The sequence below is a fragment of the Blennius ocellaris genome (genome assembly GCF_963422515.1).
Source record: "Blennius ocellaris genome assembly, chromosome: 9".
Lineage (NCBI taxonomy): Eukaryota > Metazoa > Chordata > Actinopteri > Blenniiformes > Blenniidae > Blennius > Blennius ocellaris.
Genome location: NC_137658.1, coordinates 1,089,616 through 1,161,704, shown reverse-complemented (window position 1 = coordinate 1,161,704; position 72,089 = coordinate 1,089,616). Strand labels below are relative to the sequence as shown.

Sequence of the window (72,089 nt, the reverse complement as noted above, 5' to 3'; positions counted from 1 at the left end):
TGTGCACAATAAAGTGATCGTGCAGTTTTGTAATATATTAAAAAATTACCGGCAAATTCTTAAACTGCTTAAACGGCAACAGTACTTTTGTTGAAGGGCCAGAGAGCACTTTACTGCGGTGAAAAGGTAACAGTGAGCGGAGAAGCTCAAGTAACAACTTCTAAATGTAAATGTGTCTAAGATACTTTAAAACGCGTCTCCGGCAGCTACAAGACTTATTTCTGAATTTGTGTGTTTTTTTCCCCCGACCTAAATGAAGGAGTGCTGTTGGTCTTCCTCCTCTCTGGGTTGGTTTTTTCCTCCACATGAATATTGATGAACATTAAAGAGCCGGAGGTTTAACAAGCTGTCATCTTCCCGGACGCAAAGCCGCGCTCGCTGCTTTCCACCGCACACGAATTCCGTCAGCTGCTAGCGTCGGCTGCTAGCGTCGGCTGCTAGCGTCGGCTGCTAGCGTCTGCCGCGCTTCACGCTTCATCACGCCGCCGCCACGTTTCCACTGGGACGGCGGAAGTAGAAGCTTGGGTCTGGTGTTCAGGATGTTTGTAGTGTTCAGGCTTTGTTTCTCGTGTTCAGGCTTTGTTTCTCATGTTCAGGCTTTGTTTCCAGTGTTCAGGTTTTGTTTCTAGTGTTCAGGCTTTGTTTCTCATGTTCAGGTTTTGTTTCCAGTGTTCAGGCTTTGTTTCTAGTGTTCAGGCTTTGTTTCAAGTGTTCAGGTTTTGTTTCTCGTGTTCAGGCTTTGTTTCTCATGTTCAGGTTTTGTTTCCAGTGTTCAGGCTTTGTTTCTAGTGTTCAGGCTTTGTTTCAAGTGTTCAGGTTTTGTTTCTAGTGTTCAGGCTTTGTTTCTCATGTTCAGGTTTTGTTTCCAGTGTTCAGGCTTTGTTTCTAGTGTTCAGGCTTTGTTTCAAGTGTTCAGGTTTTGTTTCTAGTGTTCAGGCTTTGTTTCTCATGTTCAGGTTTTGTTTCCAGTGTTCAGGCTTTGTTTCTAGTGTTCAGGCTTTGTTTCAAGTGTTCAGGTTTTGTTTCTCGTGTTCAGGCTTTGTTCAGGTTTTGTTTCTCATGTTCAGGCTTTGTTCAGGCTTTGTTTCTAGTGTTCAGGTTTTGTTACTAGTGTTCAGGCTTTGTTTCTCGTGTTCAGGCTTTGTTCAGGCTTTGTTTCTAGTGTTCAGGCTTTGTTTCCATTGTTCAGGCTTTGTTCAGGCTTTGTTTCTAGTGTTCAGGCTTTGTTTCAAGTGTTCAGGCTTTGTTTCTCGTGTTCAGGCTTTGTTCAGGTTTTGTTTCTCATGTTCAGGCTTTGTTCAGGCTTTGTTTCTAGTGTTCAAGTTTTGTTACTAGTGTCCAGGCTTTGTTTCTAGTGTTCAGGCTTTGTTTCCATTGTTCAGGCTTTGTTCAGGCTTTGTTTCTAGTGTTCAGGCTTTGTTTCAAGTGTTCAGGCTTTGTTTCTCGTGTTCAGGCTTTGTTCAGGTTTTGTTTCTCATGTTCAGGCTTTGTTCAGGCTTTGTTTCTAGTGTTCAGGTTTTGTTACTAGTGTTCAGGCTTTGTTTCTCGTGTTCAGGCTTTGTTCAGGCTTTGTTTCTAGTGTTCAGGCTTTGTTTCCAGTGTTCAGGCTTTGTTCAGGCTTTGTTTCCAGTGTTCAGGCTTTGTTTCCAGTGTTCAGGCTTTGTTCAGGCTTTGTTTCTAGTGTTCAGGCTTTGTTTCCAGTGTTCAGGCTTTGTTTCTCATGCTCGGGCTTTGTTTCTAGTGTTCAGGTTTTGTTTCCAGTGTTCAGGCTTTGTTTCTAGTGTTCAAGCTTTGTTTCCAATGTTCAGGCTTTGTTTGTAGTGTTCAGGCTTTGTTTCCAGTGTTCAGGCTTTGTTTCTAGTGTTCAGGCTTCATTTCTAGTGTTCAGGTTTTGTTTCCAGTGTTCAGGCTTTGTTCAGGCTTTGTTTCCAGTGTTCAGGCTTTGTTCAGGTTTTGTTTCCAGTGTTCAGGCTTTGTTCAGGCTTTGTTTCCAGTGTTCAGGCTTTGTTCCTTGGAGCTCCCCGGTGTTGGGCGAAGGCTCACACAGTCAATAAGTAAATTCCTGGACACATTTCTTCTGTTCTTTCCCGGCTGGACGTTGTCCGGAGCGTTCCTCCAGGAGGCTGGCTGCTCCCGGCCTGCAGCAGGTTTTCTGGGTCACTCAGTCGGAGAGCCGAGGAGAGAAATGTTGAACGAGCGCCAGTGGAGTCGGTGCACATCCTCCGTTGCTCCGGCCTCAGCGGGAGGCTTCCTCAAACAATCCTCGTTGCTGCAGCAGCAGACAGTTCGTCGTTGGGCCGCGCCAGTGGGACGTACAAAGGTCGTTTGTAAATCAAATACATATTAAAAAAAAAACAACAACAAAAATTGGCTTTGATAGGAAAGGCTTGAGTTTAGAAATAAACAATTTCCTCGCCGGGACACCGGAGTAGTCACGAGTTCATAAAAGATTGTTTATGGGCTTTGCTTTGTTTACCACAACAGTATTTTCACTCAGGGAAGCAATTTGGCAAACAAAGGTTAAGAGTCGTTGCGTGATATAAAATCTGATCCTTTATGTTCCCAATCTAGGAAATGATCATTGCCTGCATGGAAGATTCCAACACCTCTATTGCACGTGATGATTAATAGCATCCCGGTACAGAAAGTGTGTACAAGCACATATTTCCAATCAATGGGGAGTTTACATGCAGAGTGGAAGAGCAATAAAGGCGGTGATAATGAGGGCAGGCAGCCAGGAGCACCGACGTCATGGGAGCCGAGCAGTTCCACGCTGAAACACCGCAGCCTATTCTCACATGTAATTACTGCCAATATTCTCCCGCTACCCCATCACAGCCTACCTGAACTAATCACAAGCCCATTATACACACCCAGCCACAATAAATAACTTTCATGTCATCACCTAAGTGTCAGGGGGGCAATCAGCACTTCATAAATATCTCCTATAAACACGTCTCGTCAACGACGACTCGCTCCTCAGAAAACTCGTCTCGTCTTCCACTTGTGCTTCTTCCCGAAGATCATTGCTTAACGTCACCTACTCCGTTTTGTACAACGCGTGTCCAACTGGCCGGTTATTTTGTCCGCGGGTCGTTTATACGCACGCGACACGGACAATATCGTGGAATAAAGTCTTTTAGAAATGAAGCTGTGGTTCCAGAACGAGTGCAAATGGAACGTGACGTTGTGTGAAGATCAGATCCGACAGAAATAACGAACACTGTTCATTTAAGGTCAATAGCGCTCGTGAAGGTGGAATCTCTGGCAGTCGGTCTAAAATGCTGTGAAGAATTCACACTAATGGATCAATGTACAACGAACGGTGAGATTTACCGCCTGAAAACGCTCGTGTTCGAATGGTGTTGGAAAAAGACATGTCAGCTGACCCACCACTACTTTTTATTTATTTAGAAGCATTTCCTGTGTTACATATCAAATTTGGAGTTTGTGACAAATCATTTCCTGGTTTGCTTTTTTCAGATTCATTGAAACGCCGCCTGCTCCTACAACACTGATTCATCAAACATCTTGAAATGAACATGAAACCATTTCCTACAGATTGTAAATCTCCCTAAAACATAGGTAAAGCAAGGGCATGGTATAGTATTAAGCACACGGTAAGTGATCCATGATGTCATGTGGCGAAGAGGGCAGCAGTTTATCACCGTAAACTGCCTGATAGCAAAGCGAAGAGACGGAACAGCCACGATCCCTGGATAGTTCAAAGGGGGCGACGCCAAATCACTTTGATGGTGCTGCTTGATGTTACACGCTTGTTATTGGTTTAGCCTGAGACTCGGTGAATGTCCACTCAACCTCTCTTTGTGGGGTTTTCATGTTCCGACTGTGTGTCTTTCCACTTTCCTCCAGCAGGAAGGTTCATTGACGACGGCAAAGGGCCTCCAGCTGTGACCGAGTGTGTCTGTTGGACTTTGACTTGTCCCTTCCAACACAAACGTACTCTGATGGGAGCTTTTCTATTGCAGCTCTGCTGGAGGTCTCGGGTCGTCATCCTGCTGGAAGGTGAACCTCCGCCTCAGTCTCAAGACGTTCGATTGACTCCAACACTATTTATCTCCGTCCATCTTCCATCCAACTGTGTCACTGCCAGTCGAACTAATTGCCTGCTTGGGGATAATAGAGATTCTTGGACCTGAACCTTGAGTGTGTATCTGACTGTCCTGTGTCGGACGGTCCGGTTGTACCGTGCCTTCATTCATTGGCAACTTAGATCAGCATCACAGGAGCAGATCAGGAGTTTGATCAGCTGCTTATCAAACGCCTGCGGGGCTGTTTCTTTTGTTCGGACATCACACAGTTCGGACCTTTCAGGCTTTACTCTCCACCACTCATTAGCACACGCCTATGTGAAAACATTTCACTTGATCCCAGAACTGAAGAGTAAACGAGAGGCCTCTTCATATCCCAGCAATGTTTTGACGTGATGACAGAATGCAGAGCCGACAGCTGAAAGAAGTCCTGCCTCAGCACTCCACAGGCTTCGCGAGGTGACCAGCCTCAATTAAAGCGGCTCCGCGGCGCCATGATGGAGCGGCCGGGCCTCTTTAACCCCACCAGTGACGGTTTTCTGCATCAATCCTGGGAAAAGCACCGTGTCTGCGGTTCTTCATTGTGGGACAAACAGATATAATGGCCGGTGGAGTTGTGATGGGAATTGTTGATGACTCTGTACCGTGAAATCGTTTTGATTTTCGATCTGGGGGCAGAATATAAGGACCAGCTGGTGTTCATCCAACCAATAAAAACCCCCACGTTATCTGAAGGGGCTTGTCAATTTACTGCAGACTGCATCGCGGAGGAACTCCAACATTTCATTTTCGGTTCTTCTGACCTATTTTGAAAACAGTGTTCTATCAAGAAAGGAATTGAGACCGCCCACTTCTCTCTCAGGCGAGCTGCTTTCTCCTGTTAGATTGACTCTCTCGCCCCCCCCCCCCAAAAAAAAAACGTTATCAACAATAACAACTATTGCAAAACTCGGCTGCACGAGTGCTGACGAGGGCCAGAGGGCCAGAGGGCCCACGTCATTGCAGAGGCACGTTTGCTTCAGGATGGAGTTTAAGGTTATCTTACTCGTTTCTAAGTGTCTAAACGGTTTTGCACCCTCCTATTTATCTGACCTGCTTTTACCATATCGACCCTCACGAAGCCCTGAGGTCCTCCGGCGCCGGCCTATTAATTATCCCTCAAACTAGAAGCGAGACCCACGGGGAGCCTGCGTTCAGCTCCTACGGCCCCCGTTGAGTTTTTTTTTTTTAAAAAGGTTAAAAACTTTAATCTGGCTTTTAACTGATTTTTATATACATGTATGTTTATATATATGTATGGACACATGCAGATATGTATATTATCGATTTATTTATCTACTTTAGCCATTGTCTAATTTTCTATTTTTATTAGGTTCGTAATGGAATTTTCCATCTCCAGTGGTTCCTCTAGGGGGCGCTACACTGGTGGTGGCCAGGTTCCCCGCTGGTGGTGTCGTCCCCTGGGTGTCTCCGTCCCGGACAGCTGGCTGGTCCCCCCACGTATGTGGTAGGATTCACTGGTCTTCATTTATGTGTTCATTTGCTTTTTAATCATCTACTTTATCTTCGCACTGTTTTTAAATCATGTTTAAGGACTTTATATTACCTTGTCATATAAAAAAAAGTGCTAAATAAATAAAGTTGATTGATTGATTGATAATAGAAAACTTGGACGTATTATTCGATGTTAGTCAGCGGAACAAATGAGCAGGCAGCGTTCTCAATTTAGCTTTCAATCAAAAGCACCATGACTTTGCGAAAATGCCACTTTTGCATTTGAGGACGGAGAGATTTATATACAGTAGTTACAGTCTTTCAAAAAAAAACCCAAAAAGAAACGGCTCTACAATTCGCTTATTTGTTGGAAATCAATAATTAAAGATGTGTTTGAGTTCAGGTGGAGGGCACGGTTGTATCGGCTGCTGTGTGATGGTGAGTTTCGCCGGCCGGCCGGGCCGGAGCTGCTCTGAGGCTTCGCCCGGCTCAAGCAGCTCCAGAGACCTGGACAGCAGGTTTTCCATCAGCGCTGGAAGAAGGTAGCATGACCCCGTCCATCCATCACCGCCGTCTGATGTTGCTGACACCGTACAAAGATAGGAGGGAATAAAAGAAAGGCCATGCGAAGCGAACGTAAAGAAAAGTTTGGAATGTTTTTAGAATAGAAAATTCAACAGACGCTCATAAAGACAGACGACCGTATAGATGTTTACACTGAACACTAGTTTGTTGGATAAATGTCTTGACGCAGTGAGACACATTGATTCTGAACGTTAAAATAACATTCAGCATGTTCTGTGGAAGAAATGCCAAACATATGGCAAAACCAGTCCTGCAGTGTAAAAATTACAAGAAAGATATAAAGTTCAAAGTGTTTTGAAAAGGTTACTGCGATTCCTCATCTGTCCACCAGGGGCAGCAGAGATACATCAGTTAAGCCGAGCGAAGCAAAATAGTTCAAAAATACAGTAAAAGAACCAAAGAAAACATCCTTTTTTAAGGATTTTCATCTGTACTCAGACAATTTAGGTTTCGGGATAAATACTTTAAATGCAAATATTTTATATTTTAGTCGCGCAGTTATGTTATTTCACTGGTTGAACCCCACTGAGATCATATAATAAGTTTTCTCTTCAGAAACAGCCCAGCAGTGAAGTGGAGATCAAATCTATTACAAAGTGATCAAACTCCTCTCTCAGAAAATCCAAGGACATTAAGTCCTCGTTTACAGAACAATGTTTTCCAGATGAAAACTTGCAAATGTTTAAAAGCTCCGTGGCAGTCAATGGGTTCCTTTTCTCCTTTCAGATCTCTTCCACTAATGTTCTGTTCTGACATCTGAACCACCCGACCCTTTTAACTGCTGGACTTTCCTTCCCATCGTTGGCCTCTTTTAACGTCCTTCAACTGGCCGCACGACAATCGGTCGACTAAAATCACCGCGGTTTTGTTCAAACAACCACCATCCGTGACTCAGTGTTCGGCTTAGAGGTTCTTTAAGCCAAGGTCCCTGCATAGTTCTTCTGAACAAATGTACTTCAATCTGCTCTAGTCAGACTTTTTTTTGGTGCCAAGCGCCGAAACAGAATCCCAAGTTCACTGAGGATCTCTCGGGACCGTCAAAAGTCAGTGTGGGAACTGTCGAGACGCCGTCACCGGAGAAATTCAGCGAAAGGTTTTTAACAGTCAGAATACAGAAAACGTTTCACGGCGGATGACGCAGGCACATGGGCATACTACCGTATTTTCCGCACTATAAGCACACCTAAATGCCTCAAATTTTCTCAAAAGCTGCCAGTGCGCCTTACAACCCGGTTGCCTTATATATGGAAGAATTGCTCTACTCGAGACTGCTCTTTGACAGCTGAACAACCAGAAGCTTTTATTTTGACAACCGGATGTTCAGAGCAGACGACACTCCACACAACACCTTCATCACTCATGGTTGCACACCAACATTCTAACAAACCAAAATAAACTAGATGAAATAATTACTCCCTAAACTGGGGAACAAAAACACATCAACACAATCAACACAACACCAAGCCCAACAACGACCCACAATAACCTCCAACAACACAAAACATGAATTCCCATCATGCCTTGCATCCTGAGCTCCTCAGTGCCGCCGATAGCTGCAATGAATTATGGGAGTTTCTGTTTGTGGTGTTTTAAATGCAATTATTGGGGGGTTATATTTGGTTTGTGGTGTCGGTAATAATTGTGTTGTGTTGTGTTTTTGTTGCTTAGTTCATGTAGTTTAGTTTATTACCGGTAGTTGTAAGTTGTCAACCAGCAGTGAAGAAGGTTTTGTGTGTAGTGTCGTCCTGGCATAGGCTGCAGGTAGGACTATCAAAATAAAGTGCGTGCACCTCTCTGGGTGTTAGAATCAGTGGAAAATGTAACCTAATGGCTTTGAGCTATAAAGGTTATGACCACTGGTCTATTCCATGCGTCTTATAATGCGGTGTGCCTTATATATGAACAAAGTTGTAATTTATGTCAATCGATGTAGGTGCGCCTTATAATCCGGTGTGCCTTATAGTGAGGAAAATACGGTACTTCAATTTCATTAAAGCAGCACGGTCGCGACGCAGCGCGAGATCAACATGCAAAAGCAGGATGGAAATCATAAAAGGATTCATGGAGCAAGCTATAAAAACAAACCATCTGCTCGTTCCAGCATATTCATGAACACCTGCATGGGAAGTCGCCGCTTTAGTGGGGAAACAAGACCAAAAGAATTAAAAAAAAAAAAAAAAAAAAAAGACCTCCTCGTTGGCCAGCCCTGGATATTTCAAATTAAACAGTGACTTGTTAACAGGTTTTGTGGGCTCAAGAGTGCAGTACTCAGAATTTGAGTAAGTTAACAACTGAGCTGGAAAAGCATTGATTTGTTGTTGTTTGTTTTTTTGCCCTCCATGTTAGCTGAACGCCAGCGACTCACAGTCTGAGCTACATTTATTCACACCAGTGTGTAGCACGCGTGGTCACTTTATTTTTATTTTAAGACTCATTTTGCGAAATGTGCCGCCGTTTAATGACCGAATAGAACGCATTAGAAGATGGAACAGTTTTGGGTGTTTGAGTGAACGCCAAGAGACAAACATTTTAGGAAGTCACACTTTTAACACATGCTAATACCGCGTGCTAGTTAAACAAATAGAGGTTTTTTTTTCGGACTTATTTTCAATTCAACTAAGCCGGTCTGTGCGCTAACCCTGCCTTTTAGTGGCCGCAGGACACAGAGAAGTGGTTAAGTAGTGGAAACACAGCCTTGAATGTAAATTGCAGCCTGCTAACAGAAGCCGCCTCTGCAGCCAAACTGTGTCTGAGGACACTTTGAAAAACATTAGCGGTGGATAGACTGCTCCCAGGAATAAGGAGGATGAGGAGGAGGAGGAGGAGAAGAAGAAAAGAGATAACCTGGATTGCACAGAGCAAAGAGAGAAGGAGCGGTCTGTGTGTTCTGCCACAGGAATTACGTGTTCATAAGTCGACATTATAAAACCGAGCCAGAACTCTCCCATCAAACAAATCATTTTCTCTGCACACTGCAGCTTTCATAGTGTCGCTCTCTCTGAAGGAAAGGGAAAAAAAAAAACCCTCTCGTCTCCTTTCAGCTGCGGAATAGCTGAGCACGAGTCGTTTCAGATATAAGGTCACACAGTTGCTGTGCTGAGAGTCCTCAGCTCCACTTTATCGCATCTTTTTTAAAAGAATAGGGTGAAGACACTCCCGCATCGCTGCCTGAGAGATAGACGCATTATGAGGGACCTTTACCTCCGCTGTTATTACAGTATTAATGTAGTGGCGTGTCGGGAGGGGGGGGTTATCATGGCGGGATGAATGCAATATAGATGAAGGAGCCGGGGCCTCGAGAACTGTAGCGCTGTAAGTATTAATGGAATATACGACAGATGCAGGACTTTAACGTGGTTTCCAGCAGCTGCCGGAGTAATTAAGCATGGTATGCAGCCTTAGATTGTGCTTTAATGTCCTCCGGGGGGGGGAAGCTGCAGGCAATCCGATGCAATGGTTGCACCGAAGCGCCACTGAGAAGAAGGCAAGGAGATTTTCAGCGCGATCGATTCTGGTCGATCGTAAATAAAAAATCAAAACGGTGAAAATAAGACCCAAGTTGAAAAGATTCCCCCCCGAACCAGCGGAGGGGAATCTTTGACCTCGGCCTAATGTCTGGCCAGGAGCCACGGAGCGCCGTCGCTCTCCAAATGATTTATCTTCTCCACATAATCCTGATCACCTTCATCATTAGTGAGAAGAAAACGCTGATAATGGAGCGCGTGTCTCCGGGAGAAACACATTTGTCAAACATTCATTTGGACGCGGCAGAGAATCCGTGCCCACGTCCCTCCGACCCCGACGGACTGCCGCTACGACCGTCTGACAGCGGGAAGAACGAAGAGGCTGTTCAACTACGGTGGCCGACAAGTGCAAACGCTCTACACCAGAGTTTTTCAACCTTTTTGAGCCGAGGCACACTTTTTTGTTTGGAAAACTCTGGAGTCACACCACCACCTGAAAATGTTAAAAAGTTAAACTCTGTAGCCTCTATTAACAATATAAAGTCGTTCTCATCAAAGTTTTATCAACAGGAATCCAGTAAATCCAGAAAGCAAGGACTTTTTTTTAATAGTGCCTCCCTCAGTGTGAAACCTGGACCTGATGGATGAAGAGCTGAGATCCTGGTTTTCAAAAACTTCTCCATCACTGTCACTGACACAGTACTTTGATACAAGATGGTAGCAGGAGGTGGAGATGAACCACACTGACGTCTGTCACTTTACATTTCACCGGCAAAGTTCTGTGCTGCCCTCTAGTGGTGAAGAGTATTTATACATGATTACTCTGCAACACACTGTCGGCTGTGAGCGAATGTTTTTTTAGAAAAAAATGTGAAATTGGATAATTTCCCACGGCTCACCTGACGAGATCTCGCGGAAACACCAGTGGTTGAAAAACACTGTAATAGCGTATTGTTCTAACTCGTGGCCTGGCATGACTACGTTGTTTTTAGCGTTTCGGCTGTTTTCAAAACTTCTTCCATGCAAACACAAAACTTTCCTGTGTATAGGGGTTAAGTTTTTCTGAAATAAAATCACCAAAACGAAGCCTCTTCATTTGAAACATCTGTAAAACGGGGCCTTAACGTGCAACTAAAGATCTTTATGAAGCTAATTATTTACTACTGCTGCTCAAATATCACATTACGGTAATAGATTACTCAACCGTTATGAGTAGATACATCACATCGTGAAGAAACTGTTCATCTTCATTTTAATTTTACACTGACCTGCTGTTAGGATGCAAGTCGGCTGTGAGAGCAAATGTTTTTTTTTCGAAAAAGATGTGAAATTGGATAATTTCCCACGGCTCACCTGACTATATCTCGCGGAAACACCAGTGTGCCGCGGCGCAGTGGTTGAAAAACACTGTTCTACACAACAGAAACGCACATCAAAGGAGAAACGCGCTACAAGAGAGACTCCCGACCACTAGGTGGCAGAGCAGAGTTTCAACACCAGAGACAGAAAACAAGGAATGATTGAATGAGAAGGTTGTCATTGGCCATAGATATAAAACACTAGAAGCCTCACGGCGCCGCCTGTGACGTTTGTACGGCGCCGCCATCTTGGAGAGGTCTCCCGCTGGCGCTAAACGTCTAGATCCCAGGCTAGAAAATCCACAAAAACATTCGTAGCTAGCTTGCGAGTTAGTCCACGTACGTAGCAACACAAGTAATACCTCATTTTAAAGCTGAGGAAACCTCACGTTTCTGTTTTGTAGCGCGTTTGCCCTTGTCGGCCACCGTAGTTCACGTTCCTCAAAGCGCTCCCCCCGGGTCTTTAGTCTTTCAACGAAACATAAATTCACGGTGTCGCCGACGCACATTTTTTTCACGTGACGCATTGATTTTATTTTTTTTCCCCCAAGGGCCATTAGCGGTTATATGGAACGTGTCCTCAAATCGCACATCGCTGTTTTTCCATTTACACGTTTCACGACGGCCGCTCAGCTTTTCATGGCGTCGCTTCCGTCGGAGGCTCATAAGTGGCCGAATGCTGAGCCGGGTGCTTGCCTTGACATTTTTTTTTGTTCCTGCTGGCCGGGAACCCTTGGGGGCTTTTCAGCAGCTTAACTGAGGGGCTTTGTGGTATTACTTTGATAAGGCACATTAAAAAAAAAAAGAAAAAGTAATCTTGCACACTCTCTATCAGGAGAGTTTGAGCTAATATGTCGACATATTTTAGATTCAAGGGCATAATTATCTGCCAAAGTGTATTTCTAATTTGATAAAGTAATCTAAAGACGAGGTGGCGTTTCCGTGGAGACGGGTATTTGTTCTCCTGTTGTTAGTGTTTAGAGCTCATTGTTTATCTGCAAACAAACAACGGCACCCACTTGTGGTCCTAAAGGGAAACGACATTGGTTTTTTTAGCGTTTCTGCCATTTCCTTATTAAACGGACATCGTTTTCAAAAATGTTGTCGTGACAAACCTGAAACTTTTCTGAAACGAAAGCGCGAAAACAATACATTTTCAGATACGAGAGCGCTAGCCACTGCTCCCCCATCCAGATTCACTCATTTACAAAATGTATGAATATATTTTTTCATCTCGTATCCCACACTGTAAAAAATAACATGTTGACTTCAATTGAACAAAAACAACATGCAAACTCGTTTCCTTAAAAAAAACTAATTAATGGTAACTAAAATTACTTAGTTCATGGTAACTTATTTTGAGTTCATTTCCTCAAAGTAAATTAAAGAATTTCGATTATAATAACTTGTTTATTTTGCAGTAGTCAAAGTAAGTGAAAGCTTCTCTTTAGTTTTGTTCATTCATCAAATTAAAGTCAACATAACAATAAGAATAATGCATTGGATATATATATATATATAGCGCTTTCCTACGTAAGTCGGCCACACTTTTAACGTTAGACGTCAAGACGAAGACAAAGAATGAATCATTAGAGACGTTTATTCTATTCCGGACGCGGCAGGTAAAAATATACTGACTCACAAAGGAACTCTACAAATTGGCAGACATTACTGCCGTTGCTGTTTTAATCACGTGAACTGATTTTACCCCCACTATTTCAACTTTGAAAAAAAAAGATTGCACGAACGAACGGGAACCACTTTCTTATTATTTTGTCATTGTGTTTGGAAGTGCTGCACAATTGCTCTTCTGTAATCGGCCCCCGTGTCTGAGAATTTGGAAGAGCGATGCAGAAGCAACAAAGAAAGCAGAAAACAGATAACGGCTGCTAAAATATCCTCCGAGACCCAAGAAGACTTTATAAAAAAAAAAGATAATGTGTTGCTGCATTTAAATCCCCGGGTTGCGACCGAGCACCACCTGCACTCGGCGCACGTTGGTTTTTACCAGCTTTGGAAACAGAAGCGGAAAAAAATATATATAAATAAATAAATAATAAAATCCCCCCCCCCCCGACGCTCCGGCCGGGTTGTCAGATTTCACCGTCTCACTGGCTTTTCCATTTTTCAAATCGCACTCCTATGATAGGACCCGTGTTTGCTGTTCCACTGTTGTACAGCCACGTTATCTATTACCTCCTATAAATTCCAATTATCCCCCTCAGCAGATACCATCACACGTGCCCACGCGTCAAGACGTACAGGAGAAGTCGGCGATGGCAATAATACAATCCCGTCCTTGAATCTAATCTCCGCAGCCTCAACTGTAGACAAACTCCACTCCTGCGTAATTAAAGCTGATTTAGCATGATTTAGACGCTATGGGCAAGATAAAATAAACATGATTAGGTTAGACAAATACTGAGGTCGATATTTCTGAGGGCTTGGAAATTAATAATACATTTGGTATGATAAACACTTGCACCGTGGGGTCTGAGCGCGGAATGCTAAGCAGGCCGCGGCGCCAAACGAGGATCTGGAGCCCCCTGCCGTTACGCAACCTCTTTATTAATTGCTAAGAATATGACTCTTAAAGCACTTGTTATCCGAAGGAAAGGGGGGGCACGGTGTCTCTTCGATGCAATATTTATGATCCGTTTCTCCCAGAGGCGGTGTTGTTTATTTCACTTCAGCTCGGAACAAACAATTTCAACACGCAGACACACTTTGTTCCCTTTTTAAAAAAAAATAAAACAAAATAAAACAAAAAATAAAACGGAATAATGAAGACTCGCAGCAGCCCGACGCTAAATCTGCAGCGAGCTAGCGCACAAAAGGGTGGTGGGGAGGTGGGGAGGTGGGGGGACGCATGTATGCAACAAACACTTGCTGCAATTTCTGCAATCTGTGAGATCTGGGACACGCTGTGTTTACAGTGATTTCCACCTGAGAAGAAACTGGAACCTGAGAGAGAGGAAATAATGTCCCGCTCATTGTGAGCTGCTTATCGCAGGCACTCAGCAGTGTCATCCTCTAAAATTAGCTTGTGCTGTCTGAGCACTATCTGGTGTAGATAAAATAAGGAGTGGGGGTGGGGGGGGATCAGTTATGCTGCATTATTAATCTTGAGATGTGGAGAGGAAAGAAAAAGAGGAAAAAGAAAAAGGGAGAGAAATGAATGGAGAGCAAGAGGGACAGGGAGCGAGGGAAGGACAAGATAACTTCCCTTTGAACTCCTTTTTCTTTTCTTTTTTTTTACAAGCCGAAGCTCCTGAGGGGGGGAGAGAGAGAGAGAGAGAGGGAGAGAGAGAGAGAAAAACCCATTTAACTAAATGAGGTTGCCACTCTCACCTGGCACAGCTGCAGATTTAGGTGGGAGGAGAGTCTGCCACTCGCTCGGGGTAAAGGAAAGTCAAGGAGATAACTGTCCCCTTAAGGCGGGAGGGAAATCACTGCAGCCACCGGAAACATGACTGGCTGCTTCTCTTCTTCTACCTCTTCCTCTTTTTTTCTCTCTGTCCCAGCAGAGATGTTTGGATGGCCCCCACTGCACCCAATTCCACCTCCAACTCCGGCCGTCTCACTATATCTGTTCCTGGGGTCAAAATTCAATTACATGGCAGTATAAATGTCTCCGTTCGGCGCCGGAGCTCATTCCGCGATAAGGTATAGCCGTGAATGGTTCGTATTACACCTCCACTAATAGCCGTGGGCCTGAAAATTCAACTTGGTTTTTTTCTTTTTTGTCTCCTCGTATCTGAGCACCTCTTGTGTAAGGCGTTTATATCATTCCGTGTTGTCGGCCATTCGGTAAATAGCTACTTATGCGAAGCAGCAATACAGGAAGTGGTTTTGAAATGATGCTGACTCAACAGACACCTCAGAGCATCAGGAACCACGCACTGTCAATTAGCGATGCGCACGCATTCGTCTTCCCCACCGGAAAGCATTTTGCGGTTGTATGGCAAAATAAAGCACGTGGGCTTCGTGCAGGAGATATGCAAAAAAACAAAAAAAACACGCAGGATTTATATGTGCGGGTTTTTTTGGACCGCGCGCCTCTCGGGAACACTTACAGCACCATATTTACCATGAGAGGCGATAATGCGACGCTCCGGAAGCCAAAGCGACATTTTCCACAGTGAGCTATATATGGAAATGTCATCAGAGGAAACAAGAGAGTCCATCAGTGCCACATCCACAATTTATGAATCCCTGCGTCGCGGTAAGGTAAAAGAAAAAGAAAATGCCTTTATGGCACTTCATCCACCAGTGATGAAAATTCAGCCACGATCCAGCTGGATGGTTCCGGACAGGGAGAGGTTTTTCAAGATAAAGCCGCCATAAATAATGAATGACTATTTGCAACAAACACAGTGGCTCCTGAATCATTCATAGGTCATGTAATGGAAAAGTATGAGGGGAGGAATGACACAGGGAACCCTTCACCCAGACGAATGTCCACAGAGCAAGCAGGGTTCAGAGAACAGACGCTCCCAGCGAAGCCTCGCGGTTTACACGCCGAGGCCTGCAGGCGTCGCGACACCGCCGGGGACGGTCACGCCCTTCCAAGAGGGTCGCCGGCGGCCCGCCGGACTCCCCGAGCCCACATGTGCTTCAGGAGAAATCATGAGCCAGAGCAGGGAGCGTCAAACTCATTTTGGTTGAGGAGCCACATCAACCTGATCTGACCTCTGACCTCTGGAGGCCCGACACGTCAAACGTCACATGTTAAACTGCAGATATGGACAAATGTCAAAGTCTTTCCTTCTTTTGATCCTTTTGTAACTGCAAGGATTTGACAGTCTTATTCTGAAATATACATATTAAAGGAAATCAAGATATTATTATATTTGCAAAAAAAACAAAACCCTCAGTCACCTCCCACGTGGAAGGATATGAGGATATATGCACATATATGAAACCTATATGCAGCATATATGCACATATATGCTGCATATATGCACATATCTGACAATATATATGCTGCATATATGCACATATATGACAATATATATGCTGCATATATGCACATAAATGCTGCATATATATGCACTTAAATGCTGCATATATGCACATATATGACAATATACATGCTGCATATATGCACATATATGCTGCATATATATTGCCATACGCATGCGCATGTATTGTATGTACATATATGCACATATATGTACATGTATGTACATTTAATATAGGAAAATGGCCAATTTTATATATGTCACATATATTCAAAACCTATATTAAAACATATATGTTTATATAGGTTCTTTCCATGTGGGCTGTATCTGGATGTCGTATCAGGATTTTGTCATCATCTGGTTTACGTGTCTAAGGTATCACTTCACATAAATTGTTGTTTTATTGTGAAAGGTCGTTGCGTTATGTGACCTCCACAGATGCATTAATTGTCGGGGGTCAAATTCTGACCAAGGGCGGTTTTGAATGTCATTTTTGCCAATCTAGAGTTTTTAGATCAGCCTCTGTCGGTTTTCATATTTATACTTTTTAAAAAAATCCCATGGCGGCCGGATTAGATCCTCTGGCGGGCCGCTTCTGGCCCCCGGGCCTCATGTTGGACACCCCTGAGCCAGGGTCCTCGGGCTGGCCTCACTCACACTGATCCATTGTTTTCTGCGCTGAATCTACTAATTGCATTCATTTTCCACACACATGCTCGCGCCCGGTTTCAAAAAAATCTATTCAGAAAAGAATGGACCCGATATCGAAGGAGTAATTTAGACCAATAATTTGGTCCTTACACAGATAAGTTCACGCCTCGAAAACTTTCTTGGGTGCGAGTCGGCGAGGTGGCTCGGAAGCGTGCGCCTCGGCCAAAAAAAGAAATAGCTTTCTTGTTCGCAAAGTGAGAGGACATAATTCAGCTGACCAAAAGCCCTAAATGCCAGAGATTAGATCGCCATGGAGGCTGAAAGAGACGAACGCCCCGCCGCCAACTCTCAGGACAGAGAAAAGCCTGAGATCTGTCTAAATCTCTCTCTCAATTATCGTGGGGAGAAATGCTTCGGCGGGATTCAAGGTCCCCTCCATGATAAAGGTGTCAGAATAAGAATAACTCCCAGGGCAATGAATGTGAATTGAATATTCGGTGCGGGAACATCCTGTAAAAGTCGTCTCGGTGCGTTAAAGCAGGTACGAGTGAACAGATAACAAACACGACCTTGTTGTTTGTTTGCCTGGAGTCCCACACGTTGGCTCCTTCAATCCATATTTCCTCTTCCTGTCGTCACACTTATGACACATGTTCCAACACTGAGCTCTTTTTTTTTTTCCCCCCCCAAATGTCTTTAAATAGAATTTCGCAACGATCTTGGGAAATAAAAGTGACACCACTTTAACAGCGGCGGGGAAGCTTGAAGTCCTGCGTCTGTGGCTTGTGGTCAGAACGGAGGTTTTCCACGACACACTGCACCGCTCTCTGATTTTACTCTGACTGAATAAGTAAGCTCTGGTCGCTGTGGTGCAGTGGTTTAATCTGCAGTGGTTTAATCTACCTGCAAGAAAATCTGCTGTTCAAAGTTGCAAGCACTTGCCCGAAGTTTAAGATAAGATAAGATAAGATAAGATAAGATAAGATACGCCTTTATTGATCTCACAGTGGAGAAATGTACTCGTACATTCAGCTCTTAAGGACTCATGAGGAAAGGAAAGGCAAGGAATGTGCAAACAGTTAGTAGAATAGACAAGGAATGTGCAAACAGTTAGTAGAATAGAGGTATCTTATATACAATGACTATCCAATAGGACTAAAAAATAAGATAAAAATCACAAACTATAATAAAGTATAATAAGTTCTAAAGCAAAATATACAGTGGGATGAGATACAAGGAGAATAAACTATGATGTGGGGGCGGCAAAGTGTAGAATAAGTACAATAGACATACTATAGTCAGAAAAAAAAATGGAATGGAAGTTTATAAGCTTGGGAAACGTATGAATTCGCCCAAGACATCGTCACGATGGAGGACTTCGGAGTCAGCAGAAGGTTCACTGTGGTCATAAAGCCACAGACGTCCTCGGGCAGACTGTGGAGTTTCAACACACCCAGTTGATCCTCAGAAGAAAACCTCCACTCCTCCATTACAGCTGCAGCTAAACCGTTGATGCCAGGCGGGACGGGTCCAAGCTTTCACGATGGTCACACCAGATTCTGCAGAAACGAGACTCGTCAGAACTTCTCTGGTCCAGTTCTGCTGGAGCCTCACTTTCCTTTTTCTCGAAATCCCTCAGAGGCTCTTCTGCTCACTGCAGGTTTGGAACTGGATGTCCGTTGAGTTCCTGATGTCTTTCTATCGTCTGTCTATCATCTTCAACTGGTCTGTCCGTTGTCCTCGGAGATCTCTGAAGGCTCAGTCACTTAAATCCCCGTTCTTCATCATTCTCTTTGTCCCCCACCAGCTCATCTTCATCACGTAGAAACACGCCGAGGTGCTGATTGGTTGACTCAGAAGAATGAAGTGGTCTCACATGTGACACATCTTCTCCCGCCGAGTTAAAAAAGCTTCCGCCCGTCACTTTCCAGAGCGTCATCTTGATACGACTGTCACAACATGTCCCAGGAAGAGGCTTGAAGTCCTCCATCTGTTGCCGCGACTTCAATAAAATATGATATTGAAAATCGGTCCCAGGCAATATGTTTGAGTGTGACGTATCGATCCCGCGACGTCGACATTTCCTAAAAAAAACGTGTGGGAGCCAATCGAACAGGAAACGAGCAGAAGAGGCAGGAAGCGTGCCGATACGTCGGGTTAGCGTCAAACTGTTGACAGCTAGGTCACGATAACGCGTGTTATTACTATCCCAACGTGTCGTCATGGCAGGGGTCGTCGTATTTATATCCAGGGGCTGCTAACAGCCGTGTCAGATGTGTTGATTACTGGAGCCATGTTCAAGACTGTGAACATCACACACAAGTGTTCTCTGATTGAATCCCCCCCCCCCCCCCCCCACCCACCTGAACCACGGTTTGTGCCAAAATTCTGACCGAGCGATGGGAAAATTTGAGCGCCAAAAAATTTATTGTGCAAGCGGACTAATAATATTTAAATTGCGCAAAGAAAAACTTGACATTGTGCTCAAAAATCATTTCTGCGCTCAGATTCTTCCTCTGCGCTCAACCTCTCTCTCTCTCTCTCTCTCTCTCTCTCTCTCTCTCTCTCGCTCGCTCAAATCTCTCCACCTCCGAGAAGAGGGAAAAACAAACTGCAAGGGAAAACAGAAATAAGGAAAACTAAAGATAATGATCCTGGATTACAACATGTTTTCCCTCGCAGTTTGTTTTTCCCTCTTCTTCTTCTTCTTCTTCTTCTTCTTCTTATTATTATTATTATTATTATTCTTCGTCTTTCTTCTTCTTCTTCTTCTTCTTCTTCTTCATCTTCTTCTTCTTCTTCTTCTTCTTCTTCGTTGGTTATGAGGCACTTCCAGAATCCGAAGTAACCAATCAGAATTCAACGCCCCGAATCTCTGTGATTGGTGGACAACTGTATCTGTCACATTTGGGCTTTGCACATTTTGAGCGAGCGCACAGCAGGACTTGAGCGGAGGTGGAGAGATTTGAGCGAGCGAGCGAGCGAGCGAGAGAGAGAGAGAGAGAGAGAGAGAGAGGTTGAGCGCAGAGGAAGAATCTGAGCGCAGAAATGATTTTTGACCAATGTCAAGTTTCTCTTTGCGCAATTTAAGTATTTCCTCAAAATGCCATTAGTGTTGTTTGCACAATTAATTTTTTTGCGCTCAAATTTTCCCATCGCTCGCTCAGAATTTTGGCACAAATAGAACCCCATAGAAAGCCTCCACCTCCGATTCTGTTTCTGCGAAGGTTCCTTCCTGCTCGAAGGAGTTTTTCCTGTCTGCAGTTGCTCCTGCTTCCTCGTGTGGATTTGTTGGGTTTCCCTCCATAAAAAAGCACCAAGAAATGACTGTGGTATTTGGTTTGACACAACTAAAGTTGAACTGAATTGTGCTTGTCGGGACCTCTCGCTGTGAACACACGCACTCTGCTGAATTAACCCCACTGTCTGCGACTACTGCTGACATTATACAACTCTAATTAACCAACGTGGACATGCATGGTTTTTAATATCCGCGGTAAATTCGGCTGTATGTAATTACTGCGAGTGGGGACGAGGTTAATAAAGTGTGCTCCGGCTCCGGCTGGCGACAGCTGAGTCTGAAATGCAATCCGAGATCCACGCGGGGGGAAACTTTGCAGAAGAGTTGTCTTTCGCGGGAGATTTCACACACCTGCCGGAGTAAGGAACTCAGCTGAGCACGGCCCCGGTGAGGAGCGAGGCGAGGTGAACAACATCTCACCCAAAGCTTTTGTAAATATATCAACAACTATATTGGTTTCCAGTCCAATTAAATACGGACGGGCAAAACGATCTGCGAGGGGGTTCTCCAGAAGAACCAGTTGGGACTCGAGGAAGTCACAGCAAACAGCAGAATAACAAACACACCTCCTGTTTCTGCGTCTATAAGCTAAAGCTCAGCAAAACCAAACAGCACTGTGCTGTTCATTAAAGAGCGTAGGTCAATAAAACACTGTTTTTGCATTTCAGAAGGAGTTGTGTCTATTTTCAGGGAGACGATGCAGACAGCATGCCAGGCCACAAGGTAGCGCTGTTTGTTATTTTTGTAATGGAACCACACACGTGCACAGAGAACAACACACTTTAAACAAGGGGTGTCAAAGTCATTTTAGTTGAGGGGCCACATCAACCTGATCTGACCTCTGGAGGCCCAACAAGTCAAACATAACATGTTAAACTGCAGATACGGACAAATGCAAAGTCTTTCCTTCTTTTGATTATTTTGTAACTGCAAGAATTTGCCAGTCTATTCTGAAATTTACATATTAAACGGAATCAGATATTATATTTGCCAAAAAAAAAGCAATCAAATGTTTCTGCATATCGTATTTTTATTCAGGATTAAAACAATTTGTCATCATCTGGAATTTTTTTTTGAGTGTACGTGTCTAAAGTGTCACTTCACATAAATTGGACTCGTTGTTTTATTGTGAAAGGCGTTGCGTTATGTGACCTCCACAGAGGCATTAATTAATTCTGACCAAGGCCGGTTTTGAATGTCATTTTTGCCAATCCAGTGTTTTTACATCAGCCTCTGTCAGTTTTCATATTTATACTTTAAAAAATGGAGTAAGTGGGGTTGTTATTTTGGTGACCGTCAAAATAAAACAGCGGGAGAATATTGACTCTCTGGAGGCCGCCATTGTTGTTACTGTCTGTCTCGAATATGGCGTGCACAACCAGTGACAGCTTCTTCAGAAAGTTTCACACTGGGAGCCATTTTTCAAAAAAGTTGTGTTTTCAGTGGCTCTGAGCTCCGTTGTCCCGGAAACGGAAAACCAAAACAACAGATTTCCACTTTCACTTGAAAGCGTTGTTGGGTAAACGGGGCTTAAATGAACATAATAGAAGAAGAAGAAGAAGAAGAAACTTTATTTATATAGCACCTTTCACAGATAAAATCACAAGGTGCTTCACAGAGGCATAAAAACAATAAAATAGCACGGACACAATAAAATAGTACGGACGGAATAGAGATAAAACCAATCACAGCCATGTCAACTAAGAGCTTGCCTGAACAGCTGTTTTCAGCCGCTTCTTAAAAGAATCCACAGATCAGCTCCACGCAGCGGCAAAGGAAGGTCGTTCCACGATGTAGGAGCGACAGCTTCAAAAGACAAGTCTCCTCTGGTTTCAAAGTGGATCCGTGGAACAGTGAGGAGGTTCTGGCCCGAGAAGCTAAGGGAGCGACCGGTTGGGGAGTACCAGGGGCACGACAAGTCAGACACATATTTAGGAGCCTGACCGTGCAACGCTCAAAAAGTCAGAACTAAAATCTTAAAATCAATTCGAAATTTGATGGGGATGTGTGATTACATTAATATTTAATTTGGGGCTTTTTTTTTCACCAGATCGCACAAAATACTGGAAGGAGTGACTGTTTAGTGAAGCAGGCGGGTAGCTGGCACGTACCGACGTGGGAGCGAACAACAGACATGTTGAAGCTCAATGAATATATGCGACACTGAAAATTGTATTGACTATCAGGGATAATCACACAGCATGAAGATGAGTTTCTACGTGGCTTCTATTTTCAACAGTTATACGTTAAAAGTATAAAGCAGTTTCATAGAGAGAAAAGAGGCTGGGAGCATTATTTCTTCCACTCAGGCGTTCCAGTTTGGACTTTAACATCACAGCAGCTCTGGTTTAACTCGAGCTCCTGTTTGATGAATAATAAAATGTAGGTCTAACCTAGAATAGTACCTGCCATACACACACCACACACACACACACACACACACGTTGATCAAGCGAAAGCTTCAATCCCAACGCTCTTGGTTTCTGCAGCTACAGAGAAAAAGTGCCTTTATTTGATGTTGGACTTTGTTTATATCTCATTTCAGACACAAGGTGGCTTTTTCCTTTTAGCAGCAGAGGGGGGAGGGGGGGGGGGGAATCAATAGGTGGAATAATGATGCTGTTGTCTGTACTGCTTCCACGCTTTTACATTCACTGTCATCAATTTACAACACAGCCTTTAGACCCGGGCCCAGGCTTTTATTCATTTTCTTCTCTATTTATTTGTAACAGCTGCTGGTGAAGAGGCGACGGGATCCGTACGTACTCCACGGGCTGCATGCTATATATGTGTATGTGGCACGCCAGAAGATGAAATAGCTATTAGAAAATTAGAGTCGGAGAGGGGGGGGGGGGGGAGGAGGAATATGTGCTGAGGTGAGGTTTCTATGTAACAGAAATCATGGTGGCTTCGGTCGGAGAGGCTGGCTAGTGGCCTCCTCGCTCGCCGGCCTGCATAATGATGGGAAAAGAGGAAATGTTCTTACTCCGAGCCGGAGATAAAAGGATTTGTAAGGGTATGTAAGTACAGAAGAGGAGTCGAGAGAGCGATCAATAATTAATTTACTTTCAACAGTCAAGGGCAATTAACACGCTTTTTTGCCCATTACGCGCCTAAAAGGGCCGACGCTGTGGCTCCAGCCCCCTAATCTCACTGACCATTGTCACAATCGAGGATTACACCGCTAACAAATCGATGTACACACACTCACACACACACACACACACACACACACACACACACACACACACACACACACACACGCCAGAGGCCCGGATTAGAGGCAGTTTTGTATCGTTGCAAATGTTGAACAGGCAGGATTTTGTTGCATTAACCTCCGTCCTGAAGAACAGGGCGGCTGAGCTCCTGCTTCTGTGCTCCGGCACTAAAATGCAACTGCGCCCAAACGTAATGGCACATCAATATCGGAGGTGGGATAAACATTCCGCCAGTCCATTCAGGGTTTCGTAATGCGTCGCCGTGCGGCACACGTTTGGTGGGCAAGTTGGATTGCTACTATGGCCACTGTCAGAATAAAAGTACCAAGTTGGATTGTTACTATGGCCAATGTCAGAATAAAAGTACCAAGTTGGATTGTTACTATGGTCACTGTCAGAATAAAAGTACCAAGTTGGATTGTTAATATGGCCAATGTCAGAATAAAAGTACCAAGTTGGATTGTTACTATGGTCACTGTCAGAATAAAAGTACCAAGTTGGATTGTTACTATGGTCACTGTCAGAATAAAAGTACCAAGTTGGATTGTTAATATGGCCAATGTCAGAATAAAAGTACCAAGTTGGATTGTTACTATGGCCAATGTCAGAATAAAAGTACCAAGTTGGATTGTTACTATGGTCACTGTCAGAATAAAAGTACCAAGTTGGATTGTTAATATGGCCAATGTCAGAATAAAAGTACCAAGTTGGATTGTTACTATGGCCAATGTCAGAATAAAAGTACCAAGTTGGATTGCTACTATGGCCAATGTCAGAATAAAAGTACCAAGTTCGATTGTTACTGTGGCCACTGTCAGAATAAAAGTACCAAGTTGGATTGTTACTATGGCCAATGTCAGAATAAAAGTACCAAGTTGGATTGTTACTATGGCCACTGTCAGAATAAAAGTACCAAGTTGGATTGCTACTATGGCCAATGTCAGAATAAAAGTACCAAGTTGGATTGTTACTGTGGCCACTGTCAAAATAAAAGTACCAAGTTGGATCGCTACTATGGCCAATGTCAGAATAAAAGTACCAAGTTGGATTGCTACTATGGCCACTGTCAGAATAAGAGTACCAAGTTGGATTGTTACTATGGCCACTGTCAAAATAAAAGTACCAAGTTGGATTGTTACTATGGTCACTGTCAGAATAAAAGTACCAAGTTGGATTGTTAATATGGCCAATGTCAGAATAAAAGTACCAAGTTAGATTGTTACTATGGCCAATGTCAGAATAAAAGTACCAAGTTGGATTGTTACTATGGCCAATGTCAGAATAAAAGTACCAAGTTGGATTGTTACTATGGCCAATGTCAGAATAAAAGTACCAAGTTGGATTGTTACTATGGCCAATGTCAGAATAAAAGTACCAAGTTGGATTGTTATTATGGTGACTGTCAAAGTAAAACTAACAAGTTGGATTGTTACTATGGTCACTGTCAGAATAAAAGTACCAAGTTGGATTGTTACTATGGCCAATGTCAGAATAAAAGTACCAAGTTGGATTGCTACTATGGCCAATGTCAGAATAAAAGTACCAAGTTGGATTGTTACTATGGCCAATGTCAGAATAAAAGTACCAAGTTGGATTGTTACTATGGCCAATGTCAGAATAAAAGTACCAAGTTGGATTGTAACTATGGCCAATGTCAGAATAAAAGTACCAATTTGGATTTTTACTATGGTCACTGTCAGAATAAAAGTACCAAGTTGGATTGTTACTATGGCCAATGTCAGAATAAAAGTACCAAGTTGGATTGTTACTATGGCCACTGTCAGAATAAAAGTACCAAGTTGGATTGTTACTATGGCCAATGTCAGAATAAAAGTACCAAGTTGGATTGCTACTATGGCCAATGTCAGAATAAAAGTACCAAGTTGGATTGTTACTATGGTCACTGTCAGAATAAAAGTACCACGTTGGATTGTTACTATGGTCACTGTCAAAGTAAAACTAACAAGTTGGATTGTTATTATGGTGACTGTCAAAGTAAAAGTACCAAGTTGGATTGTTACTATGGCCACTGTCAGAATAAAAGTACCAAGTTGGATTGTTACTATGGTCACTGTCAAAATAAAAGTACCAAGTTGGATTGTTACTCTGGCCACTGTCAAAATAAAAGTACCAAGTTGGATTGTTACTATGGTCACTGTCAAAGTAAAACTAACAAGTTGGATTGTTATTATGGTGACTGTCAAAATAAAAATACCAAGTAATAATAAGAAAGTGTGTAACGTGACACTTCGCATAACAAATCAGATTTTTACCAGTTTATCTTATTCTTTTATTTTTTAATAAGCACTAATACCAGGCATCCTGTTTTGGACTTCACTGCCTGGTGAGAGCAGCAGAGCTCCTCCTTCTCTGCTCTCCGCTCTGCAGACGTGACGCAAAACACATGATTGTTCCAGAGGGACGTTCCTCTGCAGGTCCAGACACAATCTGACACGCTGCCTTTCACACAAGACAATAAAACACCCTCACATGTGCTTAAGAGGAAAGTGAAGCCAAACAGACACACAGACTGACCCAGCAAACACCAGGTGACGACAATCCAGCCCCACATGGAAACAACCTATACGCAGTTTATATGCACATATATGCGTATATATGCCACATATAGGCAAAATTGAGGCGCATATATGTGAATATAACAGGCCATATGGGTCTCCTGTACTGCTTCTTTATTTCCACATATATATATATAGCCCATATATCACTTTGGCAGCCGTCATGCATTATCAAGGCAATAACTAAGAAGTAACTAAAAAAACAATTATACAAGAAGAACATATAGGTGCATATATGCACACATATATACGTGCATATATGTACCTATATAGGTACCTGTATGCACATATATGTGCATTTATGTACATATAATATAGGAAAATGGCCAATTTTATATGTCAGATATATTAAAAACCGATATCAAAACCTATATTAAAACATATATGTTTATATAGGTTCTTTCCATGTGGGGCCACCCAAAATAAAGAATATTAATATTCACAATTATTCTTCCATAACAGTTGAGCATTTCAGGAGAGCATAAATGAAGTGATGTCATCAAATGCATGAAATCCAGACTGATACTTAACCTGAATACAAAAGAATGAACTGTAAAACTTGAAAAGAAGTATATTTTAAATATAGTGAGCATTCTAACGTCCACAAGGCCAAAGTAAAACATGCATATCGACAGTATGATGGCTGGTTTCCTGTGATCATCAGCCGCAGAGCGATTTCCCAGCTCCGGGTCTCATCAGCCGTTGCTCATGTGAAATATGTTGCCAGGGAAACACCAACTACGCGTGATGAGCTGACCTCAGAGTCAAGATCAAACTCTGCATACGAAGCAGCGGCGGCGGCGGCGGCAGCTCGTCCTACCCAGATATTCCCTGACGTAAATATGTTGCAGACCAAAGGAAGAAGAAGAAGGAGGAGAAGAAGAAGAAAGCAAACTGGGTCAGAAACTGGTCCCGGCTCAGAGATGGATGATACCCCCAAGCTTTGGGGGATAAATTTCACATCGACTGGATTGTGGAGCGACGACGTCGGTGATTAGAGCTGAACCGGCGGCAGGAAGAGCTCATTGAACCGCCAGAGGATCGTCCTTCCCTCCGACCCAACGCGTCGACCAAAACTCCGTTTGTTTTTTCCTCCAGGTTTCTCCTTCACACGCGAACGTCTTGTTATTTCAGATAAACACGACTAACAGGGACAAGTTCATCACTTTGTTCACGGTCGGGACGGCGTGTTTACACTCAACACATCCTGATCCAAATCTTTTGTAACAGACACCAAGGTTGGATTGTTACTATGGTGACTGTCAGAATAAAAGTACCAAGTTGGATTGTTATTCTGGTGACTGTCAGAATAAAATCCAGATTCTCCTGGACTTTGGGACTTTTCTGCATTTCAGAAAATATGCAGTGACTGTCAAAATAAAAGAATCAAGTTGAATTGTTATTACAGTAACTGTCAAAATAAAAGTACAAAGTTGGACTGTCATTACAGTAACTGTCAAAATAAAAGTACCAAGTTGGATTGTTACTATGGTCACTGTCAGAATAAAAGTACCACGTTGGATTGTTATTATGGTGACTGTCAAAATAAAACTAACAAGTTGGATTGTTACTATGGCCACTGTCAGAATAAAAGTACCAAGTTGGATTGTTGCTATGGTCACTGTCAAAGTAAAACTAACACATTGGATTGTTATTATGGTGACTGTCAGAATAAAAGTACCAAGTGGGATTGTTGCTATGGTCACTGTCAGAATAAAAGTACCAAGTTGGATTGTTACTATGGTCACTGTCAAAATAAAACTACCAAGTTGGATTGTTATTATGGTGAATGTCAAAATAAAACTAACAAGTTGGATTGTTACTATGGTCACTGTCAAAATAAAAGTACCAAGTTGGATTGTTACTATGGTCACTGTCAGAATAAAAGTACCAAGTTGGATTGTTATTATGGTGACTGTCAGAATAAAACTACCAAGTTGGATTGTTACTATGGTGACTGTCAGAATAAAAGTACCACGTTTTAACAAACAGTGGTTTAATTCCTGTGATCAGCCTCATGCTGGGATGGAAGTTTCGCTCGAGAAAATCCTAATAATGTCTTGGACTTCAAACAAACATGAAAGAGATGAATCCAGGGGTTTTCGTCACGTCGCCGTCGTAGCTGCGTGCGTCTCCACTGTCAAGGGCGGCCATGGAGGACGAGCAAACCTCGCGGTCACACTTCAAACCAGCGAGCCGCTAAATAGATGAGCTTCCTGTGGGTCCTCACTTCATTGAGCAATTCCATTTCACCAGCGCAGACGCACTCGGTCCGTCTTTATGCTGACGGCTACATATAATTAGCATGAACACGTCAGTGTTTCCCACACACACCGAGAAGCTGAGAAACCACCAATAGCACATGGTCACGGTCTGTCGTTGACCTGATGGAGGCAGTTGTCATGCGAGGTGCTCACGCACCATTCGGGACACTTTTAGCTTCAAAGAGAACAAAGTCAAAGAGTTTGGAGTCGAACTGTGGGAGGCGGAGCCACTCGGCGACGAGACACTCGAAGGCGCTTCTGTTTGATGCAATTACCCGTGCAAATACGAGCCGCGGATTCCAGTGTTGACCGCGCTAAGACTTCAGCCGCACTCTTTTCTTCCCACTGAGTCAAGAGAAGTGAAATGTATTTGCAGAGCGTTTCCCAACAAATTAATTCATCACAAAGTGGTTTACACTTGAAAGCAGGGCAGGTTAAATCAAAGCAAATTAGAATTTCAGACGCAAGTTGTCATTAAGGATCCCGACGACGGCGTCAACAATATACGATGCAGTGGAGTCCAGACACTCGTTCTTCTGGTGATTTGTCTCTGTCTAAAACACCCGGCTCGTGCAAAGTCGGCAAAGACGATCATCTGTGGAAAAAAGATGTCGTAGCAGGAGGAGCAGGGCCATAGACCTATAGAACTAGAAGCTGCTGACGCTAGCAGCAGGAGAGCAGGGCCATAGACCTATAGAACTAGAAGCTGCTGACGCTAGCAGCAGGAGGAGCAGGGCCATAGACCTATAGAACTAGAAGCTACTGACGCTAGCAGCAGGAGGAGCAGGGCCATAGACCTATAGAACTAGAAGCTGCTGACGCTAGCAGCAGGAGGAGCAGGGCCATAGACCTATAGAACTAGAAGCTGCTGACGCTCGCAGCAGGAGGAGCAGGGCCATAGACCTATAGAACTAGAAGCTACTGACGCTAGCAGCAGGAGGAGCAGGGCCATAGACCTATAGAACTAGAAGCTACTGACGCTAGCAGCAGGAGGAGCAGGGCCATAGACCTATAGAAGTAGAAGCTACTGACGCTAGTAGCAGGAGGAGCAGGGCCATAGACCTATAGAACTAGAAGCTGTTGACGCTAGCAGCAGGAGGAGCAGGGCCATAGAGCTACAGAACTAGAAGATAAGACGCTAGCAGCAGGAGGAGCAGGGCCATAGACCTAAAGAACTAGAAGCTACTGACGCTAGCAGCAGGAGGAGCAGGGCTATAGACCTATAGAACTAGAAGCTACTGACGCTAGCAGCAGGAGGAGCAGGGCCATAGACCTATAGAACTAGAAGCTACTGACGCTAGCAGCAGGAGGAGCAGGGCCATAGACCTATAGAAGTAGAAGCTACTGACGCTAGTAGCAGGAGGAGCAGGGCCATAGACCTATAGAACTAGAAGCTGTTGACGCTAGCAGCAGGAGGAGCAGGGCCATAGAGCTACAGAACTAGAAGATAAGACGCTAGCAGCAGGAGGAGCAGGGCCATAGACCTATAGAACTAGAGGCTACTGACGCTAGCAGCAGGAGGAGCAGGGCCATAGACCTATAGAACTAGAAGCTACTGATGCTAGCAGCAGGAGGAACAGGGCCATAGACCTATGGAACTATATATAGTTATATATAGGTTTATGAGCAGGAGTCTACTTCTAAATTTCTATGTACTCTGTCTTCTTCGTTTTTGGTGTGTTTGGTGAGTCACAGTGCCCCTAAAGGCCTGGCATGTGTACTACATGTGTACTACATGTGTACTACATGTGTACTACATGTCCTGAAGCCTCGCATTGAGCCGAGTTCATAGTGACGTGTGGACGGAGGTTTTTATGGAGACGGCCGGGGGGAATGTGAGCATGAGGGTTAATGAGAAGACACGACTCCTGAACAGAAGTCAGAGGCGACGAAACTTCACAAACTGAACCCATGTGAAGCGATGAAATTATGACTTTTGTTGGAAGACATTGTTGTCTTCCAACAACCACGTTGTTTTGTCTTGTTTGACTTTTCTGAACAAAAGCGTGTGTGTCGGAAACGTCAAAGGAACCACGTTAATGGGGAGGGAAGGGAACATAAACAGAAAAGCCCCACAGGAGACATGGAATCGAGTCTTTAAACAAATAATCAGCATCTTAAAGGCGAAAACAATTGCAGTGGTTTTATTCCGGATGATATCCGTGCAACCCGATGAAGCTCCGGCAGCTCCAGTCCGGTTCTACGTCTCTGAAATCCTGGTGATTTGTGTCGGGTTTTTTTTACAGATCTTGTGGCACACTGGTGACACCTGACGGGACGTTCTCCTGGGCAAAGGGAGGATTCGTCTCTCTGGTTCAGAGGAAGCCATGACGGGGTGAGTATTGACTGTCGGACTGCGTGTGAGCCGGCCTGGGAAGTGAACCAACAGTTCAGCGACACGTCGGTGGTGAAACTCCTCCTCTAGCGCCTCGGCCTCTTTCCACAGCAGTCCTGTTGCTGGTTTCTACCTCCTGCTCTTGTGCCGGCCGGGTGGGCCAGTGAGCAGCAGGTTGACAGTTGCCTCAGGCAATTGAATTGAGGTTTTTTTTTCCCCCCGATTGTTGGGGTAGGAGGGATTCTATATAAATAAAGAAGGCATCCAGCTGCTATTTGCAGATACGTTCTTCCCTGAGTGTGAACAGCAGAGACAGACTCGGTGGAATCCCAATTTCCTCCACAGGAACATTTATGGATGCAGACTGGAGGCTTGAATTGGCGTGTGGCTCTACTGCCTCCCGGTGGACACACGCTGTCACGCCACACGGGTTTCACCTTCTCATGTCTGAAGCGCGCCAACAAAGGACGAGGTGAACGAGCAGATTTAAATTCGGAGTTTTGAATTGAGCCGTCACATTTCTGAAGCCGGCAGTGTGGAACGGCGCTGCAAGGATTTCACATCATTCTTGTGTCTAAATGTGAGCAAATCAATGCGAGCGAACAGCGAGGAGGAAAAAGCCTTGAAGAAGAGTGACGGCTGCTGCTAATTTCTCTGCTTTGGGAGCGGCGAGGCCCTATTTACGCCATGAAAGTCGGCTCATTACAATTCACGTAGGCGTGAATAAAGAGAGGGGGGGAAAAGACTCGCGTATATGATATCCTCAGATTGCCCCTGAGCTCATAAACACACGTCTTTACAAGAGTCTGCTTGCCTGGATGAGCAGTGAAGCCAAACCTTCCCACTGAGCTGAAATCACGGAAACACTAAGTCACACAAACGCAATCCCGATTCACTGAGACGTATTAAAGAAATGCTAAAAATATACAAGATTTTTTGGGGGCTGAAGTGTTGTGACATTGACAAAGGGACAAGCTTTCTACTGGTGGGAACGATGTGAATATCACTTTCAGACTAAAAGCCGTGCTCAAGGGCTAAAAAAAAAAGAAAAGGGGGTATATTTTCTCTTATCCGGGGCTTTCCTACAGAGGCCGACAAGTGCAAACGGGCCACAAAACAGAACAGAAAAGCTCTATCCAGTGGAAACCTCATGGGAAAATGATTGGGAGTTGGTTTTCCAGGGGATAGAGCTTTAAAATGAGGTATTATTTGTGTTGCTACGTGGGCTAGCAAGCGCGCTACGAATGTTTTTGTGGGTTTTCTAGCCTGGGATGTTTACGTTTAGCACGAGCGGGAGACCTACCCAAGATGGCGGCGCTGTGTCGCGTCAACAGGCGCTGATAGGGCATGAGGCATCCAGTGTTTATATATCTATGGCACCAACCACAACTTTCGTAGAGTACTTTCTCCTTCGTGACGTACGTTTCTCTTTTGTAGCGTGTGTTTGCACTTGTGGGCCACCGTAGCAACACGTTCCCGATTCACTGAGACGTATTAAAGAAATGCTAAAAATATAAAAGATTTTTGAGTTTTTTGGCTCTATCCCCTGTGGTTTTCCAGGGGATAGAGCTTTAAAATGAGGTATTATTTGTGTTGCTACCTGGACTAGCAAGCGAGCTACGAATGTTTTCGCGGATTTTCTAGCCTGGGATGTTTACGTTTAGCACGAGCGGGAGACCTACCCAAGATGGCGGCGCTGTGGGTGTGTAGCGTCAACAGGCGCTGATAGGGCTTGAGGCATCCAGTGTTTTATATATGAAGTACGTTTCTCTTTCGTGAAGTACGTTTCTCTATTGTAGGGTGCGTTTGCACTTGTGGGCCACCGTAGCAACACGTTCCCGATTCACTGAGATGTATGAAAGAAATGCTAAAAATACACAAGATTTGGGAGTTTTTTGGCTCTATCCCCTGTGGTTTTCCAGGGGATAGAGCTTTAAAATGAGGTATTATTTGTGTTGCTACGTGGGCTAGCAAGCGCGGATTTTCGAGCCTGGGATGTTTACGTTTAGCACGAGCGGGAGACCTACCCAAGATGGCGGCGCTGTGGGTGTGTCGCGTCAACAGGCGCTGATAGGGCTTGAGGCATCCAGTGTTTATACATGAAGTACGTTTCTCTTTTGTAGGGCGCGTTTGCACTTGTGGGTTACCGTAGCAACACGTTCCCGATGAGACGTATTAAAGAAATGCTAAAAATATATAAGATTTTGGAGTTTTTTGGCTGAAGTGTTGTGACGTTAACAAAGGAACAAGCTTTCTACTGGTGTGAATGATGTGAATATCCCTTTCAGACTAAAAGCCGCACTTTGAGGGCTTAAAAAAAAGAAAAAAAAAGAAAAACGGGGGTATATTTTCTCTTATCAGTGGGTTTTTTTCTCACGCAGGAGCACATTAATGTCAATTACCGGTGTCACGTCGGGTCTGCAGTTCTATCCGTCAGGACGGGAGGAATTAAATCTGCACACTTCAGATGTCATCTGTTCGGCAGCACAAGAGGAGCTCATCAGACGGAGGGGGAATCGGTTCTGGATGAAGACGTCACAGGACGTCTGCCAAGAGGCGATAGTGATCAGACGGCGCCATGAAGACGAGCGCCAGGCGGGAAAACTGGCTGCGAATACAACAAGTCCAACCGAACTGAGAGGGATGGACGGATCCCAGAGATCAGGGGTGTCCAACATGCGGCCCGGGGGCCAGAAGCGGCCCACCAGAGGATCAAATCCGGCCACCATGTTATTATTTTTTTTTTTTTAAGTATAAATATGAAAACTGACAGAGGCTGATGTAAAAACACTAGATTGGCAAAAATGACATTCAAAACCGCCCTCGGTCAGAATTTATTAATGCATCTGTGGAGGTCACATGACGCAACCCCTTTCACAATAAAACAACGAGTCCAACTTATGTGAAGTGACACTTTAGACACGTAAAGTCAAAACTATTTCCAGACGATGATAAACTGTTTTAATCTTGAATAAAACTACGAAATCCAGATACAGGTGACTGAGGGCTTTTTTTTTTAGTGTGTTTATTTGCAAATAATATCTGATTTCCTTTAATATGTATATTTCAGAATATTTCTTGCAGTTAAAAAAGAATCAAAAGAAGGAAAGACTTTGCATTTGTTCGTATCTGCAGTTTAATATGTTATGTTTGACTTGTCGGGCCTCCAGAGGTCAGAGGTCAGATCAGGTTGATGTGGCCCCTCAACTGAAAAGAGTTTGACACCCCTGTCATAGATGAATATACATTATTCATCAATTATTTTTACATCCATATTACTTAAAATTAACCATTTTAACTGATAACTTAAACAGTAGTTAAAAAACTATGGAAAACATGTAATATTTTGCTTTTTTTTTTACTTTTATATTGAATTAAAAGCTCCAATTCTACAAAATATAAAGAGAAAAGGGGGGAAAAATGAGAAACGACAGATACTAGAAAGATAGAAGGGACATAAGAGCAGCTGTGAAAACTCAATAAAGGGGAAAAAAAAAAGAAGAAATGCCAGTGGAGAGAGTTCACCAGTTCACCCCTCCATAAGAATATTCATATATTCATATGGAGCCACGGTTTCCCAGCGGCGCCAGAGATCAGACGAACGTGGACGCCTCGTCTGCTGGGAGGACGACGGCTTATCAGGAGGGACACGTGAAAACCACCCGGCTCACTGTCCAACTTCTTTTTCTCTTTTCCCAGCATCATAAACACTTCACTATATGGGGGAACCTGCTAAGGCGGCAGAAAACAACATATTCGACATTAACCAAAAGTCTCATTTTGATCTTCCTCCTAATCTGGATCACGACGAAGCTTGTTTTGCAGATTTGTCGTCTGAAATATTGAACCTGAACAGTGTTTAGAAAACTCCTGCAGCTCTTTACCAACAACTGATCGGAGGAAGGAGGTGAAACTTCTACGTGTGCAGGAAGAGAGAGCGATGTTTGCGGAGTACTCGAGTAAAAGTACAAGCATATTTAAAAAAAAATAAAAATAATAAACTACCCAGAGTATCGTGAAAGTCAATTTAACTTTGTATAGAAATTAACCGATTTGCTCTGAAAGTGCAGGAGAAAAGTTTTGAAAGTGGTGAATGAAAGTGCAAAACTTCAAAATAAGAGCAGAGGAAGCGTCAGCTTGATGATGAAGGTTCTTTCTCACAGCAGCTCCATGAAAACATTATTTAATTAAGGAAAATTAACCGATTCAACTCTGAAACAAAAACCTGCGTTTGACCCGACGGAGCAGAATCACACGAGATACGTTTGTGTGTTTTAAAATTTTATTTTTCCTTAAACTGGGAAAGTTCAGGTTCACCCTGCAGGGATCCGAGCTCCTCTGCAAAAACCTAGAACCTTTTGTTTTTCATGCGAAAAGCACAAAAACGTCACCTTGATGTTGACGGAGATCCCATCTTTAAAAATCCTGTTTGATTTACTTTATTATTGTTAATCTTGTTTCTTTTTAAGCGGTTCAATCGTCTCGTTTTTCTTTGGTTTAAAAAAAAATAAATAAAAAAATTGTCCCAAAAACTTGTTTGATGATCTAATAAAAATAATTTGACTCCAGCTTTTACTCTCAACACAAACATCACAATACAACTCCAGCTACATTTGACTGTACAGGTTTATTTATGTCGCTTCTTTTGTACATTTCAGAAACACAAACACACGTTACATCCGTTCGTTTAGCTTTTGTTTCACATGCAAAGCCTGAAATGGGGAAAAAAATACAACATGTGAGCGTAAATAAATCCTTCAAACTGAACATTTACAGTCAAAACGTCCCAAACGGTCAACTGAAAGAGGCGCAACAACAAATTAATTCTCTCCTCCTCCGACCTGCCGGTTCCTCCAGTCAGACTTCATGTTCCTTCGCCGCCGCTGGAAAAACGCGAACTCGTTAAAAATCCCGACGCTCGTCTCAAACCACGACTTCTGCTGAGGTTTTTTTTTTAATGCAACACAAAACCAAACACACTGTAGTTAGTGTAGAAATCAGATGTAGTGCCACACGTTCACCAGCAGGACGACTGAGTAAAAAAACAAACTCGTGCTTTTCTTCGGTCGGTGAACTTTTTTGCATTCATGTTAAGATTACAGGAAAACTAGAGCGACGATAACAAGAAAAACAAACAAAAAAAAAAAAAAACCCCAAGGGCCTCCAGGCGGCTCAGGCCAGGAACTTGTTCTTGGCGGTGGAGTTGCTCTTGGTGGCCGTGTCGGCGTGCGACTGGTAGCCAATCACCACCTCGGACGGAATGCCGAGCCTCCTCTTGTACACCTGGCTGGAGAGGGAGGACGAGAGGAGATGAACAGACCGGATCCACGGGGCGGAGAGAGAGAAGAAGAACAACTAAACATTCTCAGTCTTCAAAGCTCGTTTTACTGCCCCCCCCCCCACACACACACACACACAACATGACTACTCACATCCAGTGGACACACTACGGTGACTGTCAAAATAAAACTACCAAGTTGGATTGTTATTACGGTGACTGTCAAAATAAAACTACCAAGTTGGATTGTTATTACAGTGACTGTCAAAATAAAACAACCAAGTTGGATTGCTACTATGGCCACTGTCAGAATAAAACTACCAAGTTGGATTGCTACTATGGCCACTGTCAGAATAAAACTACCAAGTTGGCTTGTTATTACGGTGACTGTCAAAATAAAACTACCAAGTTGGATTGTTATTACGGTGCCTGTCAAAATAAAACTACCAAGTTGGATTGTTATTACAGTGACTGTCAGAATAAAACTACCAAGTTGGATTGTTATTACGGTGACTGTCAAAATAAAACTACCAAGTTGGATTGTTGTTACGGTGACTGTCAAAATAAAACTACCAAGTTGGATTGTTACTATGGTGACTGTCAAAATAAAACTAACAAGTTGGATTGTTATTACGGTGACTGTCAAAATAAAACTACCAAGTTGGATTGTTATTACGGTGACTGTCAAAATAAAACTACCAAGTTGGATTGTTATTACGGTGACTGTCAAAATAAAACTACCAAGTTGGATTGTTAATACGGTGACTGTCAAAATAAAACTACCAAGTTGGATTGTTATTACGGTGACTGTCAAAATAAAACTACCAAGTTGGATTGTTAATACGGTGACTGTCAAAATAAAAGTACCAAGTTGGATTGTTATTACAGTGACTGTCAAAATAAAACTACCAAGTTGGATTCTTTCCTTTCTATACAAACTATTTCCTTTCTCCTTTGTTTCCTCCATCAACAAAACGAATTAATACTTAGTATTTCACACACACACACACACCCACACCCACACCCACACACACACACACACACACACACACACACACACACACACACACACACACCTCATTGATGAGATTTGCTGCCGATTTTTCTTATTTTCTGCTATTTGTTCTGTCAATTATTAAAATCATGATTTTTTTCTTTCTTCTTTTCTTTTTTTTTGTTCTTTGTCCTTTTTGTTTTTGCTTTTGTTATAATTGTTGTGATTATTTTGGTTTTTGCTCTGTTGTTGTTCAGGCTGGTTTCATCTCATGGCAGCTGGAAAATATTTAGATCACTGTGATTACTGTGTTATTAAAAAGAAAAAAAATGTATGTAGCACTAACAAGGGTATTGTATGTTTCTCCCCACCAAGTCTATCTCTCCGTCTTTCCTCTCCTCTCCTCTCCTCCACCTCTGACTCTGGTTTCTACAAAGTTTCTCCTGTTGGAGGAGTTTTTCTTTCCACAGTCGCAAACACACCTGCTGCTCATGTGGATATATTGGGATTTTCTATTTTCTCTATAAAAGCACATTGGAATGACTGGAATGTATTTAAAAATGTCTTTTTTTAATTAAAAAAAAAAAAAAAAAGCTCATTTTGTTTTCCTGTCGTCACGCCACATTATTAACGCCACGTGTCAAAACGCAGAACTTTAAGTTGCGTTTCCATGACAACGCTGCTGGAAGTCACTGAAAACTTTCTGAAACTAGTTCCTGAGGTGGAACTTTTCTAAAAGTACTCAAGGAGGCAGACTCATTATTAGTAACCATTATTAGTAGTACTACACACTATTACACATTGTTATTATGTGTATTATTGTTATTATTGTTATTATATAATACCTACTTCTAATGGCTCTGCCACTGCACCTTACTATTTATTATCTTGCTTTTATCTCGTCTTATTTCTAAGTGCCCATGTTCCGTTCTGTGTTTTACTTTGTCTTATACCCAGATATCTTTATATTTTTATTTTTTACATTTATTTCTATTCTATTGTATTTTATAATATTCCTATGTACCAGATTGCTGCAACAAGACAATTTCCCTTCGGGGATGAATAAAGTAATTATCTATCTATCTATCTATCTTGTCCTGGGACTTGGTGCTTTTATTTTGACGCCCTTATCGGCTCACCCGATGTGCGTGACGGCCTCTTTGCTGTTGTAGTCTGTGGTCCATATGGCTATTTTGTCTCCCTTGGCCCGGACGTTGACGACGGCGCCGCACACTTCATCGCTGTGGTCGTCGAACGCCTCGCCCACCAGACACAGGAGCTGCGGGAGAACCCACCGCACACGTCAACGGCGCGCACGAGAACCCGCGTGCAAGGCCACCCAGAGTACAGTCCCGCTTACAAAGAGTAGGGTAAAATGTAGGGTCGTGAACGACGCAGCGATGTGACGTCATTACAACAATAATGGATGAAGAAGGTAGAATCGCGGCTGCAGGTCATGACAGCGGCTCAACTGGGAGCTTCCTGTACCTTTCACAGTAAAAGCCCACAGTTCCGGGAGGTTCATTCCAGACTTGTTGAGAGTGACGGAACATTCTAGTGAATCACACAACAACTACATAATCCACATCTCCACATTTATCTTCCATTTTAATAATGTGTAGCGATAAAGGAGCTGAGAGCTGCAATGCATTATGGGAGTTTCTGTTTGTGGTGTTTTAAATGTAATTATTGGGGGTTACGTTAGGTTTGTAGTGTTGCTACTGGATTGGGACTGTCAAAATAAAAGATGTGCGTCTCTCTGGGTGTTGAGTTCAGTGTGAAACGGGACCAAGTGGCTCTTGGAGCATTTAAAAGGTTGGCGACCCCCCCCCCGCCCTGGACCCTGGCGGGCCCCCGGGCCTACCGTCTCCAACCAGAAGCGGTCCAGGTCGGATTTGCGCTGCTGCTTGGATAAAGTGATGAGCCAGCGGCCGCCTTGCTGGTTCCTGGCGTCTTCCCACATCGGCTCGATCCCGTCCTGCATCCACACGCAGATCCCAAAAAAAAAAAAAAAACAAACACATTAAAAGATGTTAAAACAGCGGAGAGTCTGCCTCCGCGTGGATTCAGTCCAGAGATCCATTCGTCAAGGCGAAAAGCTCCAGTCTTCCTCATAGAGATCCACCCCCTCCCCCCTCCCTCCCCTCCCCCCTCGCTTTCTATTGGGGCGACATCCTTTGACAGATGAGGTCCAGTTCCTGCGCTGATGGATGCTCATGAGCGACTCCCTCTTCATAAAGCCTCTGCGACCACCTGAGAAGATGGAGTGAAAGCGACGCCCCGATGCCAGGGAGGAACCCGGGAGTGAAATGTGTTTGGGTCTCAGCCGCCTCACACATCAGCCGCGACAAAAAGCATCATAAGTTTGGCACGCCTGGAATGAATTACCCATCAGGCCATGCGACGCCGGGATGAATGTTGCAAAACCAGAGGCTCCAAGAGGAACTTGGAAAAGTGAAGCTGAACTCGGGAAAACACTTTTACAGACACGAGTCACGACATCGATTAATGATAATCAGAGGGGAAAGAGCCACCCCCCCCACCCCCCTCCCTGTTAGACAAGCCCCCTCACTGTCCATTTTTAAAACTCTTAAGTCTTAAAACCCATTTTTATTCTTTGGCTTTTACCTCTGCTCTGGTTTTAGTGCCTTCGTTTTTTTTTTGTTTCAACTTTTTATGTTTTGTTTATTGTTTTACCATCTGATTGTTTTTATTGCTTTAACTTTTTTATTGTTTTTACATTGCCCCTTATATTTTTATTTCAACGTACAGCACTTCGTCTCAGCTACAGCTGCTTAAAGCGCTTTAGAAATAAAGTTGAGTTGAGTATAATGTGTTTAAATGGATTAAACGGATTCAAATATCAGATTCTCATGAGGTTTTCAGTCTACTGATTCAGTAAAGTCGTCAAACGGAACCCGTGAGCCACGTCGGTGTGTAAAAGTCACATACAATTACCTTAAATAGAGAGTAGTCGCAGCCAGACATCAAGTTACTGCAGAGCTTTATGTAGTTATACAACCTGAGGAGGAAGAGGCAGAGTCTTCATGGATTCCTTCTCTGTGCAGTAATGATTAAATAAGACATTAATTGCAGAAAAGGTCACTTCTTGTAGTTTTACTTCTACATTACGCCTCAAGAAATGCATCTACTTACGCCCAGAAGTCTTCCACGGCGTCAAACTTGGCGATGAGATGGAGGTTCGCTTGCCACGTTTTGCTTTTGTCATTCTTGAAAAACCAAAGAGCCCACCTGAGCCAGCGGAGAGACGCTTTGGTTTAAAAGTGAGGTTTTACCTCCAACTTAACTCGACAGGCAGCTTCTTCTTCGCTGGAAACACTTAAAAGCTCCGTTTTGGTCTTCATTTCAGCTTTACTAGTCAAAAAAGACCGAAAGTGATCTGAAGATGTTACAGGATTTTATCAAGATGGGATCTTCGCCGTCGGTGGAATTTAGTTTGAGAACTTTGTCACAGTAGCATAAAAGTAAAATGATAAAAATGCTTGGAAAATAAAGTTTGCATGCCGTGTGTGGAAATAACAGAAAAGACTTCCTCGGTGTAGATCAGTCGTGTCAAACGCATTTTAGTTTAGCGACATTCAGCCTCATTTCATCTTGACCAGTAAAATAGCACCATAACAACACTTTAATTCAAACTTTAAAGATTTCCTTTGTGGCGGCACAGAGTATACACGATAGAAACGTTTATATAACTCCACAATTAGTATTAAAAAAAAATACTACAATCTCAACGTAAAGCCAATTTTAATTCAACCGTCAGATGAAAAAAAATTCCAGTGAAATGTCCAGAAAACTTGTTGTAATAAATCCGTTTTGGCTCACGGGCCTGGTGTTTGACGTCGCGGGTGCAGAGAGACGGAAGACAAACTCACTTGTTCTGCAGAGGATGTTTGATGTATTCACGAGTCACGACCTTCTGGAGCACCGAGTCACGTTTGTCCTTCTCGGGCTTGGCAGGCAGTGGAGTTGACATCTTGAAAACAGAAAAACGACAATGAAAATCAGCTTCTTTTTTTCTTTTTAAATAAAGGTGGCACATGGTAATTCTCTAAAACATCATTTGAACGTCTTTTTTTTTTTTTTTTTTTTTTTTACTTTCATGGATTCAGAATCAGAGCCTTTGATAAAAATCCTATCAACCTAATTAAGTTCCCACGTGGAGCCTAAAAGGCTAAAAAGTACATTTTACATCACTACAAAGTCTTTAAATAAACTCACTGTCAGAGTAGACCTAAAGAAAGGCTTTACGTCAATTAAAAGTTTGGTTTGAAGCACATTCGTTTAAGTTTCTTTTAAAAAATTCTGAAGCGATCCACACAGTTTAATACCTCCGACACATTCAGGGATTATCCACCTGGTAACTAGTTTACTTTTAACAAGTTCACTTTAATACTGAGGCGGATAAACGTTTATCAACCGACAGAAAGACCTTGTGTTGTTTTGACTCAACACGTACTATATTTCTTTTAAGTTGTCTTGGATTATTTAACCATTGTGACTTAAAATATGGAAAACACAAGAAAGTTATTTTAATATAATCATGTTTGTATATTTAAAACGAAAACCCTGATTTTAACCTTTTAAGGTGTGCTCAGGTTCTCTATAATAATATTATATTCCACCGATGCAGATGACACAGATTCACATCATTACTGACCAGGAATCAACAAATCCAGCATCGTTTGCATTGAACAGAAGAATAAATCAGGAGGTCAAATAAAAAAAGATTAAAACTCAGGTTCGTCTCAGAATCTCCCCACAGAGTAAATCTATTAAAGAAAAAACTGCAGATCTTTGCTCTGGTCTCTTAAATAACAATATATTTTCTAATTTGTTCTAAACCGTCAACCAAACAAGCAGATTGTATTTATTTATTTATCTTTTACCATTTGCTCCAAATACTTTCAAGTAAACTCCAGGATTTCTCATTGCATTTATTATTCTCTTAAATTTATTGCAACATTTATACAATTCCTTGTTTTTATCTGTTGAAATGTGTCACAAACTGAAATTAAAAACAACTTATTCATCGATAAATCCTTTTGAAAACGATCATTAAAGTGTGATTTGTCTTTTGTTATAGGTAGTTTCTTTTTTTGTTTTTTTGAAGAAGAATCAAGCGGTATTTAACATTTTGAGAAAACTAAAAACAATTTGGGGTTTTATTTGGAATTCATATATTAGAGACTAGTTGTTTGATGGATCTAAATTAACTTTAATTACATTTCCGAGGCTCCTGGTTCGTTGTTTTTCCTCCCCAGGAGAAATTCGGGCTTTGGAAAATTTAAAAACGAACTTATGAGAAGGTTTTCTATCTGTCTGAAGGTTTAAAAGCGATTTTTTTTTCCAGCAGAATTTCCACCCGTGTTGAAAGGTTTAAAAGCGGGTTTTTTGTCGGTTTTAAAGGTTCAAACGCGGGTTTTTCGTCGGTTTTAAAGGTTTAAAAGCGGGGTTTTGAGCAGGTTTTGTGTCCGTGTTTAGCTGAACTCACCAGAGCGGCGGCCGCCATCTTCACCGGAAATCAGCGCGCGCCTCCTCGCTTGTCCTTTAAAATGTCTGATTGGTGCGCATGCGCAAACAGGTGAAGCGAACCTGTCGCGCCAAACTATTTTAATGGATTAAAATGTATTGAAATCAATTGAAACAGGGTTGTGAAACATTGGGACGCAAGGAAGGTTTATTTAGTTTGAATATGCGTATATGTGTCACTTTTTCTATAAATAGAATGAAATTTCATTTCAATTTTAATATTTTTTTAATGATCTATCTAGTACTTTTTCATTCCGAAAATGTCTAAATCCCATTCTTCTTTTAAATTTCACTGAACGGTCCTTACATTTTTATTTTTTTTTGTTTTGTTTTAAAGGCAAGTATTGTGTCAGAATTTGGGGTTAAAGATGATTTTAGATGGTTTAACAAATGACATGTTATTTCTCTGCACTGTATTTTCCTCATAATTACCACATCTGATTATTTGAGCATATTATTATGCATCACCTTTAAAAAAAAAAAAAACAACAACAAATGGGCACATGGTCAATTTCTGAAATGTATTCAGGGATTTCCTGTATAGCAGACATGGATACTGACTAAATACTGGCTGAATGAAATAACGGTAACATCAAAGCCAGAATACATTTGTGCTAAATGCTGGAAACTGCAGCCAATATTCATGTTATTGTAATTTTCACTAGGATGCGTTGCTAAAAACGTCCTGTCATTCTTTTAAATGTTTAACTCAGGAAATGTTGGAAAAGCCCTTGAACCACTCAAACGCGCCTATAAACTCGTGATTTATCATCTCAAACATTCAGCCCAGTTCCTCCAGGTTTTAACATATATTTAAAAGGGTAAACAGCCTCCATCTGTACATGAAGTTGCCTCAGACATGTAGAGGCCGAGCCAGGAATCCTGCGACCGGAGTACAAACTGAGGTCGTTAAGAGAGGAGGACGACGGCAGCGGAATCCAGAACAATAAATTCGAGTTGTTGTGATCGGCCACTAAAGCTTACGGGTCTCCAAACAAAAGCCTGTGTGACCTGCACCGAGGAGCTTCTCCGCAGTCCCACTGAATCGACTCAGCCTTGGAGAAATATTGCAGAATGCGGCGTCAATATGTTACCCTCCACATAAATATCCCCGGCTCTGTGGTGACGCACACAGCCGGCGCCACATTCACGCTCCCTTTAATCAAAAAACGGTCTGAGAGCTCATCACAATGAGGAGGAAGCAAGGACGTGGCCTTCAAGCGTCCAGGGATAATCTACAGAATACATGAAAGAGGAGAACACAAAGTAAACTGCAGCGTCACGGGAAGAAACTGCTGCAGCGTGTTGGTATTTTAGACCGTCACATGAAGCGCAGACCAACTCTTACCTGAATTAAGGGCCGATTTCATTCCACAACAGGGTATCGGGACACACTCTTGCCCCACGGTGAGAAGATTCTCTAAATTTCAATATTGGATGAAGTCGGAGTCTAAACGTAGATCGCTGGACGAAATGGTTCCCCGATATGTAGATATGAGCCCCGTTTACTCAAAGTTTCAAGTGAAAGCAGCTTATTTTCTTTTCATTAAAGTCATTTTTTTTTTTAAAGATGAACAACCAAAAAGCTGAAAATGACGTAATGAGCGTGCTCGGCCACTAGTGGGTGCCATTTGTTTCAGTAATAAAACCACACACACACACAGCAGAGAACAATATGCGATAAACATTAACAATGGGGGGTACGCAGACATTTATATGGACAGATGACGACATCGGATTGTTGCTCCAGTGACTCACAAGCAAGTCCAGGAGGATCTGGACGGGGAGTCGTGAAACATTCTTAACGTCCGTCTACTGAGCACGTGCAGAAGAACCCCGGGGCTCCAGCTGTGGCGAGCGCCTGCAGGAGCAGCTTTTCCTGACGTCTCCATGGAGACGCAGGCGTTTTTCAGCGGCCGTAGAGTCACACACACTGCAGACGCGTCGGATTTTTCACTAAGTTTTATTCAAACAGGTCAGATTTGAAATCGGCACGCGACACGACGACGGGGAGAGGAAGGGAGGAGGAGGAGGTGGAGGTGGAGGAGGAGGTGATTCAAGGCCGGATGAGATGGATGTTCTGTGGGCACTTCAGAGAGTCAGCACAGTGCGGATACTGCAATGAAAAAACACACAAAAGACGAGGTTTAGAGGTTTCAGGGAACCACACGAGTAACAAAACATTAGAAGACGATTTTAATTAAAAAAAAAGTAGACATCAATGGAAAAATCTGCTGTCTGACTATATTATTACAGAATCTCAGTCGACACTCCCTGAATTTATGACAATAGAACCTCCTTCAATTCCAAAACAAACTCATTCAATTTCTACAAAATGGATAATTTCACTTTTTTTTTCTTTTTCTCCTTTCTGTTTCTATACAAACTATTTTCTTTCTCCTCTGTTTCCTCCATAAACAGAACCAAGTCACACTTAGTATTTCATATACAAGCACACACACATTATGTAAATAGTATTTGAGGTAGCACTTGTTTGTATTACTTTTGTATATAGAGTGTATTGTACATTTTCACACATCTTTGGAATTGTTTACTGTTTTGTATTGTTTACCTGCACTACCTTAAATTAAAAAAAAAAAAATGTAAAAAAAAGAAGACGACTTTAATAAGCAAAACGACGGCCACACCTCTTCCCTGCATGCATGAGCTCAAATCCTTCGTTGATCTTGTCGAAGGGCAGAGTGTGAGTCACAAACTCGTCCACCTTCAGCTTCTTGTTCAGGTAGTCCTCCACCAGTTTAGGAACGCTCTGCACGCTCTTCCAGCCTGGGGGGGGCGGGGGGGGGGGTTGGGACGGGACACCAGTTTAACACTCGGAAACTTAATTCCAAAAGCGCAGCAATCTCACCAGAACGCCTTGAGCTCGTTCACTAAATCAAACCTTAAGAATCTATAAAATACTCCTGGTTTTCTTTTTATGTGATCCTGTGGCGGCCGTTACAATCCAGGCCTCTCACCCAGAGGATTATGGGGGAAAAGGGGCGGGGTTTGAGTTCTCCCGCACCCGGGCTGTTGCGGGCTTTTCCAGTCGAGTTCTGTGAGTTACGAAATAAAGACGTGTTCCAAGATTCAGCTGTGCCTCATCCTTCGTCCTGCCACATTGGATCACGTCGGGAGAACTCAAACCCCGCCCCTTTTCCCCATAATCCTCTGGGTGAGAGGCCTGGATTATATATATATATAAAAAAAAAAGGCTTTCAGAGTGCCGAAAATAGACGTCGTCACCAATAACTTGAGATCAACCCATCGTCTGTTCACTTGATCACATGATTTCCTCCTTTACTGAACCGTACCTCCGAAGGCGGTGCCTCTCCACACCCGGCCGGTGACCAGCTGGAACGGTCTGGTGGAGATTTCCTGCCCGGCTCCGGCCACGCCGATGATCACGCTCTCGCCCCAGCCTTTATGGCACGCCTCCAGCGCGGCTCTCTGAAACCACCAGCAGGAACGCGTCAAGACATCGTCCTGAGCGTCGCTTCTTCCCGGTAAAAAAAAATAACCACGATTTCAACATGGCCCAAGATAATTAGGGACGATGTGAAAGTGGCCCGGTCAACGGCAGGTCCCTTTTGTAATCTGTACGTCGCCGACAGTCGCACTCATCCGGTCACGCTCATGACATCCGCACTGACCTCCGACCTCCTCGGGAAAAATTCCTTATTGATTTTCGTATTCAGATTTTTTTTTTTTTTTTACACTTTCACTCATAAACTCACCAAATTTGGCAGGCTCGTGAAGAATCCCATAGAGTTGTAGGTTATGTAAAAAAATCCCCCAAAAGTAAAAAAAATGGCTCTCTCGCGCCACCTAGAAAATTTCAATTGCCCGCCACGGTCCATAGGAATGTTATAGAGAGATCAAACGAACGTCCATTTCTTCGTCTTGTCAAGACCTACAACTCACGTAATCTAACTTTGGACCTAAATCCAACAGGAAGTCTGCTATTTGCCTTTCAAAGTAAGATTTTCGCCCAAAAAGGCCCAAACGGAAAATCTAACTCCTCATAGGGCGAAGGTCGTATCGGTTTGACGAACATATCCTGAAATAGATTGTCTACTTCAAAAGTTTAGAAGGGATTTTTCTTACCCAGTTGTGATTAGGATTTTTTCCCTCATAATCCAGAAGCCCTACCCTAAGGAGTGCATTTATCGATACTTGTTTCGGACCATTCTATTCTGTCGTCGTTTATTGTTTTGCGTCACGAAGACAAGACGCCCTTGTTCTTCCTTCCTTCCTGAACGCTGCTCCATCCAGAGAAACGCTGCTCCTTTCTCCCCTAAATCCAGCGACACGCCACCGAACAAAGACACACGGAAGCTACAGACGGCGGCGCTACTGCCGTTCTTACTGGTATAAAACACAACAGGTTTATAGAACTATAGAAGCGTATATATGTGAAATGCGAGTCCTTCTACCCTACTGTTTAAAGTGTGCATCTGGAAACGCTTCGTTTCGAGGGGTGAATAGCCCTTCCCCTCACCCCTCAGACCCTCGTGAACGTGCATTTCAAAGGGGGAAGGGGCAAGATGAAGGGCTAAGGGGGAGAATTGAGACGCAGCCTTGCTGTGAAAGCGCCGTTGGAGAAGTTACGTACGCCATCGTGTGTTCACTTCCTGGACGTCCTGTTAAATTAAAATCAGTGCTATAATTTTCCTTGTTTTCTGAAATTGTCCCCCGTTTCCGGAACCTCATAATGTCGGTTTGTGTTGCACCTTCCCTCCATGAATTCCGTGAATAAGCGACACGTTTTTTACCGCCGACCTCACGCTTGCAGACGTCTGGCTGAATAAACGCTCACGCGAGCCGAGAGCCCCACCATGATTTGCACGTTTCCGATGCACTCGAAGGAGTAGTCCACGCCGCCGTCGGTCATCTCCACCAGGACCTCCTGGACGGGCTTGCTGTGGTCCTTGGGGTTCACGAACTCCGTGGCCCCGAACTCCCCGGCCGTCTTGAACTTGTCGGGGTTGATGTCCACGCCGATGATCCTCGTCGCTCCGGCCACCTTGCAGCCCATGATGACGGCCAGGCCGACGGCGCCGAGGCCGAACACGGCGCACGTGGAGCCCGGCTCAACCTGAGGTGCACATCAATCACCATAAAGACCTCACAACGGGTGGAATTCCCCCTCATCGTGTGGAAAACTAACCCACCTTGGCAGTGTTGATGGCGGCACCGTATCCCGTGGAGATGCCACATCCCAGAAGGCACACTTTATCCAGCGGGGCTTTCTCGTTGACCTTCGCCAGGGAGATTTCGGCGACCACCGTGTACTCGGAGAAGGTGCTGGTGCCCATGAAGTGAAACACCTGCTTGCCCTTGCAGGTGAAGCGGGAGGTCTTGTCGGGCATCAGGCCCTGGCCCTGGGTGATCCTGCAAAACGAGAGGATGTCAAACTCCGCCGCCGACCCAGCTTATATTCTCCCGCTACTCCAGTTCACACGTTACCGGATCTTCTGACACAGGTTGGTCTTGGGGTTCTTGCAGAACTTGCATTCACCGCACTGCGGCACATACAACGGGATGACGGTGTCGCCTGCCGGGAAAAGGAAAAGACGCGATCAAAACCCAACGCTTTCGCTTCCGGATGCCAGCGTCTTGACCGCTGCTCACCGGGCTTGAACTTGGTGACGCCGTCGCCGACGCTCTCCACGGTCCCGGCTCCCTCGTGGCCCAGGATGACGGGGAAGAGCCCCTCGGGGTCACTGCCGCTCAGGGTGTAGGCGTCGGTATGACACACCCCGGTCGCAAAGATCTGGGGGCAAGAGTGACGCTTCAAGTTCAAGTCCGTCTGGGATGTAAAGAACTTCTTCCTCTCGGCGGCAGGAATCACGTTCACACGTAGCCTTTTTTTTTTCAAACGGCTATTTCCCTCTCTACGTTAAAAAAAAAATACAAAATCTTCATTACACTGAGCCACATATACAGTTGGTTCAGAGCTGCTATGAGCAGCCAAACCTGTAGGGGGCAGTGAAGCATGAAGCCATGATAGCCAATCAGAATCCTGGAAAAAAAACCATGACATCACAAACAGTTCATCCAGGTCTCCACTGTGGCCGGAGTTTTCAGGAATCATTGTTTGTGGAGAGTCGGAGCTGGTTTGAGTGTAAATGAGCCCGATCTATATCGTTACAAAGAGGTACGACTTAAAATAAAACCACAGCACATTACAAGAGGAGGGAAACATGCAAACTGTAGGACAGAAAGTCGGGAGGTCTTTTCTTTACGGGTCCCATTCGTCTCAATAAATCTGGGTTCCCACATAAATTGTGCCGCGTTTGTAAAGAACGTGCCGATCGGTCACCTGAAGAGAAGACAGTGGAATCCCACAAATGCATGTTCATTACCAAAGTCCCTCACTTTGTCTGCACGGTTCATTCTCTCTCATCGTCACACCTCACCGGGGTTAATGCGACCGTACTGAACCTTAATGCATTTGCTGGAGCTACTTTTAAATATCTTTAAATAACATGATCTGGCGTCCGTCTCTTTCCCTATCCACTGGTGGAATAAAACCTTGGAACACCTCCTCCTCCTGCTCGTGACTGATGGCCAGCGGCGAGCGGATGCACCTTGATGCGGACTTCATGGGCCTTGGGTGGAGCCACCTCCACCTCCTCCAGGGACAGAGGCTTCCCAGCCTCCCAGGCCACCGCCGCCTTGCACTTGATCACCTTGCAGGAAACACAGGGGTTATTTTTGTACGGACTGCAGGCAACAGGCCCTGGCTGGACCTCAGCTGCAGTGAACCGGACTAAAGCTGCACGGTGCAGTCATTGAACCCATTAGATAAGAGCCCCAGTTCAAAAAATAAACTTTGTTTTACCAGGTTTTCTTTTTTTTTTTAAACAGGAAGAGGGAAATAAAACAAAGTCACGGTTGTTTCTTTTAACACAAAACTGTTATGAAAAGCATGTTAAATTAACAAACAAAGTCAAATAAATGAAACTATGATTTTCATTTTTTTTTTTTTTTGCAGGACTTCGTTCGGATCCTAAATTCGCGCTCGCGAGCTTTTAAAAGTCCTGGTTTGGTTCAGCACTGCAGGTGTTCACTTAATACTGCCTTCGCACCACATTGAGGACGAAGCAGAGCCTGTAAAACATCAAACCTTTGTCTTAAAAGCCTGAGAAACGAACTTACTTTCCCAGCTGTCTCCATGTTGGATCCTCCGGCAGAACGAAACCGATGACGTCAAGACGTAAAGACGTCGCACGGCGGGCCAATCAGAGCTTCGGGGGACGAGACGTCATCACGTAGTCGACGGTACGTTAATTTTTTTTTTATCAACAAAAATGTTACATATGAATATATTTATGAGAAATAACGTTCCCAAAATATGATTTAATTCATATTAATTTCTTTTAAGTTTCTTGGTAGAGAAATTATGTTTTGACAAACAATTTTTCACATTATTTTCTCAAATAATACAGTAGAAATCTGGACTGTATCTGCTAATGCACAATTTGGGAAACTATTTAACAATGTGGGTACATTATACTATTTTCTCATATCTATAGTCTGGCTCAAAGAAGGTAGCCTACTAGTTAGGAAGGTGAAGTTCAACCTCAGTTTATCCATCTCTCTCTATATATATATTTATGGCATTTGAACTCCAAACATTGAGTAAAACTTGAGCCAAATTAATCTAGTGTGAAAACTCCAGAAAGGAGCAGCTAAATGACAGAAGGCCGGTCGTCAGTGTGAAAAATCCCGAAACTAAAAATCAATAGAAAACAAAGGGATGAACTCAACATCTTTCAATCCCATTAAAGCTTTAATGGTCACTTTTAGATTTATTGAGCCAATTACCTCAAACTGGCTACCTGGAATAAAATCTGCAGATACACATTTACAAAGCTCCTTTTATTCAAAGCATTCAACAAAAATGAGACTATTTTCACAAAGTTGTTATTAAAATGCTCTCATCTTTTTGTTGATGAAGAAATTATAACACTTTAAAAAATAATCTGACAGATGTTACAAATGGATTCAAAAATCCAGAGTAAAAGGGGCTGTGAAGCCCCCCCCCCCGCAAACATACATATGGACCTTTTAAATAAAAGGTCTTCAAGATCCACCAGTCGCTCAAAATGGTACAAAAAGAGAAAATCCTGTCGGGTTCCAGTCAGGGAATGTCCGAACGACTCCACCACAGCCCTTTTTCCCGCCGCCGGCGAAGACGAGCACAAATCGTTTACGGTCGCCCGGCAGAGTCGGATCATCTCCCACCTGGAGGTTGGAAAAAATTAAACCGTCGTTAAGCCGCACAGCCAAAACCTCCGACTTTTTACAGATCTACACCAAAAAATAAATGAAAAAAATCCAACCTCTGAATCCTCGTCCTCCACCGCCGCCCCCTCGTGACCTGAAGCCTCCGCCTCCACCTCGTCCGCCTCCAAATCCTCCTCCGCCACGCCCGCCTCCGAAGCCCCCGCCTCGCCCTCCTCCGAAGCCGCCGCCTCGCCCGCCGCGGAACCCTCCTGGAACGCAGAAAGGAACAGAACGTGAAGCTCCGGTCCGACAAAAAAACCGAGAAGCATCGTGCAACAGCCCCAGGAGAAGTTCACGGCTTTCTTTCCTTATTAACACCACAACGTTTCATTAAAATTGGCTTAATGCTGATATTGTGCCCATTTCTGGTAGAAGGTATTTGGTTTTGTGAAAACAGACATTTTAGGCTTTAAAACCTAAACGTCTTAAAGCTTCAATTTAAACGGTTTATTCCGCCAGTATTTCACAGATGGAGCTGGGTTGTCTTAAAGTCCCAGTGAAATGAAGGTTCCACCTCCAAAACACTCTGGTGTCGCTTCTAGGGACGTTTTCCTGCTAACTGGCTGAAGGGTAAAATGTTAAAACACGGCAATCTGCGAGAAAATAGCCGATAAACGGCGCTATTTCCTCTGCTGGGCGGAGCTTCTGACAATAACAGAGTGACATCACGAGTTGTGCTCACGCCCAAGTTGTGTTTACATTATGGAGGATCAGAGTTTTGACCACGAAGAGGCTGAATTGAACCAGATTTCATCATCATCGTCATTTCAATCCGCTAGCCGCTAGCTGCTAGCGGCTCCCGCTGCCCGTGCTCCTTTCCTCCTCTCTCGGTCTCTTCCAGGCTCAATCTTTCATCAAGGTTCATAAAACGCCGACTAGAACTTCAAAACACTGTAAAAACTTGGATATTTAAGAGGGAAACAAGCCGATATAAACACAACAGGTCGAGATCTGCACAACTCGTGATGTCACACATAGGCTCCGCCCACGAAGAAGGATTCCCCGACTTCATCGGCTGGAGATTCAAAATTCAAATAACTTTGTTATGCGACAACAGTGGAGGGGCAGAGTCGGAGGAACCTTATCAGTAGAACCCCAACTATCGTTTTTTGCAAAGTAGTGTTTTACATTTCACTGGGACTTGAAGAGGTTTTACATTAAATTCAGAAAGGATGAATAAAGGTGACATCAGAGTCGATGCGTTACCTCCGCGGCCACCCCCTCTTCCTCCTCCTCTTCCTCCCCTGCCTCCCCTCGGAGGACCTTTTTCTCCCGGCGGTCGAGGAAGGAATCTTTGCAGCGGGAGGAGCTTCATGGGATCGACGTAAAACTAAAAAGGAAAACGCCACGTCGTTCAGCAGAGTAGAACCTAAAGCCGTCGCGAAAATGTCCTGCGGGATTTTAATCTTACCTTCTGGAGCTTCTTAAACGAAGACGCCTTCATGTTGTCAGAAAGTTTGACGGAGAAATACTGAGAAGGGAAACGTTAAGGAGACGACAGGAGGTGTGGTGAAGTTAAACCCTCAACGTCGCGTCAACACGACCCAGACGAAGGATACGAAGTCCCGGAGTTGACCAAAGATCTCGTCCACCTTCCCGATCTGCTCCTTGTTTTCCAAGTAAACCGGCGCGTTGAAGTAGGGCACCTTGTTCTCCTCCGTCGTACACTTGCACACGATGTCGTCTTCACACGGGTGCATGAACTCGCCCAGCGCTGCACAACGACAAAGAGAAGTTCCAACGCCTCCGTCACACTGGGCTTTACCGACACAATACGCTTTATTTTCATTGAACACGTCGTCGGGGAGCGTCTCGAGAAATGTCGTCCAAAGAATTCATCTTTTGTGAAACATCACAGAACTGGTTTGGTTCCGTTTCATTTAAATTATTCTGACAAAAGGCTGAAGATTATCGTCGACAATAATTTAGATATTACTAAATTGTATTCTGATAATTATGACAAACTCAACCTGCGCTGCAGAACGAGAAAGACGACGATACAAGCCTGTCCATTAATCACTATAGTGGTTATACTGACTATCCTTTAATTTCAATTTATCAAACATTTAACTTGTTTTTTGGAATGTAAATAAGTAAAAGTTTATTTATAAACCGTTATTCACAGATTAAAATCAAAGTTTTTTTTTACATAAAAAGGGTGCAATTAATACAAAACATAAGAATTTCATAAGTTACAGTAAAAGTGGGAAATATATAAATAATACATGTCCATATCCACAAAATGTTGTTTCACAAACGCCATGTAAACAACCGACATGTCCTGTTCTACATGAAAAACCACAGAATCTGTAGAGTTGTATTAAAATCAACCAAATCACTTAAATTAAAATAGACTTTAATGTTAATTATAACTTAGACATTGTAAACCTGCGATGCTGTTTTAGGGACAGGAACTAAAAGGAATTATGTCGCCTGTAATCGACAGCTTAAGAGCAAAAAACGTTTAAAAAAAGACTATTTATATTAAATTACCCTCAGGAAAAAGGTCAGGCTGAAGAGAAAGTGTTGTTATTTAGTCAGTTGTGGCTTATTGCCCAGTTAACTGGTCACCAACACTGTGGGACAGGAGAAGTCGATGCAGAAAAGGAATTTCCACACGAGAAATAAAAACGTTTAGGTTTAAAAAATCTTATTGCAATTTTTGTAGTTTATATCATAAAGCCACATAAATGAATATTATGGAGGAAAATCATTGTGGAATTTTGTAGTTTATATCATAAAGCCACACAAATGATTATTATTGAGGAAAGTCATTGTGGAATTTAGTATTTTATATCATAAAGCCACACAAATGAATATTATTGAGGAAAGTCATTGTGGAATTTAGTATTTTATATCATAAAGCCAAATAAATGAATATTATTGAGGAAAATCATTGTGGAATTTAGTATTTAAGCCACATAAATGAATATTATTGAGGAAAATCCTTGTGGAATTTAGTATTTAAGCCACATAAATGAATATTATTGAGGAAAATCCTTGTGGAATTTAGTATTTAAGCCACATAAATGAATATTATTGAGGAAAATCATTGTGGAATTTAGTATTTAAGCCACATAAATGAATATTATTGAGGAAAATCATTGTGGAATTTAGTATTTAAGCCACATAAATTAATATTATTGAGGAAAGTCATTGTGGAATTTAGTATTTTATATCATAAAGCCACATAAATGAATATTATTGAGGAAAATCATTGTGGACTTTAGTATTTAAGCCACATAAATGAATATTATTGAGGAAAATCCTTGTGGAATTTAGCATTCTATAACATAAAGCCACATAAATGAATATTATTGAAATTAACAATGAAAGTTTTGCTTATAGTGGTGATATTTTTATATATAATTATAGACATGTGAGCCTTTTCTTGTTGTAGTAGTAAAATAAACACAAGTTAACACACAAACTTATCCCACAGCTTGATGATCCATCTTACCCACGACATACTCCGGAGGACCGTAGTCCTGCTGTCTGAAGCCTCCTCGTCCTCCACCTCGACCGAAGCCTCCACCTCCTCCTCTCCCGCCGCCAAAGCCTCCCCTACCGCCTCTGCCTCCTCCACCCCGGTTAAAACCTCCACCTCGTCCTCCTCCTCCTCGGTAAGACATGATCTGCGAGAAACGATCGGAGAACAACAAAGTGAAAACACGATCGCTTAGCTCTCAACGGGCTAACAGCGCATGCTAACATGCGTCTTCAACCTCAATAAAACTACAGTTTCCGTTGGGATTTTTCAACAGAAAACGATCCGTTGTCTGTTCGTTGCCTTCGGGAAAAGATCCGAGTCAAAACTGTCGCGAAGTGCACACGATAAACGCGAAATATGTACCAGGTTGTTGGGCTAGCAGCTGCCGTCCCTGCAGATAGCTTCCATGTGACGACAACACGTGTGTGAGCGAGCTGCCGGAAAGCGGCGGCGGTGTCGCAAAGTGTCGCGCGCTTCCTTTAAAGAGACACGCGCCTTCTCAGTGATAAACACACGCGTTTGTGTGGCTAATACATGTTTGAAATACAATTGTTCACGTCTGTTCAAGTACAAGTTTCTTATAGAGGCAATATAACTGAAAAATGTCGACAACAGGTCAGGTAAGACGCGAATCTTCGTGAAAAAAGCACCAACTGGTGTCTCTTTGTGGATATTACAGTATATTATTGTCACTTCGTTCATGTAATAATTTTACCTCCACTCTAACTAAACCCAGACTAATGTTAGATATTCATTAATTAAATTACGTTTTTATTATTTTTGTTTGTTTTGGAGAGAAACAGTTTCACCAAAAGCTAAAATGATGTTTTAAAAATTGATTGTCTTTGAATTTAAAGGTTGTCTCTGTGTGTTGAGTCGACATTAGTTCCGTGGTTTTCCCTGAATAAATATCCATTATAAGGTTCAGTCTTCAGTAGAAAAACTATTCGATTAATTGCAATTAATTACAGAAGATTGTGCAATTAATTAGTTAATTTTTTTTAAACTCGATTGACATCGCTGCTGTTTTTATAATCATTTCTCAACAATGACTTCAAATGATACAGGTTGGAGGTATAAAATGAGCAATATGAGCTTAATATATATTGGAACTAAAAAAAAAAAAAAAACTAATGTATGTCTAACCTATCTCTATTATATATATTTTTTTACCCATTAAGTTGCACATAAAACTTGTAAAACCTTCTTTCTTGTCTATAGGATATCTAACAAATATGTATATATTGGAAAGTGAGGTGTTGTCGAAGGATGTTTCTATAATGAAAGACTTTCAGTCACTATAAAGATTCACTGTTCAGTCAAATCTCTTCCAAAAAGGCATTAAATTCACCAAAATCACACTAAATTTGATATATTTAATTGAACAATTGAACTCACTAAGAAATTCCACTGAATATCAGTCAATAGACTTATTGGTCGTTTAAACAACAATGCACACTTTTATTTACTCCATTGTTGGTGAAAGAACACAGTTTTCCCGCACTGTTTCACATTTCTAAAAATCAGTTAAAAGAGCCCATTTCGTCATGGAATTTAAAGAGACTAAGCAAGAAAAACACAATTCCTCCCCTTATGTTGCAGTATTTCATTCAGTTTACTGAAGAAAATATTCAAATCAAAGTTATGAAACGTGTCCAGCTGCTGGATGAAGTTTGAGTTTGACTCACACCGCCGCTCTCTCTTCGCTGAATAGCTGATAAATGAGGTCATTATTGCTGTTCTGCTGTAAATGTCGTGTAATTCAGTATTTTTACCACGTCAGCTCCAGCCTCCAGGAGACACCAGGCCTTTCTGAAAATGACATTAAAGCACCACTAGATGGCGACCTTGTGCCACGCAAAACCCTCCAACGTGCCTCGGTAAGTAACACCTAAACCCTTTAAATAATAATGTTAATTCTAGCCTGCAAAGAAAACCGGTGTTTTCCTTCAGATGTACTGAGGATGTTGTCTCAGTTTAGTAAAGTCTTTTTTTAGAAACAGACAAAAAAAAAAGAAGAAGAATATCATCTGCTCTTAAGTAAAGCGCGACAGGATGTGGTTGATCAACATGCAGCATCTGCAGGAACATCAGGACGAACTCTCCCCACATCTGGCAGCGTCTGAACCCCGTATGGCAAAACGCTTTTAACGTTTAATAGCCCGTCTGGATGTGTCATACAGATATTCGCAATTCAATTCCGACTAGTGGAAATGAACATTTCTGATATCAACAACGTCTTTCCTACACGTAAGAATGACGCCACATAATTCCAGATATCATGAATTCAGTTACAAATATCAGCAATTTGCGATCCTGACATCTACAATTCATATTCTTACTGGTCGCAATTTATAATAACGATTTCTTCAACTCCCGTCCATTAACGATATCCGTAATGGTAATTGTGGATATCGTTTAATTACGTTTTAACGTGGCAAAATTACGTTACAGATATCTTGAACCTGAATTAAATCGTAGATATCTCCAACTTGTATTCTGACACGTCACAATGGAATTACAGATATCTTGAAACGGAGTTTTGACGAGTTGAAATGACGTTGCAAATATCTGACATTTTATGATCGACGACCGCGACTGACATGAATTCTGCTTGGAAAAACTTTCTTCTTCTGTCCTCCAGTTCGTATGGATCAGGAGCCATACCGAACCCTTACCCTGACCCTGACCCTTACCCTGACCCTTATCCTAACCGTTACCCTAACCCTTACCTTAACCCTAAAGATACCCTTACCCTTACCCTTAACCTAACTGTAACCCTTACCCTAACCCTTATCCTAACCGTTACCCTAACCCTTACCTTTACCCTAAAGATACCCTTACCCTTACCCTAACCCTTAACCTAACCCTAACCCTAACCTAACCCTAAGCTTACCCTAACCCTAACCCTTACCCTTACCCTTACCCTTACCCTTACCCTTACCCTTACCCTTACCCTTACCCTTACCCTAACCCTAACCCTTGACCCAACCCTAACCCTAACCCTAAACCTAACCATAACCTAACCTAAACCTAAACTTACCCTTTCCCTAACCCTTACCCTTGACCTAACCCTAACCCTAACCCATACCCTAACCCTAACCTAACCTAACCCTAAACTTACCCTTTCCCTAACCCTTACCCTTGACCCAACCCTAACCCTAACCCTAAACCTAACCATAACCTAACCTAAACCTAAACTTACCCTTTCCCTTTCCCTAACCCTTACCCTTGACCCAACCCTAACCCTAACCCTAACCATAACCTAACCTAACCCTAAACTTACCCTTTCCCTAACCCTTACCCTTGACCCAACCCTAACCCTAACCCTAAACCTAACCATAACCTAACCTAAACCTAAACTTACCCTTTCCCTAACCCTTACCCTTGACCCAGCCCTAACCCTAACCCTAACCATAACCATAACCTAACCTAACCCTAAACTTACCCCTACCCTAACCCCAAAATTCCATCTCCACGTGTCACAATGACGTTGTTGATCTACAACGTTAATTCCGGACAGTCAAATGTAGGGATTAAACGTTAAAAGGGTTTTTCCCCATAAGGAGAAGCTGCTCCTCCATGCTGTCGTACCGGGTTTTCTCCCCGGTAACTTTATATATTGATTTATAAACGGCCGGTCAGGAGCCCCCCGGCGGCGGGACAGAAGACAAACGGTGGTTTTTTTTCGGGGGGACTGCGTCTGAAACGGTCGCCTGCAAGAATGCGTTTTATCGACGTTCCGTCCCGATCAGATGGAGAACGACCCGGCGGCGGTCGCCTCAGTACCCCGTCTTTATATAAACGGAGAATAAAGAATGTCCCGCGCTGCCGTCCCCTCCGATGGCAGGAAGACACGTCCTGACAGGTGGCGCTGTCTTCTATAGACGTTGGACGTGTTCGCAGATTTATTAGGCTTTTCTCTCGGGGGGGGGGGGGGGGAACTATCCACAGTGACGGCCATAACTCTCCTTCCCCTTTGTCTTTGTCTCTTGAACCTCCGTCCACCTGCACACCGTCTTCTCTCGGAGGGGGAACTTCAGCACCAGTTGCTCCTGACCTTTACCGACTCGCGTTTGCAGTTTTTGACTTGTGTGTTTGATCTGCAGCTTCGCCTCACGGCGTCTCTCCTCAGACGGCGTGAAATAAAATCTAAAAGAGTCAACAGACGATCTAAATGCCAGCACATAAATGAAGGTATATGAGAGTTAAAGGAAAAAAAAAAAAGTCAAAAAAGTGCTGCCTTGCCTCTCCCAGTATTGAGGGAAGGATCAAGGGATTTCCTCCTCTTCATTAAGCTCCACGCCGCAGATTAATGAAGTCAAGGCGACAACTTCAAGCGTCAGACGCCAACAGACGCAGAGTTTCTATTACGAAACACTCGTTTTAACGCGCTCGCCACTGCTTTAGACGTATATGTGGTATTTATTCAGGTTTTCACTTCACGTCTCAACAAAAAACTGGTTTATTCTCTGGAAAAGTGTAGTTTCTTTTGTCTTTTTTAAAATAATTTTCTGACACGCTTTGAACATTCCCTTCATATGTGACGACAACAAGTTTTCCTTTTCTCTTAAATTCATTCCAATATTCTCATGTTGACTTGTCTTTAACACAAAAGCTGATATGACTGGTTTGACAGTGTTTTAAATTCAAACTTATTGCAGTTTCAAGGCTTTTTAAGACTTTTTTCTATTGCATCACTGGTTATGATGAAATAATAACTTTATTTACATGATATGAGAATAATTCCCATTTTAACACACCGCTGATTGCTACACGTCACAACAATAGACATTCACTGGGAATTTAGTTGTTGGAGATTTATAGAGTTGTAAAAGTTTAAAACTAGTATAAAGACTCACTATTACATCGAATTATACAAAAGAAAGTCTCGTAAAAGTGGAATAAAACAGAATTGTAACATTTTTCAACATTTTTAGCTAAAAACATCCTTAATTTACTGAATTTTACTGTCCTACATTAGAATGTCACATTTTAAAAGTAGGCTGTGTGTTTTAAAGTTGTTGTTTTCAGTGCAGTTTTTTAAAAATCGACTTTTAATGACTTTTTTTTATCTAACTGTCAGGAAAGGCAGTCAATTATACGTCCATCTCAATCAGATCTTCTCCTATAATCCAGTATTTCATTCAACTTCAACATTGTTAGTTTAGTGGAAGAGGAGGAAGAGGAGGAAGAGGAGGAAGAGGAGGAAGAGGAGGAAGAGGAGGAAGGGGAGGAAGAGGACCAGTGGTGGCGTCAGTGATTTATTTATTGTTTTTCATAAAGCGCTCCATGTTTCATTACTATTACTAAATTACCAGTCACCAGGAACAATGTGCTCATGAAAACAGGAAGTTGTAAGGTCAAAGGTCAATTCACGCGCTGCAGCGATTGGCTGAATCTCATCACACGGCTTTTGAGTTTGAATTTTTCTTTTTAAATGAACACACGTTTTATTGGTGTATTTATTAATTCACCAGGCCGCAAATTAGAATCTTCACACATAATTTTTTTTTTAAATAAACCACTGAAAATAAAAACAACTATTTCGCTATGGGGGGTGACTGGTCTATCCTGGGGGGGCCAATAAGCACCAATCAGCTGTGAGGGAGCAGCTGGGGAAAAACATTGCGTGATGAAAAAGCATTTTCCCCCCACAAACAAAACAAAAAAAACAAAAACTCTGCATGAGTCTTTAAAGAACCTTCCTTGATGAGACGTGCTTCACCTCCACCTGAGCCGCCTCACGCCACGTCTTGTTTCCTGGAACCGGTCAGTTGTGACCCGTGTTTTATTGGTGAGTCGCAACAGAAATAGACGACAAAGAATAAGGATTAGACAGACCACACATGGCTATCTCACACACACACACACACACACACGAGGAGGTGTGTGCGTGACAGCGCTAAGCTTTTGTTGTGTTTTGTCTGACAGCGGCAGCAGAGTAGTAATTGAGAGATTATGTGCGAGGTGCCATCACGCCACTCCTTTGTTTGGTCACATCGGCAGCAGCCTGGGAAGCCGTCACACTCCGACGGAACCTCAAGCACTTCGCCTAATTTTAGCTCCTCCTGAAGAGACGCCCTGCTCCCGACCGAACACGGCGTCCACGCCGGGCGAGAGAGGCGACTCCGGAGTCTGACGACTCACCGGGTCGCTGTCACGCTTTGCCCGTCCAATGCGGAGCCACGCGGCCCGGCGTCCAGTCCAGGTCGTCCGCCGCGTTTGACTGGTTTGACCTCGCCGGTTGGCCAGAAGCTGGACCAGAGCGCTGCTCCAGGCCGCTCCAGGCCCCTCCATGACATTCCAGGATGCTCCAGGTCATTCAAGGCAACTCCAGGACGCTCCAGGTCACTCCAGGCCGCTCCAGGCCACCGCTTCAGGCCCCTCAAGGCCACTCCAGGCTCATCCAGGAAGTTCCAGGATGCTCCAGGTTGCGCCAAGTCACTCCAGGCCACTCCAGGACATTCCAGGCCGCTCCAGGATGCTTCAGGCCACTCCAGGCCACTCCAGGTCGCTCCAGGCCGCCGCTTTATGCCCCACAAGGCTGCTTCGGGGCCGCTCCAGGTCACTCCAGGTCACTCCAGGACGCTTCAGGTCACTCCAGGCCGCTCCAGGTTGCTTCAGGCCATCACTCCAGGCCACTCCAGGTTGCTCCAGGTTGCTCCAAGAAGTTCCAGGCCACTCCAGGCTGCTCCAGGTCACCCCAGACCCCTCCAGGACATTCCAGGCCACTGGAGGCTGCTCCAAGTTGCTTCAGGCCATCGCTCCAGGCCGCTCCAGGACACTCCAGGATGCTCCAGGACGCTTTAGGCCACTCCAGGCTGCTCCAGGTTGCACCAAGAAGTTCCAGGCCACTCCAGGCATCTCTAGGTCACTCCAGGCCCCTCCAGGACACTCCAGGCTGCTCCAGGTCACCCCAGGCCCCTCCAGGCCGCTGCCACCTCCTCCTGGTGGAGTCAACACAGTCAGTTGATGTGATTGAGGGAGGAGGTATTTGTGTGTTTGCCCCCCTAATCCTTGAGAAGTTCACAAGCATGAGGAAAGAACTGGGAGACTTAGCTGCTCCGTCCCCCCCCCACCCCCCCCCCCCCCCCCCCATCCCCCCCCCCACAGCCGCCCCGGAGCAGGCCGGGGCAAATCTTCTCCCACAAACATTCATTTATTTACTTTACATACCGGGGAAGTGATCAGAACAAAATAGAGCCAAACGCAATGAATGAAGTAAAAATATACATGTGATTCTTATATTCACACATAATTTTTATTATTATTATTATTATTTTTTATTATTTTTATTATTATTAATAATAATAATAATAAATTCAGCGTTTCTTTAATTTAATTTAATGTTCAAACAGCAACAAAATGTAAAATCACCTCAACTTCATGAAATCCAAATGAAAACGTCAGTTTTGGTAAAATAAAGTTAGTAAATATGATTTATCAGTCGCGGGCTTACAACAACATATTTCTTGTAAATAAAGATGTGAATCTGTAAATCAGTGTAAACGTGTGGATTAGCATTGAGCTAACGGTGTGCAAATATATTTATTTCATGATTTCTGTTCAGTCTGCTGGTGAAATATCATTAATAACTATAAGAGGAGCTTTATTTTTTTAAATCTGTGGTAAAAAAAAAAAAAAAAAAGAAGTATGGTCTATTTAACAATCCTAAAAAATTCCTTTAAATTCACCAGGAATCCTAAATGTGGCTTGGGATTATTACAAATGTCACTTCATAACAGATGATATTACATTGTGGAAAAATACAGACGGACACGATCTCAAATAGACGACAAATTAAATACTGGATGTTTAATATGTAATCTGATTACTATACATACTGCTGGAACCACAGTTCTCGTCTGTGTGTGTGTGTGTGTGTGTGTGTGTGTGTGTGTGTGTGTGTGTGTGTGTGTGTGTGTGTGTGTGTGTGTGTGTGTGTGTGTGTGTGTGTGTGTGTGTGTGTGTGTGTGTTTGTATATGAAATACTAAGTATACATTCGTTATGTTTATGGAGGAAACAGAGGAGAAAGGAAATAGTTTGTATAGAAAGGAGACAATCCAACTTGGTAGTTTTATTTTGACAGTCACCGTAATAACAATCCAACTTGGTAGTTTTATTTTGACAGTCACTGTAATAACAATCCAACTTGGTAGTTTTATTTTGAGTGTCACCGTAATAACAATCCAACTTGGTAGTTTTATTTTGACAGTCACTGTAATAACAATCCAACTTGGTAGTTTTATTTTGACAGTCACCGTAATAACAATCCAGCTTGGTAGTTTTATTTTGACAGTCACTGTAACAACAATCCAACTTGGTAGTTTTATTTTGACAGTCACCATAATAACAATCCAACTTGGTGGTTTTATTTTGACAGTCACCGTAAAAACAATCCAACTTGGTACTTTTATTTTGACAGACTGGTACTCTGGTACCTAAATGATCCCAACTATTAACCCCCAGACAACAGGAGGAATTAGGGTTTGGTGTTTTATTTCCCAGCTCCAGGTTTGAGTTACTGGAGACGCGCCGATGTTTTGGCGGAGGAAACGTCTCGCCCTTTGGAAACCCGGGTTTCTGAAAAGCTGCGGCGAGACAGAAGGAAGGAGTCAGCAGCCGGGCCTGTTGACTCACCGCCACCTCGCTAAGCCGCCCGGCCAAGAGGACATCACCCTGTTTTCTTCCTCCTCGTCCTCCTCGTCCTCACGACAAGTCGCTGCTCGTTGGCCCGGCGCCAGGAGACCCCCCCCAAAAAAAAAAAACGCGGCTCAAACGCTGATCGCTGTGGTCGAGACAAGAAAGAAGAAAAAAGAAACCAGAGAATGATTCATCTTTAAGTGGCGGAGGTCGATGACTCATCCTCCGTCATCCCGCGGTTCAGGTAGAATCTGCTCTCGCTTCCCAGGAGGCTCCGCTGGAAGCGTCTGTCTCTATAATTATATATATATATATATATATATGTGTGACGTTTGATCCTGGAATACTGACGACTCGTCGTTTATTTCTTCACATACAACAGAACAATCAGCTATCTTAATTATCTCTTCTGTTTTTAACCAAATCAGCTTCGTCTGAACAGAATCTATTATAGTCTATTGTATTTATTCACCACATTGACGGATCAGACGTTACGTCTCACGAATAAGGATAAAGATCTATAAGGTCATTTTGACCAGATATTAATTTGACCCACATGGAAAGAACCTATATAAACATATATGTTGTAATATAGGTTTTAATATAGGCTTTGAAGATATGTGACATATATAAAATTGGCCGTTTTCCTATATTGTACGCACATATAGGTACATATATGCACACATATAGGTGTGCATATATGTACCTATATGTGCATAAAATATAGGAAAACGGCCAATTTTATATATGTCACATATATTCAAAACCTATATTAAAACATATATGTTTATATAGGTTCTTTCCATGTGGGCAATTACATGTGATACCAATTTCACGTGTTCGCACATACATAAGTTCTTCTTGCATAATTGTTTTTTAGTTAGTTCTTAGTTATTGCCTTGATATGACAGTATGTATATAAATATATATATATATGTGGAAATAAAGAAGCAGTACAGTAGACCTATATGGCCTGTATAATCACATACATGTGCCTCAAGTTTGCCTATATGTGGCATTTATGTGCATATATGCAGCATTTATGTGCATATATGCTGCATATAGGTTTCATATATGTGCATATATCCTCATATAGGTTCTTTCCATGTGTTGAATTATGCTAAATTACTGCAGTAGTTCCTTTCTTTCAATGTGAGCTCATCGAATCCATTTCGTGACGACGACGATTGAAGAAATACGACGTGTTATTTTCCTTAAACTAGCTTTGAAAGTCGCTACGAGTTAATTTGGCCACTCTGGTAGTAATTATCCTCTCCTAGCCGATAATGAGCCTAGCGCACTGTACGCTATAACGACATTAAAACATTTCCATGTTATGACGATTAAAACTTTATTGTTCACACACAAACCCCCCAAGACGCCTTTGGGACGCGAGTGTTTCTAAGCGAGGTTCCCGTTGGTAAGGTCAACGAACGCCGCGGCACCAAAAACACACAGACTTTAACTTTCAGCCACCGATCAAACACGGACTGTGAGTTTTCGCCGAGTGTCACACTGAGCGAGCCAACAGATCGCAGCCGGCAGCTTCCTGTCGCCCTCCCCAAAAGTCTGTCCGCCGCCGCCGCCGCCGCCCGAGTTTGTCTATACTTCCCAAATCCCGAAGAGCAAACAAGAGCAACGGGCAGATTAGCTTAATATCATCCCTGGCACTGGATACACACACACACAAAAAAAAAAAAATGAAATGTCACCCGTGTTTCCCCGGGTGGCGCCGTCAAACTGCCGCCCCGAGCAAAGGCCGGCGCGGCGTCGGGGAAAGGCGTCCGGTTCGGCCCGTCAGCAGGAGGCCACGGCGAGATTAGAATGACAAAAGAACGCGACAATAAGGATGCGCTTTATTGGCTAATCTGCCGTGCGGGCGGCCGGCGGGAGAGAAAAGGCAAATGACTGGGAATGAGAGCTAAAGCTAATAAGCAGGCCATCGCTAATCTCTTAAACAAACCCCCCCCTCCCTCCCTCCCTATGTGGCCCCCTTTCTCTCTCACATGATAAATAATGTATATTTCACCCCCCCCCCCCCCCCCCCTTCAACGTCTCTTTTGACTTCTGGGTTGCCAGTAGAACTCAACGTGGCCTTCAAACATCTTATTTTCTCCTCTTCTCCCTCCTTCCCCCGCCAACCTTATTGGTTTACTTTAATTAGCGATATTGAGGAGGGGTGGTGGTGCTGGTGGGGGGGTGGGGGGGGGGGGGATTGGAGGGAGGAGGGGGGGGGGGGGGGGGGTGTAAATACTGAAAACAAACACGAGAGCTGAATGGGAGGATGGCGGCGGCGGCTGCAGTCCCGATGCCGCTGCGCAGACGGAAGAGGACACATGGTGTAAGCAAACACTCATAATTGCATTAGATTCCCCTGGCACTCGGGTAATCTAGACCCCCCCCCCCCCCCCCCTACCCCCTCCAACCCCCCCTACCTCCCCAGAACACAACAGGACACGTCTCCACCCCCCCCCCCCCCCCCCCCCCCCCCCCCCACCGTCACACTCCTTGACAAATTATTAATGCACAACCCCACAGTTCAGTCATTGATCATTCAAGCAGGCTAATTATCATTTAGGACACTGAGGTGTGTGTGTGTGTGTGTGTGTGTGTGTGTGTGTGTGTGTGTGTGTGTGTGTGTGTTATAGTGTGTGTGTGCGTGTGTGCGTGTGATATCATTCCTCAGCTCCCATGTCTTGAGAATATAAGCAAACACATTTGCTCGAATGGGATGTTTCCTGAGCAAACGGTGTGTGTGTGCGTGTGTGTGTGTGTGTGTGTGTGTGTGTATGTGTGTGTGTGTGTGTGTGTGTGTGTGTGTGTGTGTTCTGATATGATCGTCAGTGACAGTCGGGGATAATTGCGCCGGGACGTGTTGATCCTCATTGAGATGTCCAGGACGCAGGAACCTTTTCAAAGGCGACACGTTGAACGCCGCTCGGCGCCACTAGGGGCCGCCGTCTCCCACGTCCACATCATAAACACTTCAAACTAATACTATCAAATCTTTTTTTTTTTTTTTTTTTTATAAGCATTTGTTTGCCACCGCAAATACGCAGAACTTTTTAAGGAGTTAGTGCGACAGGAGAGACCAGATTGCCGTGTTGACTTGAATTGTGCTTGTTAATCAAAATTATTCTTTGTCTATTATTCAAGTGCTTATGTATTCTGCATTTCTGACAAGCGCCGCGGCTTTACATTTGATATTTTAGAGATATTCCCCCTCATCGTTTTAGATTCGTGCTTTTAAACCGGGGCGAGGGGGAAAGTTAGGGGGAAAAAAAAAGAAAAAGAAAAAAGCTTTAAATCCTGAATTAAAGCGACAAACTGTTGGAGGAAGAACAGAATAGCGGCAGGCGGTTACTGATGCATCCATCATCCTGGACGGCAAATAAAACAATGCTTCACACTTCCCTGGACTCTATTGAGGCCCGGCAGGTGAGACCGGTTCCTCACGGAACCAGACCGGAGAACCAGGCCCTGATCTGGTTCATCAAACCGGCTGCTGCCTGTTTGTTTGTTTTCTTTCCTTAACTCTCACTCAATGAAGTGTGATTGACCACCTCGGTGATCACAAGCCCCCCCCCCCCCCGGATTAAGAACCAACCTCTAATGACTGACCAACAAACAAGGTGGAGGAGGTCTGGAGAGACGGAACACCCACCGAGCCGCTTTTAAAGTAATACCCCCCCCCCCCCCCACCCCCCCTACCCCTCCTACCCCACCCCTAATCTAACCTGCCTCCCTCACCTGTTTGGAAGCAGCCGAATCCCCCCCCCCCCGGGGGGTAATCCCTGGTCCCCAGAGCTCCGTCCTGCCCCGACAAGTCGCTGCCCTGCATGCCGGGACCCCCCCACCCCCCACCCCACCCCGGGAACACCCACCACCTCGCCGGGTCACAAACCACCCGGGAAGCAGCCCGAAAACACCAGAAATGCATGAAACACCTCCCCTCTAATGAGGATTATTAACATTAAAGACGCTAAATACGACATTTTCTCCATGTGAAATCAATATTTGAGGCGATCCCATCAAATGACTTCAAAATGAACCCACATGGAAAGAACCTATATAAACATATATGTTTTAATATAGGTTTTGATATAGGGAATTACATGTGACACCAATTTCACGTGTTCGCACATACATAGGTTCTTCTTGCATAATTGTTTTTTAGTTAGTTCTTAGTTATTGCCTTGATATGACAGTTGCCAAAGTGAAATATGGGCTATATATATATATATATATATATGTGTGTGGGAATAAAGAAGCAGTACAGGAGACCTATATGGCCTGTATATTCACATATATGCACCTCAATTTTGCCTATGTGTGGCATATATATGCATTGATGCAGCATATATGTGCATATATGCAGCATATATGTGCATATATGCAGCGTATATGTGCATATATGCAGCATATATGTGCACATATGCCGCATATAGGTTATATGGGCTATATATATATATGTGTGTGTGTGTGCGTGTGTGTGTGTGTGTGTGTGTGTGTGTGTGTGTGTGTGTGTGTGTGTGTGTGTGTGTGTGTGTGTGTGTGTGTGTGGAAATAAAGAAGCAGTACAGGAGACCCATATGGCCTGTATATTCACATATATGCACCTCAATTTTGCCTATATGTGGCATATATATGCATAGATGCAGCATATATGTGCATATATGCAGCATATATAGTCATATATGTGCATATATGCTGCATATATTGTCATATATGTGCATATATGCTGCATATAGGTTTCATATATGTGCATATAAGTCTTCATCCGTCTCCTGATCAGGAACGTTCACCTCATTAAAGCTGTTTTCAAGGAGCTTTGAACCACAAACGATTCAAGTTTATGGAAATAAATAGAAAAATAAAACCGCTGTCTTGTCGTTTTGTCACCTTTAGGCCGACGTTTTCATATTAACTTGTTCTATTCTTCACATCTTCGTTCAGTTTGTGCAAAAATCTCATTGGTTCTCTTTCCGGGTGCAGTTCCCCTCAGCCTCCACAAGGGGGTGCAAGCACCGTGGCACTGACTCTCTTGACCGAAGTACATCTGCTGGCGTCACACAAAGAAGAGCTTTTGATTTCATTAGAAGGGACTTATTGTACTATTTATTCAAATTTCGAGTTACATGTCATGTTTATTTTAGTATTTTAATCTTCTGCCAATGGACATTATTGATCCGCCGTGTAAACCGTCCACATCAAGGCGACTTTTAGTAATTTGAACAACTCTTGTTTTAAATATCCGATAATATCTATTGACTCGACGAGTAAATGCACAAGCGAATTAAGATGCTATATAAGAAGAAGTGGATAAAGGAACTGGCAGCGATTCAAAGTCATCAGTCTGTCTTGTAACTGCCAACTGGACCTCATTAATCACGTGACGGCTGCTTCTAAATACCACAAAATACACTTTTCTACTGGTGGTGCTGAGATAAGACGAGGCGGAGGCAATTCATCAAACCCGCAGGGAGAGATCTTTGGGTTTTATTCGTATTTAATGAGCCCCGTTGAGATTCCAGGTGAACAGAAGCAGAAGACTCTGGGTTCATTTTGACTGTTTGTTTTGTTTTTTGTTCGAACCAGAAAAATCTACTGAAAGTCAAATAATTACGTTCAAAACGAGTAAATCAGTTTTTTTTTTTCCAGGACGTGGTAGAATGAACAGGGAGCCATACAGTACTGCAGTTTTTCTTTTAGATATTGTGTTTTTTTCTTCGCTGATAAATCGGTTTTAGACCAGAGGTGCTTCGTGCTGAAGGCGGTGAAGAACCGTCAGGACATTCGGGGGTTAAAGGAGGAGAACGGAGAACCTGCAGGGCTGCAGCTCCAGCGGCCTGAGTTTGACCCGTCTGGTCCAGACGGTAACACAGAGTCATAAAAGCGGCTCCCTTCACTTTGATGGCGTTACAATGCTTTTTAAAAATCGCTGAGTCTGCATTTAATTCAATTATGTCACAAAGCCACTCAGTTCAACTGTTCACAATGAAAGCGTACCATTTATTTAATAAAATATAGATTTTTAAAACTATTTGAAAGCGTCTGAAATTGACACAAAGGTAATTGCCTGCAGTGGAGGAAGTCACGTCAATCGGTAGAAAAAGATAAAGAATGTCCCAAGAGGGCGACGTAGAATGTGGCTTCATGGACGAAACGGACAAAATCAGACTTGAAAGCTTCTTTTTTGTTAAAAAAAACTGACAAAGAAAGTTTGAAAGCGAAGTGAGGAGTCTCACCGTGTCCGACCCGGCTAATAATTTTAATTAAATCTAATTTTTTCACAAATGGTAAAGGCCGTTCATGTTGGCGGATGCTGAGGGATTAAATTGAGGTGAATCTCTGAAAACAAATTTACTTTCAGATTACCAGTAATAAAATCCATTGAGTTATAATATTTACAGGTTGATTTACGGTTAAAGACTCAAACGAGGCTCCAGAACTGAAAGAATTCCCCGGAACGCCGTCTGGTCGAACGTCAACAAGTCGTGGAAATAAAACTCAACCGATATCTGGAATTTATTACGTTAAAAAACACGAACAACAGCTTGATGTACAACTTTATCTCTGTGACCTGCGGGAACTTTTGGCTTTTCCCTAAAAACCAAAAAAAAAAACCCCAAAGTGAAGAAGATCCTGTTCGTGTGTTTCTGCAACTGGAAACAGGTTCAGGTCACGGTTACGTCACTTCTGATTGAGTTACGAGCCGCGGTGAGTTACGCTCCGACTGACGGCTGAAGATGTGCTCAGAAAGTAGTGTGGAAAACACGTCGTAAACTTTTACGACATCAAGGCAGAGGGAAGGGAAGGTCCAATAAATCTCCGAGTCCGAGGAGTCGTCACGGCGTCGTCACGGCGTCGACGTGTCAGGATGCAGCCGCCGTCCGGGACGAGCCTCGGCTGCAGGAATCCTGAGTTTTACCCACATGGAAACAACCTATATAAACATATACGTTTTAATATAGGTTTTGATATAGGTTTTTAATATATGTGACATATCTAAAATTGGCCGTTTGCCTATTTTATATGTGCATATATGGACATATATGCACATATATGTGTACACATATACATGCATACAGGTACCTATATAGGTACATATATGCACGTATATATGTGCCAAAGTGAGATATATAGGCTACATATATAGAGGCTATCTATCTATCTATCTATCTATCTATCTATCTATCTGTCTGTCTGTCTGTCTGTCTGTCTGTCTGTCTGTCTGTCTGTCTGTCTGTCTGTCTGTCTGTCTGTCTGTCTGTCTGTCTGTCTGTCTGTCTGTCTGTCTGTCTGTCTGTCTATCTATCTATCTATCTATCTATCTATCTATCTGTCTGTCTGTCTGTCTGTCTGTCTGTCTGTCTGTCTGTCTGTCTGTCTGTCTGTCTGTCTGTCTGTCTGTCTGTCTGTCTGTCTGTCTATCTATCTATCTATCTATCTATCTATCTATCTATCTATCTATCTATCTATCTATCTATCTATCTATCTATCTATCTATCTATCTATCTATCTTCTCTCTCTCTATATCTATCTATCTATCTATCTTCTCTCTCTCTCTCTCTCTCTCTCTCTATCTATCTATCTATCTATCTATCTATCTATCTATCTATCTATCTATCTATCTATCTATCTATCTATATATATATATACACGTGTGTGTGTGTGGAAATAAAGAAGCAGTACAGGAGACCTATATGGCCTGTATATTCACATATATGCACCTAAAATGTGCCTATATGTGGCATATATACGCATGTATGCAGCATATATATTGTCATATATGTGCATATAAACTACTTATATGTTTCATATATGTGCACATATCCTCATATAGGTTCTTTCCATGTGTGTAACTACGGAACGTTACAGATATTTCACCTTTTTCCAGCTCCAGAAAGTCCCCGAATGGAGTAAATGTCAGGAAAATCAATGACGTCATGCTATAATAGCTGAAAAACAACTTTGTCTGTCGCAAAAGGCTTTTCGTATCGTATTTTTTGTAACTTTTTCTTTTTTTTTAACTTTCTTTTTATTTATTTTTTAATAATAAACATGAAGAGAAATCACATTATTGAACCTTCCTCGACAGCAAGACAGCATATAAGAAAAATAACAATAACAATACTATGACAACAGAACCGATATGAGACAAATACATAAAAAGATGTGCAGTTAAGACGTTACCGTGTCGTGCAGGTGACCGTTCAGTTCGACAGGTGTTTTTCTATCGGGAACCATTTTCTCATGAAGATCTCAGACTTCAACTGTAGTTTTGCCGTTAAAGCCTCCAGTCCATACGCCTCTCTCACTTTTTGTGTAACTTTTTCTTTTAAGTTAAATGCGTCGGTCATTGGAATTAATACCTCTGTGAATTATTCGATTTTCATCGATTGGTTCAATAAAAAGGTAGAAATCTCAGTTGCAGAGAGATTAATTTATTTTTATTTGAACAATTGAACTATATATACATAATAGTGTCTAAAATTCTATGTGCTTTGTCTTTTTTGGTTAATTTTTGGTGTGTTTGGTGAGTCACAGCGCCCCTATAGGCCTGGCATGTGTACTACAGGCCCTGAAGCCTCATGTTGAGCAGAGTTCATAGTGACGAGTGGACGGAGGTTTTTTTTTTTTTAAAGAAGTCTGGGGAGGAAACAGATTGTTTTCCTCATGGATGCACCCTGAATCACAAAGGATCTGAAGAGGTTGATGTTTGGACGTCGTTTCAACTCCGTCTCCAATTTGTTCCACAATTGAACACCATCAACTGTCGGGCTAAAACTTTTCGGGGTTCTACTGTGTTTCTGAGTCCTGAAGTTTAATTCATCACGTATTTCATAACGACCAGTACGATCTGGGAACCTTCTTTGTATTTGTCTTGGCAACAGTTTGTAACTTTCTTTATAGAACATCTGTACTGCTTGGAACTCAATGATGTCACAAAGCTTCATGATCTTTGATTTTAAAAAGAATGAGTTTGTGTGGTCCAGAAACCAACTTCATGAATTAATCCAATAGCTCTTTTTTTGTAACATTACTATTGGTTTTACTGTGTTTTTATAAGTACTACCCCAAACCACAGCACAATAATATAAATAGAGCACAATCAGAGAACAGTGTAAGGTGTGTAGAGCTTTGATGTTTAAAATGTGTTTTGCTTTTGCTATTACTGCGATGTTTCTTGAGATTTTCGTAGATCTATATTTGACGTGAGATTTCCAAGTAATTTTATCATTTGATTTCATGCACCCGCTCTACATTCACACATTTCACGACCTCCAGACAAGGTAGAAGTTTAGCTAGCGGCTTCATGAGTGAAGTTCTTGTGGAGGAAGCGGCCATCTTGCTCCTCCGGGGGGTTTCCAGGCGTCTTTCCTCCTCCTGCATGTCGACACAACCGAGACGTGAGCGTCGGCTCAAGCCTTCAAACGGCCGCCTCTGTTATTCTCCACAATTAAGATAATCTCCGCTTTTCCAGCTTTACTCTCGGCCTTTTTCACTTGCCGCCGTCAAACACCGTCGACTTGCGTCAACACGCAGCGATGGGTTCGAGCTATTTTCTTT

The 72,089-nt window shown here is 43.1% G+C and overlaps 3 protein-coding genes across 3 annotated transcripts; all 3 read right to left on the bottom strand.

Moving 5' to 3' along the window:
• Nucleotides 1–35,434: 35,434 nt before the first annotated feature.
• On the bottom strand, nt 35,435–40,528 carry LOC308134609 (eukaryotic translation initiation factor 4E-1A-like; the record flags this gene model as incomplete). The annotated part of the gene is made up of 6 exons (XM_080502381.1): nt 35,435–35,549; nt 37,674–37,813; nt 38,399–38,512; nt 39,493–39,556; nt 39,691–39,786; nt 40,428–40,528. 6 exons carry the CDS (start codon nt 40,526–40,528, stop codon nt 35,435–35,437), a joined length of 630 nt encoding a protein of 209 aa, XP_080358507.1.
• A 3,503-nt stretch (nt 40,529–44,031) lies between these two features.
• adh5 (alcohol dehydrogenase 5) lies at nt 44,032–49,290 on the bottom strand. Its single transcript, XM_080502557.1, has 9 exons — nt 49,249–49,290; nt 48,678–48,779; nt 47,719–47,860; nt 47,554–47,641; nt 47,259–47,478; nt 46,922–47,182; nt 45,399–45,534; nt 44,733–44,871; nt 44,032–44,200 (listed from the first exon to the last, which is right to left on the bottom strand). The coding sequence occupies exons 1-9, from the start codon at nt 49,264–49,266 to the stop codon at nt 44,176–44,178; spliced, it is 1,131 nt and encodes a 376-aa protein (XP_080358683.1). The 5' UTR covers nt 49,267–49,290; the 3' UTR covers nt 44,032–44,175.
• Nucleotides 49,291–49,952: 662 nt separating this feature from the next.
• Nucleotides 49,953–54,282, bottom strand: gar1 (GAR1 homolog, ribonucleoprotein). Its single transcript, XM_080502257.1, has 7 exons — nt 54,233–54,282; nt 53,840–54,014; nt 51,939–52,093; nt 51,791–51,850; nt 51,586–51,709; nt 50,436–50,588; nt 49,953–50,337 (listed from the first exon to the last, which is right to left on the bottom strand). Exons 2-7 carry the CDS (start codon nt 54,009–54,011, stop codon nt 50,327–50,329), a joined length of 675 nt encoding a protein of 224 aa, XP_080358383.1. The 5' UTR covers nt 54,012–54,014; nt 54,233–54,282; the 3' UTR covers nt 49,953–50,326.
• Nucleotides 54,283–72,089: the final 17,807 nt, after the last annotated feature.

Coding starts and splice junctions, on each gene's coding strand:
- adh5 (XM_080502557.1), bottom strand. Junction 47,642..47,718: donor CGTCACCAAGTTCAAGCCCG/GTGAGCAGCGGT, acceptor TTTTCCCGGCAG/GCGACACCGTCATCCCGTTG. Junction 47,479..47,553: donor AACCTGTGTCAGAAGATCCG/GTAACGTGTGAA, acceptor CTCGTTTTGCAG/GATCACCCAGGGCCAGGGCC.
- gar1 (XM_080502257.1), bottom strand. CDS start 54,011: ATGTCTTACCGAGGAGGAGGAGGACGAGGTGGAGGTTTTAACCGGGGT. Junction 52,094..53,839: donor TCCTCCGGAGTATGTCGTGG/GTAAGATGGATC, acceptor GTCGTTGTGCAG/CGCTGGGCGAGTTCATGCAC. Junction 50,589..51,585: donor AAGAGGGGGTGGCCGCGGAG/GTAACGCATCGA, acceptor TCTGCGTTCCAG/GAGGGTTCCGCGGCGGGCGA.